Source organism: Hippoglossus hippoglossus, chromosome 22 (assembly GCF_009819705.1).
Source record: "Hippoglossus hippoglossus isolate fHipHip1 chromosome 22, fHipHip1.pri, whole genome shotgun sequence".
Taxonomy (NCBI): domain Eukaryota; kingdom Metazoa; phylum Chordata; class Actinopteri; order Pleuronectiformes; family Pleuronectidae; genus Hippoglossus; species Hippoglossus hippoglossus.
Window position 1 is genome coordinate 680,410 of NC_047172.1, and position 71,366 is coordinate 751,775.

Here is a 71,366-nt window from a genome sequence, read left to right on the forward strand (position 1 = left end):
GGAAGCGCTGTTTCACTTTCTGCTCGACTGAAACTGTGCTTTTGAACTTGATATTATATCTGATGAGTTGTTAGAAAACAATGAGAGGTCGCTGATGTCAGCGGCGCTTCAACGGCCCGTGGGGTCATTTCCTCTCAATCATTTCCCTTTTTTCTTTGTTTACGTTGCAGGTGCACGCTTACATCATCAGCTACCTGAAGAAGGAGATGCCATCTCTGTTTGGACGAGAGAAGAAGAAGGAGGAGTTGATCATGAGGCTGCCGGAGATCTACACCATCCTGCAGAGGGAGCATCACATCAGCCCCGGAGACTTCCCCAACGTCACCAAGATGCAGGTACGAAGAAACACGCAGTCACGTAAAGTGACGTCAGAGCCGCACGACACCGTGAGACTTGTGATTTATATGTTTATTACAAACTTCTCATTGAATAAAGGCCTGAGCTGAGATTTTAAATCAACACTTCAACTTCTTTACCTGAAAGCAGCAGCTGGATGAGAGTGAGTCTGATGTTTAGTGTGAACATCAGAAAGTTTCCTCCTTCTCTCCCTGAACGTCTGTTCTCTGTGACTCTGCTGAGTGGGTTCCATCTCCTGTGAGAAGAACTGACTGAGAGTCAGCTTCAACTGTCACAACCAGCTCCAGGTGAAGAGTGAAGCTGAACTGAGATCAGTTCAAAAGACTCAGAAGTTATTAAAAACCAGAGTTTATCTCCAACATTCAGCAGGAAACTTTGAAACATGAAGAATTCTGAACAGAGTTTGGTGGATTTGTTACAGCTGCAGCTCTTCAGGGTCAGGAAGCAGAGGATCATGGGTAATATCCAGAGGGACGACGCAGTCAGAGTCAACACATTGTTAAACTTAGTTTTTTCTACACATAAAAACCACTTCATCACCATGTGTGGCTGCAGGAGGAGCTTAAGATGCTTCATCTTGTAGAGATTACATCACGTGTGTCATCGTGTAACAGTCTGAGAACGACCTGTGACCCCGAGACGACGGGATCCAGATGTTTACTGGTGTCAGACAGATGTTTGAAGGCAGCAGGGACAGAGTGACCCAACACAAAAACACACAGTTTGCAGCTGGTGTCTCAGGCCTGTGTGTGTGTGTGTGTGTGTGTGTGTGTGTGTGTGTGTGTGTGTGTGTGTGTGTGTGTGTGTGTGTGTGTGTGTGTGTGTGTGTGTGTGTGTGTGTGTGTGTGTGTGTGTGTGTGTGTGTGTGTGTCATTCCCTAGCATTAATTGTATTTACTCACTTTTTGGCGAGAGAGGATGTGCTTGTCGACTCCCTGGTGAGATGTGTACAGACACACACACACACACACACACACACTGCGTCCACCTGCAGCTGTCAGAGGTCAGACAGAACTGCAGGGACATTTGAAAACGATTTGTTTTCTTCTTCTTTGCTATGAATTCTCTTTCTATGGTTCGATTATTTTTCTTAATATAGACGATTATTTAATTCCACAAAGTCTTTTTCCTAGACTCCGGAGTTGTGTGGTGGGTGGAGCCTCAGATTCACAGTCGACCGGGAACTTCAGGCTTTGACAAAAAAAAGTTGAATTTAATTGTGACCTTACGTTTTGTGTGTCTGTCGCCCCCTGCAGGACATGCTGCAGCACTACGACTTCAGCAAGTTCCCATCCATGAAGATAAAGCTGATCGAGTCGGTGGACAAGATGTTGGCCTCAAAAATCGCTGGTTTGATGACGATGATCCGAGAGGAGGAGTCCAAGGCGCCGCCGACCTTGGTGTCAGGCGGCGCCTTCGACGGCTCTCAGGAAGGACCCTTCGGCCGAGGCTACGGCGAGGGCATCAGCGCCGGGGCCGACACGGAGGACTGGATCGTGAGCCGCGACAAACACCGCTACGACGAGATCTTCTACACGCTGATGCCTGTCAACGGCAAGATCACCGGCGTCAACGCCAAGAAGGAGATGATGAACTCGCGGCTGCCGAACACCGTCCTCGGGAAGATCTGGAAGCTGGCCGACTGCGACCACGACGGGATGCTGGACGACGAGGAGTTCGCCCTCGCCCAGCACCTCATCAAGATCAAACTGGAGGGTTACGAGCTGCCCTCCGATCTGCCCGACCACCTGATGCCCCCGTCCCACCGCAAAGACCCCACCGCAGACGCCCTGTACAACCACACCGAGGACTAGAGCGCCAACAGGGCGGCGAGCGAGCCCCGGAGAGACTGACTGACAGGAAGTCCACCTGTAAAACAACACCGCAGGTCAACTGCTGCTGGTGGGGTCAGACTGAGGGGGAACCAATCAGCAGCCTGACGGCTACAGAGCGTCAACGGTCAAAGTTCAGGTGTTTTATAATGAGGAGCTCGACGCTAAGATGATCTCATCAGTTATGAGTCCAAATAACCTGCTTTTATTTTGGTAAGAGTTTATATGTCAATTATTTTAAAGCAACAAACAACACTTTTATTGTGAAAGAGAACAGTGTATCGTGATATTTCCTGCTTCATATTCTCACATCTGGGTGATTAATATCAGGCTACAGCCACACGACTATGTAAGTTGCATCAAATCTGCTACAGATATGTATCCACACAACTCTATGGCGTTATATGAATTGATAATAATTCTGTGCTTTTATTCTGAAGGCCAAATCCATTTTCCAAATGCCTAACTTTAGAGTTTCCTGTAAACTGGGGAACGCGATTATTCTTTTTCTCCACCTTGTGACGCCGATCGTCCAGAAGAGGATTAGGGCCACGTGAGAAATGCAGATTCTGAAAATAGGCTGAGTTAGATGTTTGATTTCACGCGGCACTAATCCTCCTCTGTAGATCAAGACGAACGTTAAAGGAGCAGCGATGATCAGTCGGACCCGTCCACAGCATCGAGGGAAACGTCCTCCTGAGCTGAAGGTCAAACATCTGCAGCCGAAGCTGCTTTTTCACTGTTGACCAAGATTTATTGTTTTCATATCGTCCAGAGTCTCATGTCGGCTTCACCGGGTCACGGCTGCAGATATTTGAATTATCGAGCTCATGTAGGAATCCTGGTTAATTCTCTAAAGTAAAGAGTCACATCCACATAAACAGAGGTTTAGAGACTGAGATGAAAATATCACCTCATAAAAAGTTGGATTTTTCTTTGGGTTGTCGAGGACGTGAGGATTATTTTCAGATGTAGTTATTTGATTATAGAATGAGTCAGACTCAGGTCACGAGGTCACGAGGTCGCGAGGTCGCGTCTCCTGCAGCTAATCTCAACCCCCTGAGTCGTCTTTACGTTCGTTGTAAATCCGACTGACCTTGTGTTTTGCAGCAGGAAGCCGTTAGTTAGCGCCTCCTCCTCGTGACGATGGAGTTCAGATGCAGTTCCAGTCCAGGACGCTGGGTCCAGGGTATTCTCAGAGGTCAAAGGTCACAGTCCGTCCTGTTTTAACAGCACAGCGACCGCTGCAGCTCGTCGTTAACTCGTCCCTCGGGGACGGATGGCGTCCTGAAACGTGTCCGCTCGCTTCTGTTTCCTCGTATTGTAAACATCAGCAGAGACGAGCAGAGCGGTGACCTCTGACCTCTGCTGACTGCACACCTTCCTCTCCGTAGAATCCTCTGCTGCCTTCGTGTCTTATTTCCAACTCTGGAAATTCTAACGTCGACTGGGGAGGAAACTTTTTCCACTTCCTGTCACAAAATGACTAAAAGGAGTTGATGCTGCAGTAAATCTGATTATATGAAAGTGTGTGAATGTGCCTTTAACTGCAGCAGCGAGGTTCGACCAATGAAAACATCTGATTCTCATTCAGAACCTTCGAAAACAAAACATCAAAACAGGACGACTCAGGTTCAACCATGTGACCTGTGACGTCAGAGACACGTGATCGCAGCGTTTTCCACACTAACACTAAAAGTACAAGTTTATTGTTGTCATGACAACAGCACGTTTGAATGTGTTCAGTGATGAATCCTTTCATCTGTGTGTCAAACACCAGACGTCTTCATAATGAGAAACCTTCATATTCGAATGACTCTAATATCTCAAACTAAAGTTCTACTCAGGAAGGTTTCAGGATTTTTATTTTCTCATCCAGTTATTCTGAGAGTTTCTCTCATTATTGTTTTAGAAATGTTCGCACATTTTTGAAAGTTTCTATGTTTTGATAAAGTTTTTTATTATTTTTAGGAATTTTCATAAATTGTTGACATGATTTTGACGTCAGGATATTTTATTGGTGGAATGTTTTCCTTGACGTTAAAATGCCTGTAAACTCCTCACTAGTATAAAACGGTGTCACACCCCTGGACGGAGCTGGAAATGTGTACATTCATATATAAAGTATAAAAACACTGTACATGAACTACTGTAAATATGCTGATGTTGATCCACAAGGCGTCAGCGGCTGCGCTCGGGGCCGTCCAGTGAGGAGACGGCTGCTCGTCACGTCTCTAACTGAGGATGAGCAGCTTCTTGTTTCCTGTCATCTCATCCTGTCCCCACATCTCGGATTTGAACTCTGTGGATATCGTCACCTAATCGATGACCAAAGTTTGTCTCAAGAATCCACCTGAGATTTCAAAGCTACATTTGCACACGTCCCCAGCAGTGCCTGCTCATCTCAATGATTCAGAAAGAGCGCCCCCTTGTTTCTGCTCGAGACAAAGCCTTTAATATCTGTCAGCTCCGAGTGTTTCAGAGCTTTAATGTTTCCGGTCTCGGCCTTTCAGAACCTTCTGTTCCTATGACAGGACGTGTTCGTCCTCGAGGGTCCAACAGTTGCTCGGTGCCTTTAAAACACAGAGAAGCTCGAGGTCTACGTTCATTTCCCCACAGAGCAGCTGTCTCTGAGGATTTCTTGGTTTTAGTTTTGATCAAACTCATATTCATGTGAAGGTGAAAGGTTTTATTTTTGTGATTTTAAACTATTTTGTATTCTTGCTGTTTGGATGTTACTCTGTTGTGATGATGTAGCTCATCCTGTCAGCAGAGCTGGAGACTAATAAAGTTTATTCAACACGTGCACTCGTGGAGCTGAAGTTTGTTTCACGTTTTTACTTTTTGCAAAAAGGAAAATAATAAACAAAAATAATGAATGATTCAGATTTTATAATAGTTTATAGGACGTAACACGGTCAAAAATATGTGGACACCTGACGTGTGACCGGCTGGTGCTGATGAGGTTTCATCTGAGTCCGTGCACGAGGACAAACACACAACAGCTTCAGATGCATCAACCAGAGGAACCAACACTGTTGTTGTTTAAACTGTTTCACTACACTGTAAAACATCACACCCTCATTAAAACTGTTTTCATACATGAACTGAACCACAGACATGTTCCTCACATGTTCCTCACATGTTCCTCACATGTTCCCAGTGAGCGAGTGGACGTGTTGATGAGGTTTCTAACACGTGACGGACGTGAAACTGGAAGAACACAAACATCTCAGGATGAAGAAGAGGAGCCGTACACGTAGAAGACGAAGACGTCCACTTGGAAACATGAGGAGGTTCCAGATCTTCTGGTGATGAGGGCCGACGCCGGTGTGGATGAGCTGTAAACAACAACACTGATCTTTCCACAGCAGAGTTTATACGTCATGTCCGGCCTCCTGCTGCTCTACAGGCTCCGCCCCTGCTGCTCTACAGGCTCCGCCTCCTGCTGCTCTACAGGCTCCGCCCCTGCTGCTCTACAGGCTCCGCCCCTGCTGCTCTACAGGCTCCGCCCCTCGCCTGGATGTTCCCACATGTTCCTGTTTGAACGAGTCGGACCCGACAACCTGCTGCTGCTGCTTCACAAACACTAACTACACAACATGTCCAGAAACAACCTGCTGCTGCTGCTTCACAAACACCAACTACACAACATGTCCAGAAACAACCTGCTGCTGCTTCACAAACACCAACTACACAACATGTCCAGAAACAACCTGCTGCTGCTGCTTCACAAACACCAACTACACAACATGTCCAGAAACAACCTGCTGCTGCTGCTTCACAAACACTAACTACACAACATGTCCAGAAACAACCTGCTGCTGCTGCTTCACAGACACCAACTACACAACATGTCCAGAAACAACCTGCTGCTGCTGCTTCACAGACACCAACTACACAACATGTCCAGAAACAACCTGCTGCTGCTGCTTCACAGACACCAACTACACAACATGTCCAGAAACAACCTGCTGCTGCTGCTTCACAAACACCAACTACACAACATGTCCAGAAACAACCTGCTGCTGCTGCCTCACAAACACCAACTACACAACATGTCCAGAAACAACCTGCTGCTGCTTCACAGACACTAACTACACAACATGTCCAGAAACAACCTGCTGCTGCTGCTTCACAAACACCAACTACACAACATGTCCAGAAACAACCTGCTGCTGCTTCACAAACACCAACTACACAACATGTCCAGAAACAACCTGCTGCTGCTGCTTCACAAACACCAACTACACAACATGTCCAGAAACAACCTGCTGCTGCTGCTTCACAAACACCAACTACACAACATGTCCAGAAACAACCTGCTGCTGCTGCTTCACAAACACCAACTACACAACATGTCCAGAAACAACCTGCTGCTGCTTCACAGACACCAACTACACAACATGTTCAGAAACAACCTGCTGCTGCTTCACAAACACCAACTACACAACATGTCCAGAAACAACCTGCTGCTGCTTCACAGACACCAACTACACAACATGTTCAGAAACAACCTGCTGCTGCTGCTTCACAAACACCAACTACACAACATGTCCAGAAACAACCTGCTGCTGCTGCTTCACAAACACCAACTACACAACATGTCCAGAAACAACCTGCTGCTGCTGCTTCACAAACACCAACTACACAACATGTCCAGAAACAACCTGCTGCTGCTTCACAAACACCAACTACACAACATGTCCAGAAACAACCTGCTGCTGCTGCTTCACAGACACCAACTACACAACATGTCCAGAAACAACCTGCTGCTGCTGCTTCACAAACACCAACTACACAACATGTCCAGAAACAACCTGCTGCTGCTGCTTCACAAACACCAACTACACAACATGTCCAGAAACAACCTGCTGCTGCTGCTTCACAGACACCAACTACACAACATGTTCAGAAACAACCTGCTGCTGCTGCTTCACAAACACCAACTACACAACATGTTCAGAAACAACCTGCTGCTGCTTCACAAACACCAACTACACAACATGTCCAGAAACAACCTGCTGCTGCTGCTTCACAAACACCAACTACACAACATGTCCAGAAACAACCTGCTGCTGCTTCACAGACACCAACTACACAACATGTCCAGAAACAACCTGCTGCTGCTTCACAAACACCAACTACACAACATGTCCAGAAACAACCTGCTGCTGCTTCACAAACACCAACTACACAACATGTCCAGAAACAACCTGCTGCTGCTGCTCCACAAACACCAACTACACAACATGTCCAGAAACAACCTGCTGCTGCTGCTTCACAGACACCAACTACACAACATGTCCAGAAACAACCTGCTGCTGCTGCTTCACAAACACCAACTACACAACATGTCCAGAAACAACCTGCTGCTGCTGCTTCACAGACACCAACTACACAACATGTCCAGAAACAACCTGCTGCTGCTTCACAAACACCAACTACACAACATGTCCAGAAACAACCTGCTGCTGCTGCTTCACAGACACCAACTACACAACATGTCCAGAAACAACCTGCTGCTGCTGCTTCACAAACACCAACTACACAACATGTCCAGAAACAACCTGCTGCTGCTGCTTCACAAACACCAACTACACAACATGTCCAGAAACAACCTGCTGCTGCTGCTTCACAGACACCAACTACACAACATGTCCAGAAACAACCTGCTGCTGCTTCACAAACACCAACTACACAACATGTCCAGAAACAACCTGCTGCTGCTGCTTCACAGACACCAACTACACAACATGTCCAGAAACAACCTGCTGCTGCTGCTTCACAGACACCAACTACACAACATGTCCAGAAACAACCTGCTGCTGCTGCTTCACAGACACCAACTACACAACATGTCCAGACTCTATTACAGAGGTTCAGCTACATGTGAAGTTTTCACTAATTTCAAATTAATTTAATCTTGGGGTTCAATAGTTTAATCCACATTGTTCAATGAGTTCGGTTCATTGCACTTGAATAGATTCCTCCTCAGTGTTTAACATCATGAGTCACTTTCTGTAACAGGTTGTTTACTGAGACAAATCGTGAAGCTGCTTCACTTTTAAACCGTTAGAGCTTTAATTTGTTTCTTTAAAGTTTAGGCACAGATTCACTCTTCATGCAAACTGGTTTCAACTGGTTCACACATGGATCTTAAAGTGAATCTCGATTGATTTAATGAGCCGTTCATCCCTTTACCCTGACTGGGGTGTGTGTGTGTGTGTGTGTGTGTGTGTGTGTGTGTGTGTGTGTGTGTGTGTTCTTACACACATCCTCACAAGCATGAGTGTGAACTTTGACCCCTGCAGGTTTCTGCTGCTGTCAGGTAAGTGAACCTGCTCATGCTGTAAATCCAATGTTCAAAGTTCACACACACAACGCTACATGTGACGTGTGGGGTTAGGGTTAAACCTAACATCAGACTCTAACATCAGACTCTAACATCAGACTCTAACTTCAGACTCTAACTTCAGACTCTAACATCAGACTCTTTCTTCAGTCGGATCAGAGAGAGAATAATATTTCTTCCAACACGTCTTTGGAGGTCCCACTTTGGAAATTTTAGAGCTGAAAAAGACAAAAGAGAAGGTACTGTGAGAAAACGTGTGTGTGTGTGTGTGTTCATTGATTCCACCTTCTTCTTCTTCTTCTTCTTCTTCTTCTTCTTCTTCTTCTTCTTCTTCTTCTTCTTCTTCTTCAGAACTTGGTCAGACCGTCGTTAGGATGTATTATCTGTGGTGTCTTAGTCCTGTGTGATTGTGCATATTGTTTACATAATGTATGCAAATGAAGGTACTGACAGGAGTTTCACTGCATTACATGTATCTGAGTAGTTTTAGTTACAAATTACAATGTTTAAAGTGTGTAACAAAAACAAGAGAATTAGATTTTAACAGCTGGTGTCATGTTCATTTATCTGGAGGCTGTGATTGTTAGTTTTGGGGTTTAAATTCGACAACTCATAAATGAATTTGCTCATTCTTGCTTTTGTCTGAAAATTCTTCTTGTTTCATTGTGAAAAATCTAAATTGAACTTTTTCTAATTCCCCAAAAAGCTACCACAAAATTGAAAATGTCTCTTTTGTGCATCAGGACATGAAACATGTGTCCAACAGGTCAAACGTGTGTGTTTTTATTCCACACATCAACGGACCTGAAGCCATCGATCAGTGTTGATCAGGTCATTGTTTCTGTCGAGGAGACACACATAGAGCCAGCTGGGATCACGTGGGCCGTCTGTCCTTTGTGGCCGTCGTGTGTTTGTCTGCAGAATGAAGCAGGTTCTGTCTCTTGAATCCTGTTGGAGTGTCCTCTCTGTTTGCAGGATGGAGGGCGAGGAGGACGGGGCGGGGCGGGTCCGGGAGCTGCAGGAGCAGAGGATGTCGGTCCAGAAGAAAACCTTCACCAAGTGGATGAACAGCGTTTTCTCTAAGAACGGGGTGAGACAGGAAACGTCTGGGAACTGATCCTTTTGTTTCCAGAGCTGTAGAAGAAGAATGTCCCAGTCTTTACAACTCATTATCCATTTAGCTGCAGATTATTTATACTATATTGATATTTTTACATAGATATAATAAGCTATCTATCTATCCATCTATGGATGGATGATGGATGGATGATGGATGATGGATGATGGATGGATGAGGGCTCTGTGTGGCTCAGCTCTGTCCCTCAGGGTTGGACAGTCTGTCCAGTTCAGTCTCATTGTTACTGGGACTGTGACTCAGCTCTGCTCGGTTTCCTGCTTCAGCTGCAGCAGCTCACGAGACAAACTTTACACCAAACACTGAAACTCTACTGAAGCATAATCTTTAAGTTAATTATAAACCTTTATTATTTACATGCAGGAGTTTAACTGGTGCTGACGGGTTTTTATTGGTACTTTTACTGAAGGCTCAGAATGTGAGTTGTTGTGTCTCCAGCTCTGACTCATGTCCTGAGGCTCAGTCTGAACAGACTCCACTCGGTCCTTGTAGCTCCAGCACGATTGCATGTGTTGTTATTGTCTGATAACTGGATGCCAGCTGTTGGCTGAACACTGAGGCCGGCTGCTGATCCTCATTCCCAGAATTCCTCAGGGTTCCTGCAGGAGGGCAGAGTGAAGAATGCAGATGTTGTGTTCTCATGCAGCTGAGGACCCAGAGCTGATCTGAGCCCAGGGGCCTCGTGGAACACTGAGATCACAGGATGTTCATGATGAGGAGTTCAACACACACCAACACACACCAACACACACACAACACACACCAACACACACAAACATTATTCAGACTAAATTTGACTGTTTTCAGACACAAAACAATAAATGTGTAACTCTAAAGCTTCCTAATTCCTAATAAAATCGAATTCTGTATAAACAGCAGCCTGACGTGTGTCCACAGGAGGAGCCGGTTGTTATAAATCAGTTATTACAATTAGGATAAATCAGTCGGACTTTAAATAGAATGTTCTTTTTTACATAATACTAATAAAAATACTTTCATAAGTTGTTTATATTGATTTTAATAATGCACCAATTAACGAGTTAAGGTGTTTAAATAAATAGTGTGTAAATTATTAAACCACTGAAAGGAAACTGAATGATCATTATTTAATTAAACTAAATTATTATTATTATAAAACAATCTGACGCTTCCACTATCACCTGCGACATGTTTTCTACATAATCTATATAAACTAACCCAAACGTTTGTTTGGATGAGAAACTTTGTTAAATCAAAAAGTTTCACAAATGTGAGCGAACAACTTTAGCTTCACTACCTGAGTGAGTGTTAGCTCAGTGTGTGTTAGCTCAGTGAGTGTTAGCTTAGCGTGTGTTAGCTCAGTGTGTGTTAGCTTAGTGTGTGTTAGCTTGTGGTTTGTTAGCTTAGTGAGTGTTAGCTCAGTGTGTGTTAGCTCAGTGAGTGTTAGCTTAGCGTGTGTTAGCTCAGTGTGTGTTAGCTCAGTGTGTGTTAGCTTAGCGTGTGTTAGCTCAGTGTGTGTTAGCTCAGTGTGTGTTAGCTTAGTGAGTGTTAGCTTCTTGTTTGTTATCTTAGCGTGTGTTAGCTTGTGGTTTGTTAGCTTAGTTAGTGTTAGCTTAGCGTGTGTTAGCTTGTTGTTTGTTAGCTCAGTGTTTGTTAGCTTATGTTAACCTGGCTTCAGTTTTAATTCGTTAGATTTTTAAGTTGAACAGATTGTGTTTACACAAACAGCATCTTGTAAACAACAACAACTCTGTTCAGGTCAGAGAACATGAGACACATGAGAACTGAAGCATTTCAATCATTTGTGAAATGATTAAAATGTAAAAGTGCCAAAAAGACTTTCAGATGACTTCATACGGTTTGTGAGGACACTGACAGATTCAGAAAGTTAGTGAATGATAAACTACATGTTTAAAGTGAGGTCAGGAGGGTTTACAGCTTCTATTTACTTTTATGAGTATGATCCTAAAACATAATATCATTTTAATGACCACATGTGACAGTTCACTTAACAGACGTCCATAACAATTCAAACTGGAATCATCAAATGAAGGACGGTCAGTTCCAACGTTCAGCCATCTGTAGGTTTTCATTTTCACACTAATGAAACTGCAACCAGAGAATAGGTTATTTTTGATGTTGTGTAATCCAGAAGAAAAATCTGCAGACTAATCAAGTACAAGGGGAAGAAACAGAAACAGAAACAGTCCGACATCAAGCCTGATGGAGGAGCTTTGGATTCAGGACTCTTGAGTTAGAAACTGGATTCAGGAGGACTTTGTGCTGATGGAAGTGTGAGTGTTAGAGACGTCAGACGTTTGTTCTGAGGTGGTTTGATTAATAACCTGTAAATTCCTCTGGAACAAACACTTCACAGTCTAAGTTAGGAGCGTCCACATTAAGATGCTGGGAGGACGGGGCCCCTGACCTGGAGATAAGCAGGATGTCCTGAGCCCGACTGGACGGAGACGTGATGTAACACACTTCAGGGGGAAGCTGCACCCAACACTCGCATGTTGTTAAAATGAAAGTTAACCTTTTGGCTCCGAACCTCCTGCCTGTCACACAACTGTACACGTGCTGAATCACACATTAGAGAACGTGATGCTTCTATCGATCAGTTCTATTAATATCAGATCCGTTACTCAGGTAGAAGCACCAGGACATTAATGCAGTAGCTCCTGTATTTAACTTCTTTGTGCTTGATCTGCTGTGAATCTTTAAAACAGATGTTATATGTGTGCGTTGATGTGTCGATCTCTACTTTGTGAACCAAACATTTATCTTCATAGATGTACGGCTCAATACTATATTTATTATAATACATCGCCATGCTGTTTGTTTTCGTGCATATTCATTGGACCATAACTACCGGACAGAGAAGTCATAACCTGTCCTGACCTCCTGCAGGAGCGCGTGGAGCTGACGGACGTCTACACGGAGCTGAAGGCCGGCGTCGCTCTGATCCGACTGCTGGAGCTGATCTCCAGAGAGACGCTGCCTGCGCCCAGCCGACGCAGCCTGAGGGTCCACTGCCTGGAGAACAACGGCATCGCCATCAACTTCCTCAAGACCAAGGTAACTGACCGTGGAGTCAGGGCAACTGACCGGTCCGTGGAGTCAGAGTAACTGACCCGTCCGTGGAGTCAGGGTAACTGACCTGTCCGTGAAATCAGGGTAACTGACCTGTACATGAAATCAGGGCAACTGACCGGTCCGTGGAATCAGGGTAACTGACCCGTCCGTGGAGTCAGGGTAACTGACCGTGGAGTCAGGGCAACTGACCGGTCCGTGGAGTCAGGGTAACTGACCTGTACATGAAATCAGGGCAACTGACCGGTCCGTGGAATCAGGGTAACTGACCCGTCCGTGGAGTCAGGGTAACTGACCGTGGAGTCAGGGCAACTGACCGGTCCGTGGAGTCAGGGTAACTGACCGGTCCGTGGAATCAGGGTAACTGACCCGTCCGTGGAGTCAGGGTAACTGACCGTGGAATCAGGGTAACTGACCCGTCCGTGGAGTCAGGGTAACTGACCGGTCCGTGGAATCAGGGTAACTGACCGGTCCGTGGAGTCAGGGTAACTGACCCGTCCGTGGAGTCAGGGTAACTGACCGGTCCGTGGAGTCAGGGTAACTGACCGGTCCGTGGAGTCAGGGTAACTGACCCGTCCATGAAATCAGGGTAACTGACCTGTACATGAAATCAGAGTAACTGACCTGTACATGAAATCAGGGTAACAGACCTGTCCATGAAATCAGGGTAACTGACCTGTACATGAAATCAGAGTAACTGACCTGTACATGAAATCAGAGTAACTGACCTGTACATGAAATCAGGGTAACTGACCTGTACATGAAATCAGAGTAACTGACCTGTACATGAAATCAGAGTAACTGACCCGTCCATGAAATCAGGGTAACAGACCTGTCCATGAAATCAGGGTAACTGACCCGTCCATGAAATCAGGGTAACTGACCCGTCCATGAAATCAATGTGTGTCTGCTCCAATCCTGAAACAGCAGTAGTTTTGCAGTGGCATGGGAACCTGTCCTCTGTTTCTACTTCTTCTTCATTTCCCTCTACTATCACTATCACTAAACGATTTCCTCTGTCAGATTCGGGTGGATCTGATTGGTCCAGAGAATGTGGTGGACGGGGACCGGACGCTGATCCTGGGTCTGCTGTGGATCATCATCCTCAGGTTCCAGATCGGACCCATTAACCTGGACGAGGTAGAGTCTTCGTTTTATTCCACAACTTGAACAAATTGAAACCTGTAACTTAACAGCGTCTCCTCCTTCCTTCCTCTCCTCTCTCCTTTGTTTCATGGCCTCTCCTCTCCTCTTTCTGTCTCATCTCGTTTTCTGTTCTCCACCTCCACCCGTCCTCTCTCCCTCTTCTGAATCTCTGTTTCCATCCTCTCTCTTCCTTCTTCTCTGTTTCCATCCTCTCTCTCCCTTCTTCTCTGTTTCCATCCTCTCTTCCTTCTTCTCTGTTTCCATCCTCTCTCTTCCTTCTTCTCTGTTTCCATCCTCTCTCTTCCTTCTTCTCTGTTTCCATCCTCTCTCTCCCTTCTTCTCTGTTTCCATCCTCTCTTCCTTCTTCTCTGTTTCCATCCTCTCTCTCCCTTCTTCTCTGTTTCCATCCTCTCTTCCTTCTTCTCTGTTTCCATCCTCTCTCCCTCTTCTGAATCTCTGTTTCCATCCTCTCTCTTCCTAACCTCTTTTCCCTCTTATTCTTTTTCTCCCTTGTGTCTTCTCATTTGATCTTTTCTGTACATTTCCTTTTCTTACGTCCTTGCCTCCTTTCCTTCTTTCTTTCTCCTTTGTCTTCTTCTCTCCCCCCCCCCCCCCCCAGGCGGGCGGCGGCAGTGTCGCTCACCGCTCGGCGAAGGAGGCTCTGCTGATCTGGTGCCAGAGGAAAACTTCGGGCTACGGTGGAGTCAACGTGCAGGACTTCTCGTCCAGCTGGAGGGACGGACTGGCCTTCAACGCCCTCATCCATGCCCACCGGTAAAACCCACGTGCACACACACACACACACACACACACACACACACACACACACACACACACACACACACACACACACACACACTCACACTCTTCCCCCCCAATCTCTCTCTTTCCTCGCCCCAGGCCGGACCTTTTCGACTATCACCGTCTCCATGGCGACGACCCCTGCCCTAACCTGGAGCACGCCTTCTCTCTGGCGGAGCGGGAGTTTGGGATCATGCAGCTGCTGGAGGTGGAGGACATGGTGGTCCCTCATCCTGACGAGAAGTCCATCATGACCTACGTGTCCCTGTACTACCACTACTTCTCCAAGATGAAGCAGGGACAGACCATCCAGAAGAGACTTGCGAAGGTCTGAAGCAACACCACATGGGGGCGCCACTGATCCACTATCCTATCACACATTATGACCTAAGACCAATATTTTGATTAAGTTGATGTATTGATCTTATCATGAATAAGACAGTATTTCGGTTATGGTGTTACATGAGTTTCTGATAGAATATTCTGCTCATATTTTACACTTCAGGTCACGTGTGGTCCTGTAGTGGAAACTCAGGACTTTATAATGTGATTAAAACATGTCAACATAATCAGACTCAAATCAGAATACTCCACATTCTGAGAATGACCTTATTCAGGATAAGATCATCAGAACATGCTGTTTACATGATAATGTCTTATCCAGACTATTGTCTTAATCGGGTTAATAATAATAATTTAATATTGCTGTCCATGTAAAGTTAGTCAGATATTTTCTGCTGTGGGAACTCAGTCATATCTTAAAGATGCTCAATGGTTTTCTATAAATTCATTATTGTCTTTGTACAAACCTTGGACTGCTCTGCCCTCTGCAGGCTGCTATTGGTACTGTAGCAGCAGTCTGGGTTGAAATCTCCTCCACAGACAGTTTCTCCTCTAGAATAAGTGAAGATGAGTCTCCTCTCTGACCATTGGCTGGTTTGTAGCATCATGGCGTTCTCTAATCCATCAGATACCACTGCCGGCCTATCAGGCGGCGGGGATTACAGTCAGATAAGAATCAGGACTCGTGGGAGCTCAGCCTCGAGCTGCAGAGCTGCAGAGCTACAGAGCTGCAGAGCTGCAGAGCTGCAGCACACAGAACTCACACTACAACATCACGCTGGGTGAATGTAGTTAATAACAGAATCCAGAGAGGAAATAGCTGCTGTGCAAAGTTGTATATTCATGTGAGAGCAGGAGATGCTGAGGACAATCAGGAGGAACTAGAAAGACACCAGTAATACAAATGTCAATAATGAAGAGAATATATTTACATTACACAAGATATGTAGCTCACGTTTCTTACAGCAGAGTCTTATTTAAATTGATGATAGTTTAGTAATATTCAGGTGAGGTGACAGTGCAGCCTTGACCTCTCTATCCTGTGAGGTCAGGGGGCGGAGCTGCAGACACTAAGCTAATCAGATCACACACACTCGCACTGAGACGCAGCAGAAACAGAGACCCGGGCAGAGGAGAAGAGACGGGTCGGGTCTGGACTGTGGAAGTCCGAGCTCGGAGTCGGGTTCAGCTCCTGTTGCCCCTGACAACACGAGGAAACAGACCAACCTTAGATTGATCTCTGGATTCAGAGGCCACTTGGTTTCTATTTGTTTGTCTCTGTGGGTTTGGTCAGCGAGCAGTTTGTCTTTTCATAGGGTTAGGTGTGGAGCAGGTTTCTGATCGTACTGAGGTATTTCAATCATATTTACATTTGGAGCTTCCAGTTTTATAATCAGAGGTTTTCAGCTGTCGTGGAACTGGACTGTTCAAAGTGTCTTTCTATCTGAGCAGCATGGTGCTGGTTCACTAATGCTCTGTTGTGTGTTTGAGTCTCAATATGCTCATATTTTATATAACTTGAACCATGAGGGAGGACTTCTGTCCACGTGGCCTCACCGCTCGTAGTTTGGTGAATTATAAGCTCTGCTGCATTAAAAGCACGTTTGATAGTAGATGTACCTGCACAGGAAATGTAGATTGAGATTTTAATGTTTTTAAAAAGTTGAGGGTAGTTTACTTCTCTCTCTGACCTCCTAATGTTCAGCTGTGATGGTTGGAATATTTGCTGTTGATGTTTATGTACCAGGTATTCCGAGGTCCAGTGATTTACCTGGTGTCACGTAATGATGGTTTATATCGATAGATGCAGTTTGCACCAGGTGTCTGCTGAAACCCCCAACATGGAAAGGACAGGAAATGGCCTGTGGGGTCTTTCCCAGTACATCAGGTGGTTTTCAGCCATGGTGTAGGAATGTTTGTGGGTTTTAATAAAGTAATTCAGGCTCAAACTGGAGACATCAGGTGATCCAGGTGCAGTCTACACATCTGGAAGGGTCTTTAGCATCTGGACTGAAGCAGGACATGTGTGCAGGAACATTCCAGATGAGCTAGAGGTTCTAAGAGCTTTAATTGGAGGGAGCAGGTGTAGCAGGTGTGTTTTAGGGGCAGGCTATACTCTGCACAGGTATGTGGCAGAGTGATGATTCACAGTGAGGTTGTACCGAGAGCTGTGTCCATGTCCACCTGGGTCACGTGTTTGTGACACCGAGTGCAGCAGGAGCCGAACAGTGTCGAGGTAACATGTCAGTGGGAGGAAGTCTCAGTGGTCAGTGGGTGAAGAGGGAGTACAGGAGGGAGTCATCCACCCGATCCCACCACAAGGTTTGTTCTGCGTCTCTTCAGCATCATGTCCCGTTGCTCTGTTTCAGTTTCAATACAGGAACCACGGAGTCCAGAGAAAAACACTAAACACATAGAAGGGCATTTGGAGAGTGCATCACTACTCTGCTTCTGAATGTCTCTGGATATATTCTTCTCATAAAACCGTTGGTACATGATACAGCGACATGTTGGTAGTTATGAAGCTTCTCAGCTGTTTGTTATGGTTCCGTGAATGAATAGTCATGAAATTCAGATCATTATCCAGATCTGCACCACAGATCTTTCATCAACATGTGAAATCATTATTTCCAGAGAAATTCAGATTCATGTTGAAATAACCCTAACCCTAACCCTAACCCAACACTGTGTAATCCTTTTAACAAATACAACAAAGGTCTGATGACAAAACACTGCTCAGAAAACTTATGTTTTATCCACAAGACTCAGATTTTGTACTTTTGCTCTGTTTTATTTGTATTAATCAGTTTACAGAGAGATGCCTTCAACATGTATGAAACCCAACAGGGACAAGGTTTGTTGGGTGAGAGGAGGAATCGGACATCGCAGGTTGGTGGGCTGACTTGGCCCAAATCTTAACATGTCGCACAACGCTCACAGGGAATCACACCGAGAACCATGGCAGCGTTAGGTTCTTTGTGTTCAGAGGTGCATCAGGTCCGTTTTGAAGAACAACTCTGACGACTTGCTCCTATGTGTCTGCTCAGATTGTCGGGATGTTGACGGAGCTGGATGACATGAAGGTGCGGTACGAGAGAATGGTCTCACATCTGCTGCACTGGATCAAAACCAAGGTAACAGAACCAGCACCAGTGGAAGGAAGTGCAGCCGCTGTGTGGATGAACTCATGGTTTCTTGTCTAACCGCAGGTGGTTCAGCTGAATGACAGACGATTCCCAAACTCTCTGAAGGAGATGCAGGCGCTGGTGGCGGCTTTCAAGACCTACAGGACAGTGGAGAAACCTCCTAAGTACCAGGTGAGACTCCATCATGTTCCCGTTCTCTCAGGGAAAAACTAACTAAATATGCTTTTCTCTGGTCATTGTCATGTGAGTCTTGACTTATTGGTGCTTCTGGATGTGTCCTTGTCTCTGAAGGAACGTGGGGCAATGGAGGCTCATCTCTTCAGTCTGAAGACGCAGCTGGCCGCCAACAACCAGCGGTCCTATAATCCTCCAGAGGGTAAACCAGTTACTGTCTGAGCGGCGTATCTGTTGTTAGCCACAGCAGTGTCTGTAAATAAAGATGGTGGCTGGCTGCAGTACAGGTCATTAACCTTCCTCCTCCATGTTAGCAGATGGGACATGGACCAAACTCAACAATCTAAGCACTTGTTAAATAAATGTTTGTCCAAGAGGGTTTCTGGTTATTCAGGTTGTTCTCATCACACTGAGTGTTCATGTTTCTGAGAAGTTTGGTCATAATTAGTTATTAGTCTGAGATTTGTCCTTTCAAAATAACACATTTTCTTACTTAACATTGTGTTTCTGTGTGTGTAGGTAAAACACTGCGTGACATAGAGAAGAGTTGGGTTTTGTTGGAGAGAGCTGAACACGAGCGAGAAGGTGCCCTGCAGGGGGCGCTGCTCCGTCTGGAGAACCTGGAGCAGCTCGCCCAGAAGTTTGGGAGGAAGGTAGATGCTACTAAAAGAAAAGATCGAATACAATGCACATTGATCCTTTCAGAGGCAAATTGTAATGTTTGTCGTGGCAGATAAGATAGTGGGATCGACAATTTAAAAAATGCTGATGATGAATTCCAGAATTCAGTCAGTGCTGTGTTTGTATTGGTCCTCAGGCTGCTCTGAGAGAGGGGTACCTGGAGGACACGGTGCGGCTCATCCGGAGGCAGGACGTCCGAGCTCTTTCCACCCTGGAGGAGGTGCAGGCAGCCGGCCGGCGTCTGGAGGCCCTCGCCACAGACGCTCTGGCCAGAGAGCCACGCTTCACCGCCCTGAGAGACATGGCCAAGACCATTGAGAGAGGAAACTACCACAGCAAGGAGCAGATCATCAGGCGGTGAGTCACCTGTGTCCTCCATCAGGTGCAGGGTTGACTGAGGACCTGAAGGTTCACTGGGGTGAGACTGGTGCCAGGTATCAGGAGTATGTGAGGATGAGGAGCTGGTTTAAGTGAAAGATGAGTGAGAACTGCAGAAAGAGAAATAAAATCAGGTGTCATCACTTGAACTCAAAGATTAGCTGATCAGAGTTCAGTGGTGAAAGTAAAGTCAGTATACAGGTGATATTCAGAACTTGGAAACCAGTAAATGTTGATTCATTGTAGATGATCTGACTTGAAACAGTGAAAGGTTGGAGGTTCAGGATAAGAGAAGAACAATGGTCCTAAGTGCTGCTGATACAGTCCTGTGTTGGTCTGCTGGTCTGTCAAACTGGTCGTTACCATATGTATATATCCTGTGCTCCTAAGGGAGGAGAGCATTCGTAACCGGTGGAAGGAGCTGTTGCAGCAGCTGCAGGAGCACAGGGGGCTTCTGGGTAATGTAGTTGAAACCCTCAGCTGCCTCCGAGACATCGAACTTGTCTCCCAGGAGTTGAAAGAACTCCAGGTGAATATGCTTTGGTTTTTAAGACTGCAGCTGGAATTTCAAATGTGTGTTGCTCCTTTGTACGATCTGTAAGTAATAAAAACACATGTTACAGCACAGGATCAGTATTTAGTTTCCTCTTCTTGCTCATCAGTCCCAGGCCAGTTCCTCTGACCTGGGGAAGCAGCTGACGGAGGTGGAGTCTCTCCTCCAGAAGCAGGATCTCCTAGAAGCTCAGATCTCGGCTCAGGGTGAAACCATCGCCGCCATCAGCAGCACAGCTCTGGTACAGTCCTGATGGTCTCACACCTGCTGCTGCAGCTGGAGGAAGAGGTGGACGAGCTCACCTCTCTCTCTCTCTTTCAGGGGAAAGTGAGCGACGGTCAGCAGATTCACAGCAGAGTGAGAGCTCTCGACACTCAGTACAAGTCTCTGGTGTCGCTCAGCAGCAACAGGTATTCTTCACTTTCACTTTTTATGAAAAGCTTATTCAGGAAGAACGTAGCTCCTGTGTGGAACCACCTACTTGTCTCCTCAGGAGGAAACAGCTGGAGGCTCAGTTGAGGTTGTTTGAGTTCTTCCATGACTGCGAGGAGCTGGAGGCGTGGCTGTGGGAGCGCTGGTTGAGACTTCAGACGGCCGGACTGGGACGAGACCTCAGCCACATCCAGCTGGCTCAACACAATCACAAGGTGAGACGCACAACTTCACATGATTCTCTGTGCCTTGTTTTAAATATTTAACATTTCCTCAAGAGAAAATGAGCAAAGCCTCAGAAAGTAATTTCAGATAAGTTATTCCTTCTTGGTATAAATGACTGATTAGTGGGAATAACCTATTTAAAATGGGAACCTCTGGTCAGTTCAACACATTTTATTATATTGTCTCAGGTGCTGGAGGCGGAGATCCAGGCCCAGGAGTCTCTGTACCAGGGAGTTCTGGGTCGAGGTCAGGACCAGCTGTCCAAGCAGAACCGGGTCAACCAGCGAGCCGTCCAGAAGTGGACCAGGACTCTGAAGAGGCAGTGGAGCCACCTGACCGACGAGGTGACGGGACGCCGCAACAGGCTGCAGGCTGCCGCTTCCATCAAACAGGTGAACCAGGTGTACGCTTTGTAACAGGTGAAAGAAGAGCAACAGAAAGAAGACTAACTCTATACTCAACTAACATAACATCATAATAATAGTTATAATAATAATAGTTTGCACAAAACCTTCCTAGTGTCAAGTCCCTAAAGCTTGGTTAGGTTGATTGGGACTTATCTCAGACCTCTGTAGTTTGACAGATTAACAAACGTTTCTTCTGCTCAGTACTTTGCAGATGTGGAAGAGGCCAACTCGTGGTTGGGAGACAGGAAACCGCTGCTGACCAGCGAAGACCGAGGGAAGGATGAGTCGAGCACGGCGGCGCTGCTACAGCGCCACCTGCGCCTGGAGAAGGAGATGGTGGCCTACGCCTCCGAGATGAAGAGGCTGTCAGAGCAGGCGAAGAGCGCTGCGCAGCTAACAGCTCTGACTGTGAGTGAAGGCTCAAATCATGAAGTCCATGATCCTACGTGTGGCTCTATACATCTGAGAGTATCAACAGTTTACACACAGACTGGTTTGGTTTTTAAATGTAATGAAAATCTTAAGTTCAGCCTCTTAGTTTGCTGACATGTAGAAGTGTGTGTGTGTGTGTGTGGGGGGGGGGGGGTTCAGTCAGACTGGATTCCACTTCTTTACAGTTCAGCTCACTCACCTTCAGATGACCTGAGTCGGACTCCCTGTAACACGTTTAAATACATTCATGGACAATAAAACGTTCACAGCAGAAATGAAGCAGAGAGAAAATCTGTCCAACCCAAAAGTCAGAGACGCCAGATGATGCAAAATGCAAAATGTCAGAGGAAATGATTCAGTTGCTTCAAACACCCGACAGGAGAGAGTCTGTGAAGAGACTAGATCAAGGTGTGTGTTTCCTGTGTTACTGTATTTCACGTTTCACCTCGACACCCTGTGCTCACACTCTGTGTAGGCGGAGCCTCAGCAGAGGAAAATGATGGAATACAGTGATTCATCTGAAGAGGAGGAGGAGCCAGGAACCGCCGCTTCATCACCAAGCCTGAAGGGAGGGAGGAGCCACCCCCTGCAGAGTGAGGAGAGCAAGGCCAAGGTCCGCTTCAGATACAGCAGAGGTACAGCAGAGCCATTCAATATTAATACTCTGATGATTTGATCTGGACAGGACACGTCTGTTATTACTGTTCCAAGGTGTGTGGGACCATGTGATCCACACTGGAGGTGTCTCTGTCCACATTGTCCTCGGACTCCACTGGTCAGAGACTCATTCAACATTTCAAGTAGAGCAGGATCTGACCTGTTGGAGAATCTTGTCTGTCACATATATTACCGGACGGTTGTCTTCCATCCAGGCCAGTTTCCATGGGATCGTAATGAGACTGTAATCGTTGTGAGCATTGAGCCGGATGGAGACAGAGTTCTTGCCAGAGACGGCAGAGGAAACCAGCAGCTCATCCCCAGAACCTACCTCAGCCTGCTGTCAGCCACAGTAGGATCAGATCAATCATCTAATCACTGCACTAACAACTATTAGTAATACATCTAATTATCACTCACTGTGAATTACATGCAGTGAAATAATAAACTGCACAAGTCCTTTATAAAGCCACAGAGAAATTACTACCAACCAAAATATTGTATATTTCCATTTTGATCATTAACAACATCCTCCTGTTCAGGCTCCTCCACCCCCCACGCCCGTCAGCACCAATGGCGTCCCAGTGAGCCCGGGCAGGAAGACGAGTCGCCCCAGGCGAAGCCGCTCCATGCGTCGCAGCACGACAGAGATCCAGACATCATGGCTTCCAGACCCACAGTACCAGAGAGACACTGTGGACAGCACACAGACTCAACTGGACGAGGACTACATGTCCCTACACAACCTGCTGAAGGTGAGAGAGGGACATCAGGGACATGGAGGCCGATAATAAGGAAGTACTCTGCTGCTCGCTGCCACGACCCTTAACCACTTGGACTGAGTCCAACAGGTTCCAATGCATCAGCGTCCTGTAATTACCTCTTTGGCAGCAATATTTAACAAACAAAGACTATGATGTCTTGCGTTTCAGTCGAAGACAAGAAGTCTGGAGGAGACGCTGCGTCTGCATCGATTCTACAACAGCTGCCAGGAGTTTGAGTCGTGGATGGAGGATAAGGAGAACATCCTGAACACTTTCAGCACCGACTCTGACAACCTGGAAGTCGTTCAGGCCAAATACGAGGTTTCCAGCACGATGCATGAACAAAATGACCATTAGTTTATTTACTTGGCTCCAAACAGACATTTTGCTAATATTGACGTTGACTTCCGGTTTTAGAACTTCCTGACTGAGTTGATGAGTGGGCGTGGCCAGTTGGATGACATAATCCAAATGGCGGAGGAGCTGGTGAAGAGTCGACACAGTAAACAGAGAGAGATCCAGGCCAGGCAGAGGAAAGTTTCCAACAGGTACGAAACAGTGGAAAACCAGCTACGTCAGTCATCGCAGAGAGTAGATGACCTGATTCTGTTGTTGCCCTCAGGTGGGATCGGATCCAACAGCTGAAGGATGAGAAGGGACACGAGCTGCTGAGTACGGCAGATGTCCAGTCCTTTCTGCAGAGCTGCGATGAGGCCAAAGCTCTGCTGCAGGATCAGCTGACCCGGCTCGACGTCGTGGACGTGGGCTGCAGCTCCTTCACGCTGTCGGCCGAGGAGAAGAACCAGGCTCAGGCGCTCAGAGACATCCAGACCCTGGAGGGCAAGATCTCCTACCTGAAGAGCGTTGCAAAGATGTACGTGTCTGACAACACTGGAGGACCTTTCCTGAAAAACAAGAAGAAGAATGTGTTATGTTGTAAAGAATTAAAAATCAACTCTGTAAACATTTGATGTAGTAGAAAGATTAGAAACAAGACTTTTTCTATGTGGAACCTTTGCAGTTCTAGACTTGTTAGTTTAAGAGATTATCCAGTTTAATAATCCCTACATTCTAGATTTCTGTTTGTTGGGTCCGTGATAGTGACGAACTCTGTAAATTCGACAACAACTTTTGTTGTCTTTTCGACTTTTATGGTGATTTTCATGATCCCAGCGAGGGGAGCAGTGAACGGTGTCTCAGTGTTTATTTCCTGTGACACAGGAAGCAGGACTGCAGTCCAGCGGAGAGTGCAGCCATCATGGAGGAGGTTCGGCGTCTGGAGTCTCTGCTCAAACAGGTTTGAGATCAAATCATCATCACAAACTGAGTAATTGTGTAGCAGTGACGCATCTCATGATGTGGATGAAGGGAAATACAAGTTGCAAAGTGTGTAACTCTGTGGAAGGAAGTGAAAAACCCACGTGTCAACCGTCCAGTCATCATCAGCTCTGTTGTTTCTCAGGTGAAGCATCAGGCTGCAGATAGACAGCGCCTCCTGGAGGAGGCCCGCAGGCTGCAGGGCTTCCAGCAGCAGGCCAAAGAGCTGCAGCACTGGGCTGGCTCCGTGCAGGAGCGCCTCCTGCAGGAGGAGACGGCTGCTGACGTGGCCTCGGCCGTTGCTCTGCTGGAACACAATCGGGAGCTGTGGCTGGAGATGGAGGATCAGAGGAGCAGGTAAAGAGGAGCAGTCAGGAGGCCCCGCCAAAATAAAACACAGCACAGGTCATTACTGCCTGAATGGATTTCTGTATTTCAGTCTCTATTCCTCGTCTGCATCTAAAAACTCTCATGAATCAGTTTTTTGTCTAAGTCTGTAGATGCCAATATTAAATGGAAAGTTCAAACGTAATCTTTCAGAAATAAAATAAAATTTCCTCTGACAAATATTGTTCTGTGTATCATAAGGGAAATAATGTGAAATTTACTTTTTCACATCAGTTAATTTTCTTTTGTTTGAAATACCAGGACACAAATTAAAATTTACTTTCAAAATTCCTGTTTGTGATTTCATGTTGATTGTTCGTGCTCTGAACACCGACGACCTTTTTCCATTTAGGGAAACAGGAGCACTGCAACCTTTTCATTCTGTGTGCACAAATAGAAATAGTTTTTATTTTATTTAATTTCATTATTGGCATCCAAAGACCTCCATAAGATGAAGCTGACCAGTCTGAGTCCATTATTATATCAAATTATATAAGTTAACATAAAGTCATTAAACAGTTTGAATTGTTACTGTGTCAATGAGCTGCTGGATATTCTCCTGTTTGTCTCAGGCTGATGGACGTGGAGAAGCTGGGGAACTCTCTTCATCAGAGCTCTTCACTGAGGAAGATGAGTAGTGTTGACATCCAGCAAACCCTGGACAATCTCACTGCTGATTGGTCCAAACTGGATAGGTTGTGGACCAGTAGGAATGAGCGCTTGAAGCAGGGGGTGGAGTTCCAGAGGCTGAACCAGGAGGGGGACCGGATTGAGGCGGCGTTGTCCGGACATGAAGCCCGGCTCAGGGTCAAAGACGTCGGGGTGAGGATGCTTCACTTTGATCTGTTCCATGGTCCATCCACCCTGAAGGTGTAACGTCCTAAGTATCTCTGTGGTCATTGATGCAGGACTCGGTGGACAGTGTCCACAGTCTGCTGGGCCGGCAGGAGGAGATGGAAGGTCTCCTGAAGGCTTTGGACCAACGGATTGATCATTTCAGTGAGCGCAGCCTGGAGCTCATCAACCGACCGCACTATGCTGCTGAACAGTAAGAGACAGGGAGGTCAACATCCAGACATGTGGACGTTTGACCCTTTGTTCAGTAGGAGCACTAAATAATAACACTATTCTCAAGGTCCAGACCAAACTCTTTACAATATTACTTCCCCACTTTACACCCAATGTTCCCCCATATGCAATCAGCACGTTTACCTTCCTTCAGTGCAACACAGAGTATCTGAAGAACTCTTCATCTCACGTCTTTCGACAGAAACATGGATTTCTAGTCAAGTGTTCAACAAACAAATGTAACTAACTGATGAAGTGTGTCATGTAATTCTGTTTTAAAAAGACTGAGTTGACGTTGCAGCATCAAGGAGAGGAGCAGGAGCATCCAAAGGGCCAAGAGGAGGCTGAAGGACGGCAGCAGGCAGAGGAGGAGTCTGCTGCTGGCCTCGAAGAAGTACCAGGTATTATTAAATCAGTATTCAGTATTCAGAAAGTCATTCGTAACGATCATGCTGTCGTTTCCTCATCACCCCCATTATCTAAAACGTGTATTATAGGTCACATACTTTCCAACAGATTTCCTGCAAACATTTATCATAATAACCTTAAAGATTTGCTGCAAATTATAAATAATAATTCATTAAATTAATACAAATTGAATAAAGTTCATCTCTTGTATCTCGCAGTGAAATAAAAACGGCTGCCTGTTAAGTTTCCCGGTTTCTAGCTTCTCTTTTGTGTTGCAGGAGTTTCAGAGGGATGCCGACGAGCTGCTGCTGTGGATGGAAGAGAAGTTTAAGGTGGCTGAGGACGAGTCCTACCGCGACCCCACCAACGTCCTCCGGAAGCTGAAGAGACACGAGGCAGCTGAGAAGGAGATGCAAGCGAATCAGGTCTGGCTGGACAAACTGGTTCAGGTGTGTAAACGGTGATTCTCCAGGAAAACCACATGTTAATAGTTTATCTAATTTCCCGTGGGAACAGCTAGATCGTGAATGTGAACAGCAAGAAGACATTAACTTTGTTCTGTGTTCAGCTGGGAGAGGAGATGCTTGCTGAAGAGCACTACAACAGTCAGAGCATCAGCAGAAAGACGACTCAGCTTAGCAGCCGGTGGAGGAGACTACAGGACAAGATGGAGGACAGAGGAGACAAACTGAGACAGGCAGGACAGCAGGAGCAGCTGATGGAGCTGCTTCAGGTAAACAACTGACTCACACACAATCTAAAAATCAGACCAGTTAGTGCACTGAGTGAACTCTTGACAGTGAACACATCAGTTAATAGATTAGTTAACTGGTTACCACTTGTCAGAATTATTCTATAGACAACTAAAGAAACTGCTTGTGAAAATAAGTCTGTGTTGGTTAAGAACTTTGTTTCCCTATTGTCAAACCAGTCGTGCATTGAGAGATGTGTGATTCTCGAGTTAATGTTGACGGCTCTGTGTTCGTCCTCCTCAGGACGCCAAACTGAAGACAGAAGCCATCCAGTGGATGCTGAACAACGCTGCCACAGGTCACGACCTGCGCTCCAGTCGACAGCTGCTAAAGGTGAGGACACTAGTATAACACCTGTCCCTTCCTTTTAACATTAAATTATTTAAATATTTCCCTATTTGTGTCGTGACAAGTGTTTTCCACAAACCACGAAAGGTGTGCAACAAGTCAAGTTAGTCCCTGCTGTGTTGTGTGTGAAGGAGCATCAGCAGCTGGAGCAGGAGGCCAAGGAGCTGGCAGACAAGATCAACTCCATCGTCAGTAGAGCCAAACATCTCGCCACCAAACACTTTGACTCTCACAGGATCCTCCAGGAGACCGACACTTACCTCACTCTGTAAGTTCTGCAGGGCTCCATAGAAAACCTGATGCCCCTCGTGATGCTACAGCCCCACACGGCTCAGATAATCAGCTCCACCTGCTTTCTCCTGTGTTTACCAAGCCAAGTGTGATGTGGTCGTCAGGACCAAGGTTCATCTAACGTTAGCATTACATTATTAGCTTTACAAGCTAAGGTAGCTCAGTCAGTAATAAAGTTAGGATTCATGTAGAATCAGACACTAAACAGTGGTTAGAGAGAAATGTTAAACAAAAAAACATGACAACATTAAGTTGAACCAGGAACACAACTGACTGTAAACGTAGGAACCTGAAGGAGACGATGTTGATTTAACGAGCTCGTTGCTGCAGATTCAAATCTCTCCAGAAGCCTCTGGCCCGGCGCCGGGCTCAGCTGGAGGCCTCGGTGCTGCTGTTTGGCTTCTATCACGATGTGGCCCTGGAGCTCAGCTGGACCTCGGAACATCTCCCTGCCTCCGGGTCCACAGGATACGACAAGTCCCTGGCTGGAGCCGTCAGCCTCATGCAGAAACACAAGGTACCAAACTTCTTTATTTAGACGATGATTGAACTGACGGCTGGTTTGTGACTAACTTCTACGTGTCACATTTATTAACAGATACAAACCTGCTGTTGTTCATACCAAGCCTGTGTGTGTTTATCCAGGAGCTACAGGCTGAAGTGACCGCTCATCAAAAGCACCTGAACCAGGTCCTGGAGAAAGGGCGGAGTCTGGCCAAAAGCAGCCAATCAGACGGAGAGGAAGTGCTCCAGAGGTGCTCGTCTTTGGTCCTATAAACGTCCCCCTGAAAGGAACAATGAGAGCTCCAGTTTGAATCCTGTGACGCAGCAGTGAGGACGTTGTCTTTAGATTCGTCTCATCTGTTTTTGCAGGTGCTGCCACCTGAGTGCTGAGTGGGAGGAGTTAGAGGAGGCCTGCAGCAGACGAGCTGCCCACCTGAGCAAGGCTGTCGCCAGAGAACAGGTGAGAGAGTCCAGACACCTTCGGACATAAGCTCTGGAGAATGCCTGGACAACTGGGTCTGGACATTTTCTGGATTTTTCCTTTCACATGTGAAGAATGCATCTGGAGATTCTCCGTGTCAGACGTGCTCCCAACAACAGGAGCGTCTCCGGAGCGTCAGGTGTGGGTGGAGTCTGGGTAGAGCAGCAGGACGCAGGATATGACTTGTTAATGTTTTCAGCACATCAACACCACAGCTCCAGCTCCTCTGTCCAAGTGGATGTGTTCAGCATCCTCTTCCTGTATGGCTCCTCTTCGGAGATCTAGATTATTCTTTTTGTGTCTTTTCTGTTTTGTGTCTGTCGTGTGATTTGAAAATCATCTACATGCAGATTCGCTTGCTGCGACGATATCGGACAATATCCTCGTGTATTCTCACGCTGGCGTTCTCTGAACTTTCAATCATATCATATTCATGAATGAAACTGACTGACTCTGTCTGAATATTGTCTGAATATGAATATGATCTGTCTCAGCTGCTGTTTGACTGCTCCGAGCTGGAGTCCAGACTCACTGAGACAATCAACCTGGTGAACACCGATGACTACGGCAAAGACCAACTGGCCACACGGAGCCTCCTCACCAAACACCAGGTACCAACCTTAAGAGGTCTGATCTCAACAGAACACCAGATCTCAGCTGGTTCCCTGTGGAACTCCCATCACTGTGAATATCAGGCCTACTGTGCTCATTGTATTCTCAGGTAGAGAACTTGTTCTGCAGAACATCCTCCTTAACAGAACTGAAGAAAACAATTTTTTCACACAAAGAAACAGTGTTTTTTTGTTTCTTTGTGTGTCAGAAGGATTACACACAAATCATAAACAGATTTCCAGTGAACTCGGTGTGGATCTGGATCTGGATCTGAGGCAGATCCAGGAATTGAATCTGTATTTCACTGATTTATCAGAGAATAATTAATGGATCTTGATGTGATGATTAAAACCAGGAGTACTTATAAGACTGAGTGTGTGTGTCTCTGTTCAGCCTGTGTCCTCTACTGACAGCTTTCTTTGTTTTTCCAGTTGAAGACATCTGTGATCAATGTTTTCTGACATGCACATACGTGTGCTGACCCAAGCATTCGATCCCCTGTGGTCATTTTGAGATCATCATTCTGTATATACATTATATATGATGTGGTGATTGTGCATAGCACTAACAGAGTGTGACGTATGAATCTTTGAACGTAGCCTGGTCCCTCTGCAGGTGTTGGAGGGCCAGCTGGAGGTGCTGGAGGTGGAGGTGGAGGAGCTGGGGGACCAGGTGGAGCAGGCAGTTCAGAGCTGGAGTCTGGAGGAGCTCAGCAGACCCTACAGCCACCTGAACAGCCTGAACCAGCAGCTGCAGCACCAGGCTGCTCTCAGGTAAAGCAGGATCGTAGGTTTCACTTCTTTAGATGCAGCTGATCCCAGAGCTGCCACAATAATAATCACAGATTTGTATTTCTGACTCTTGACTTCAAAGCATTTACAATGTGTAACAATGCTCCACAGTTCCACACTCAGTTCTCTGAATTACATTTTTGACCTTTGTCCAGTTCTGATGATTTTATTCCTTTTATAATATTTGTTGACATCTGAATGACTGGAGGTTGTTCTTCAAGGATCTGTCCCTGCACCTTAGGTCTTACTGTCCTTGTGTCTCCTGTCAGGGGTCAGAGGTTAAAGGAAGTCCTCCATCTCCATGAGTTCAGACAAGAATCTTCAGATCTGGACGAATGGATGAACCAGCAGAGACAGACGGCTGAGTCTCAGGACCTGGGCAAAGACTATCAACATGTTCAGGTTCCGTCTCTTTAACAGTTTTAAAGTTTCTTATGTCCCAAAATCCTTTACACAGTAATGTCATTGGAATGTGTTACATCCCGATCATGATAGAAACCAGTTTTTCTCAAGAAAAAGTTCTGATTGGTCCCAATGATGATGCGTTTTCGAGAGCGTCTGTGTTGCTGTGTGTGTTTCAGTTGCTCCGTGGGAAGTTTGAAGGCTTCCTGAAGCAGCTGGAGGTCGGAGAGGAGCGACTGCAGAGCTGCAACGACGCAGCCGCTCGGCTCATCCGCAGCAAACATCCACAGAGCGCTGACGTCAGAGGAGCACTGCAGCAGCTCGGGTACAGTTGTTACTGTCATCACACTCTAATGCAGAAAGCTGAAAGTCCACGTAAACAAACAAGTCTGCAAAGGATGATGTTCAACAAAAATAAGAATGACAACGACACTTACATCATCCAAATTCATTCTTTATGTAATGTTCATTCTGACATCGTTTGCAGTGCATGCTGGGAGGATCTGAAGGCTGTGGCCAGAGGGCGTCAGGATCAGCTGCAGAGAGCTGAGGGATGTCACCGCTTTTACCAGGACCTGAGTGACGCACTAATGCTCATCCAGGTATCTGAGCGCGTCAGAAGGCTTCAGAGTCTCCGTCTGTCTGATATTCAGTTTGTTGTTTGAAAGAACGTCTGTCTGCTTCCTCTGTTTCCCTCTGAAGGAACGACAGAAGAGCATCCCTGACGATGTGGCAAAGGATTTCCAAGGAGTGATGTCACAGCTGAGGAAGCACGAGGCTCTGCTCCACGAGTTGGCCGCCACAGAGCAGCAGGTAGGAACACAGGCTGACGGGCCACGGTTCACCCGTCTGCTATCAGCCAACCGCTGACTTTATTACAACAAAACTTTATTTAACTTTGTTCTGGCAGAATTTATGTTTGGTTTTATTTTAACTTGCTTTTGCAATAGTCATTTTAAATACTACAAAACTTTAACTTTACATTATTACATCATATCTATAAATTCGACACAAACATTGCAACAATCCTAATTACAAATCGAATCAGACAAACCTCAAAGTTTGTGTCTAAGTGATTCACAGAGGAGTTTGGACAAAATAAAAGAAACACCTGATCAAATAATGAGGTCAGGTTTACAGTTGCAGGAGCAGCTGGATGCTGTGGACACCATCCTGGACCTGTGCACGCCTCACTTGAAGCTCCGCCTACAGAATGTGCAGCAGGAAGTGGTTGAGCGGTGGGAGGAGTTAAGACTTAACACCGAGCAGAGGGAGGAGGAACTAAAAGTAGCGTGTCAGCGATACCTGTTCCTTAACACGGTGAGGACAGACTCAATGAAAGAGGGACGAACGGCCGTCTGCTGATAGGTCAGGTGTCACATTTGCTTCTTTGTGACCTTCAGGCGCAGGACTACCTCCTGTGGTGCAGCCAGCTGATTGGTGCGATGGCCGCCGAGGAGAGCATCAGCGATGTGGCCACTGCCGACCTCCAGCTCGCCCAGCACCAGCAGCTGTGGGCCGAGAGGGAGGCCAGACAGGAGACCTACCAGCAGACCCTGGACATGGGAGAAGAGCTGCAGACACAGGGCCGCAGCAACAGGAAGGAGGTATGGACGACTGCTTTCAGGTGAACACTGAGGTTATGGATCTGTTGTCAGAGGGGTTTGTTTTTCCTCAGGTGTTGGAGAAGCTTGACGCCGTGCAGGCAGAGCGAGATAAACTGGAGGATCAGTGGAACAAGAAAAAGATCTGGTTAGAAAGTGTCTACCTGGAGCAGGTCTTCTACAGAGACCTCGACAGCATGGACAAGACGTCCAGCTCTCAGGAGGTGCGTTCATTCTTTGTTAGTTCTGCAGTAGAAAACTGTGGGAGGTGATAGTATCTTGTTTCTGGTTACTCCTCTGTTGTCTCTGTGCAGATCCTGTTGCAGAACAGCACCCTGGGAAACACGGTGGATGAGACGGAGGGTTTGATGAAACGTCATGAAGCTTTTGAGAAGCTGCTGGGGTCTCAGGAGGACAAGGTCCGCCCTGCTTCTGTGTGTTACCTCAGTTTGCTGTTGTTGATGCTGCTTGGTGGAGATCTAGACTTTAATCTGGTTTCATCATCATCTGGTTGCTCCAGGGACACAATGGGCAGCTATATTTAGGCTAATGTACTATCCCTTTACCCTGAGTGAAATATGTTGTTAGCTCGTTGAAATCCTCCTTCCCTCTGTTGCTCCAGCTGTTCTCGCTGAAGGAGCTGGCTGAGCAGCTGAAGAAGCAGCTGAGCAGAGAGAAGAGTGGACGGGTCCAAACCAAACTCAGAGCCCTCCTCCAGAGACGGGATAGGATCAAGGAGCTGTCCATCAAACGCAGGGAGGAGCTAGAGCTTTCCAGGATGCTGTGTATCTACAGCCGAGATGTTGCAGAGGTACTTTAGGACAAACGTCTGTCCAGCTGTGTCTCTATTGTATAGATGTACAACGTGTTTCTGTCCATCTGCCAGGCCGAGGAGTGGGTGTCTGAGCGGATGCAGAAGATGGCGGAGGACGGTAAAGCCGACCTGACCAATCTGCAGACCAAGATGAAGCTCCTCCAGAAGCATCAGGTGTTTGAGGCTGAGATCCTGGCGCACAGCGAGATCATCAGCTCCGTGCTGCTGGTAGGATTCATGAGATGATGAGAACCGATGAGATTCAACCTAATAGAAACGAGGAAGTTAGGTAGGGGCTCATTTTAGCTTGATACGGAAACAGATGGAGGCCTCTGTCCATACTGTGCTGGCCTCTCGTGGATGTATTGGTAATAATACATCCATTATGTCCTTTACATAATGGATGTATTGGTAATAATACATCCATTATGTCCTTTACATAATGCCAATGTAAGGACACATGGGAGTTTGCAGCATAAATAAGCCTTGAGATGTGATGTTAACCTTATGAGATTAAATGCAGCTCAGTGGATTGAAATGAAGAACGGGAAACATTTAGAGGAAACAACTATGATTGGGCAATAAGTTTGAACCTAAATTACACTTTTAGCCCAAAGTGATCCAGCCAGTATTAGATCTTCTTCTTTGTTTGGTTAATGGCGAGAGGTAACCAACGTCTCGGTGCATTACCACCACAGAATAGACCTTTATTCACCTGACATGTGCAGAAGACTGTCTTGTTCTGTGCCACCAGGCCGGGGAGGAGCTGGTCTCCCTTCATCGCCCAAGGGCCAAGGAGGTGAAGAGGAGTGCAGCCGCCCTGCAGCTCCACTGGGAGGACCTGAAGAAGGCCATGGCCAACAGAGGGAAAGCTCTGGAAGATAAGAGAGACTTCCTCGAGTTCCTGCAGAAGGTCGAAGAGGTGGAGGCCTGGATCAGACAGAAGGTAGAAGGGGGTAAAGGTGGTGGAGGAGTGGGAATCTGTAGGTTTCCTGTGTGTGACGTGTGGTCTCTGACTTCAGGAGGTGATGGTTAATGTTGGAGATGTTGGAAAGGATTACGAACACGGGGTTCAACTGCTGAAGAGACTCGGCGAGTTCAGAGGAGGCAGAGACGGGGTGAGTAACTAATACTGACAGTGAGTAACTAATACTGACAGTGAGTAACTAATACTGACAGTGAGTAACTGATACTGACAGTGAGTAACTAATACTGACAGTGAGTAACTGATACTGACAGTGAGTAACTAATACTGACAGTGATTAACTAATACTGACAGTGATTAACTAATACTGACAGTGAGTAACTGATACTGACAGTGAGTAACTGATACTGACAGTGAGTAACTTATACTGACAGTGAGTAACTGATACTGACAGTGAGTAACTAATACTGACAGTGAGTAACTGATACTGACAGTGAGTAACTTATGCTGACAGTGAGTATTTTCCATCTGGGAGCAGGAGTGTAACTATACTAATTATTGTTAGTATAAAGTATAACAATAGATCATCTGTATAACATTTCTCAGGTGAATGGAAGCACTGTCCTTCATTTGTTCACTGTCAGGTTAGGTGGAGAGATGTTCCTCAGTGGTGATGTGTTGTTGTAACTGTGGAGATGTCGGTGTTTGCATTTCCACCTGTAATTTAAAATCTGTAGGAAGCAACGGTGGACGACGCTCACATCACAGCCATCGACCGACTGGCGGCCAGACTGGAGAAGAGACAGAGCGCCGACGAACTGGTGACCGTCAGACAGCGGAGACAGCAACTCAACGACAGGTAACGCTCACATTCACTCACACATCTGTGGCTTTTCTTCTGAGCTTTGCACTAAATGTCTTGTCTTAATGAGGTGGAGCAAGTTTCACGGAGATCTCAGCACTTACAAGCGGAAGCTGGAGGGGGCGCTGGTGATCCACGCCCTCATCAGAGAACTGGAGGAGGTCAGGGACCGAGCCAATGAGAAGGTCGGTCATCTGTCCAACTACACCTCAGATTACACACTGAGACGTTCTGTGTGTGTGTTAACTTGATTTGTTCTGTGTAGATGCTGCTGCTGCAGGGTCAGGACTGTGGTTTGGATGTGGAGAGCGTAGAGAACCGGATCAAACGTCATGAGGAAACCGAGAGAGAGGCAGGGGTCATCTGGGAGAGGTCAAAGGTGAGATGAGACCATTCAGGGAGCCTGAGAGGTTTCTGTCACGCTAAACTGTCCAGAGATAAAGCTAAATATCTCTGATATGAACCCTGAGATCTGCACCGACGCTGCTATGTGTCACGAGTCAGTCTCAGCTGTCAATCACGTCAATGACTGTCACTTTGTTTTATATCATCAAATAACAAATTAAAAACCAAATAAACAGAAACATGAACAGTTGAACCAACAACAGTGTGATGAGAACGACCTGAAATGACTGGTTAGGTGTGTTTCCATGGAGGAGGTGGGGTTTATGACCAGCCACTGGGGGGGGGGGGGTAAAGGGGCTTCACAGTGACTTTCCTCTCTCTAAACTCAACAGGCTCTGGAGAAGGAGACGTCACATCACCTGAAGGCTCCGTCAGCGATGAGCGACAATCTGAGGAACAAACAGAAGGAGGTGCAGAAGGCTCTGAAGACTCTGGAGAAAGAAGTCAAACACTGGTGAGGAGGACAGATTTGTATTATGGGCAGGAGAAATGGTTTACTTAAGATAATATTTCAGATATTAACACGCTGTAATAAAGGAGTGAGGAGCTTCTAACACGCAACACAAACATGAAGAAACTAAAACAAACCTCTGGTGAAGAAGTGCTGACACACACGATGAAGACACAGACGAAGATGTGAAGAGAGTTTGTGGTGATCAGAGCTGAAGGTGTCAGGTGATGTAAACATGATCACGTGACCTCTGCAGCAGAGGTAACGTGTCACTTCCTGTCTCTGTCTGCTGCACCCGGCTGCCCCCCCTCTCACCTGAACCATGAGGAGGATCTGATGCTGTGAACGAGTCTGGAAACAGAAAACCTGCTGCTGAGTTGTTCACGGGTAAAAGGAGAAATGCAGCTAAAGCTCTGACACAATTCTTCGGACTTTATCCGCCGGTCATGTCTGGAAACGGCTCATCACCGGTGTGATGGTGTATTTGTTATCGCCCGCCCCTGAACTGATAACTGATCATCTACAGTCGGTCAGGATTGACTCCAGAACCCGGCAACGCACATGTAAATGTTTCAGTGGCAAAACATTCGCTTCCTGTGGCAAAGCAAATCGCATCGTGGCTTTGTGTGATGATCAACTTTGCTAAACGTTGGATGTGTGACAGACTGATGGGAAAGGATGTTTGTTTAGGAAGGACAAGCTGCAGGAAGCTCACCAGCTGCAGCTGTTCAAAGCCAACCAGCGCCTCCTGCTGGAGTGGAGCATCAAGCAGAGCAAGGAGATGGCAGAGAAAGGTCTCCCCAAGACCAGAGCCGAGGCCGATCGGCTCATCGTGGAGCACCGAGACTGGAAGGTGAGCCCCCCCCCCACAATGTAATCAGACTTTACAGGATTATTACAGTTGATCAGATTCAACAATAAACCCTGTCTATGTATTTCCAGACAGAGATCAACGCCCGTGCCGACCGCATCGCCTCTGTACGGGACTTCGGTCTGGGTCTGATCCGGTCTGGCCACGGATCACAAGCTGAGCTCCAGAAGGCTCTGAACCAGCTGGAGGAAGCCAAAGCTGGACTGGACGCAGCCTGGCTGAAGCGTAGCACGACGCTGGAGCAGGCTCGAACCCTGAAGGTGATTTCTGGGGATCTTTATGGACTTTTACTCAAAGTGCTCGTAGACTGTGGGTGTGGAAAGTGGACGACTCCACTGGTTGTTTCTTTAGAACTCAAAACCATTTTCCTTTATGGTTTCAAGTCTTCTTCAATACAACATGATATTCATTTAGTAAATGATGGTCCATTTGGGGCGTGGACAGCACAGTGTGATTGACAGATAATCAAATGTATTTACAACAGTAATAATTGATTGTTGACCACCGTGGTGTCCGTCCTGCAGGTCTTCCTGTCCTCTGTGGAACAGTGTGAGAGTTGGCTCAGCAATAAGGAAACCTTCTTGTCCAATCAGAACCTCGGGGTAAAGATTATTTTATTTTTTAAAACCTGTCCAGTTTGGGGAAAGTCACCTGGTCGCCACCGTGTTCACCTTCTCTGCGTGTCCAGGGCTTGGTGACAGAGGTGGAGACTCTGCAGAGGAACCAGACTCAGTTTGAGGAGGCTCTGGAGGCTCAGGTGGACCAGTTGGACCAGGTGGAGAAACTGGCCCAGAACATGATCCAAGAGCAGCACTACGACTCCGACAACATCAGAGCCAAGAGCAAAGCACTTGTTGTCAGGTGAGATCTACGGAGAGCGAGGCTTTGTGCCGACAGGTTGGTTTTAGAACCACAGATTCTTCCACCTGCTGCTGAAATGAATTCGATTCAAGGAAAGTTTGACTGTTCCAAGAAGTTTCAAGATGTTTCCCACAATCTGTCTGTCTGTCTGCTCACCTGTCTGTCTGTCTGTCTGTCTGTCTGCTCACCTGTCTGTCTGTCTGATCACCTGTCTGTCTGTCTGTCTGCTCACCTGTCTGTCTGTCTGTCTGTCTGTCTGTCTGTCTGTCTGTCTGTCTGTCTGCTCACCTGTCTGTCTGTCTGATCACCTGTCTGTCTGTCTGTCTGATCACCTGTCTGTCTGTCTGTCTGCTCACCTGTCTGTCTGTCTGTCTGCTCACCTGTCTGTCTGTCTGTCTGTCTGTCTGTCTGTCTGCTCACCTGTCTGTCTGATCACCTGTCTGTCTGTCTGTCTGCTCACCTGTCTGTCTGTCTGTCTGCTCACCTGTCTGTCTGTCTGTCTGTCTGTCTGTCTGATCACCTGTCTGTCTGTCTGTCTGCTCACCTGTCTGTCTGTCTGCTCACCTGTCTGTCTGATCACCTGTCTGTCTGTCTGTAGGCGGAGTCAGTTGCAGCAGCAGAGCAGATCTCGTAACAAAGCTCTGGATCGATCACTGCAGCTGCAGCTGTTTTTATCCAGCAGCTACCAGGTAACTGTAGTCTACTGTAATGTTATATACTATAATAAACTCTACTGTGATCTACTGTAATGTTATATACTATAATAAACTCTACTGTGATCTACTGTAATTATATACTGGAATGTACTTTACTGAAATCTACTGTATTATACTCTAATCTACTGTGATCTACTGTAGTCGACTGGACTTGGCGGTGCCCAGTTGTTGTCATGCTCTACGAGTCTCTTGTACTTCAGTCGTCTCTCTTGAACTTTACTACAACTACTACTACTCTATTCTGTATGCGCTGTGTGTGTGTGTGTGTGTGTGTGTTTAGACATGTGTATTAAATAAGTGTATATGTGTGTTTTCCAGGTGTGTGTGTGGCTGAACGAGCGTAACGCCGTGGCATCAGATGAGAGCTGGAGGGAACCAACCAACCTTCAGGCCAAACTGCTGAAACATCAGAGCTTCGAGGCTGAGGTCCTCGGGAACCGCTACAGAGTGGAAACACTCAGCAAGGTGTGTGTGTGTGTGTGTGTGTGTGTGTGTGTGTGTGTGTGTGTCGTCGGCGCAATACTGATCAAGAACTGGAGTCGTGGTATTGAGGCCCCTCCCATACATGTGCTTGACCAATCACATTTGATTTTTAGTTTTGTTCGGTCTATGTCCCGTCTGCCAACATGGAGGAGGAGGGATGAATGATCAATAATCTTTGGGCTTCACTTTAAGCAGCTGTCATGTCGTCCATGTTTCTGTAGAGTTTGTGGTTTTGTTCCTGCAGGAAGGAGAGAAGCTGCTGTCAGAGTCCAGCTCAGCTGAAGGGAAGGTGGGGCCTCGACTCAGAGAGCTGACGGACAGCTGGGACGCCCTGGTCCACAGCTGCAAGGAGAAGAAGACCAGACTGCAGGAGGCCTACCAGGTACACACACAGACAGACAGACAGACACACAGACAGACAGACAGACTGACGACATCAGGATACAGTTTCTACTGGAGTGAAACAAGTGTGGAATGCCGTGTGTTTCCAGGCACTGCAGTTCCAGCGCTCACTGGACGACGTGGAGCAGTGCGTGGCCTCGGTGGAGCGGGAGCTGGCCAATGAGGACTGTGGGAGCGACCTGCCGTCGGTCAGCCGGCTGCTGAAGGCCCTGCAGGGGCTGGAGGAGGAGGTGGACGGACTCAGAGACAGAATCCAGGTCCTTAACCTCCTGATTTATAAACTCTCAGAGATCGACTGTCAGATACTCAGTTTACTATCGTACAAGTCAAACCAGCTAATAGAATCATGACTGAGCAGATTTTTGGTAATTTAGTTGAAAACATTTTATATTTATCAGGGCCTGGTGGAGACGGCGAAGACCTTCTACTCTCAGGGAAACTTCCTGGCGGAGGAGATCCAGAGCAGAGTGACTCACACCATCAACAGGTCAAACAGCAGTAAATGCTCTGAGTGATGAACTCTGGGAAATGTGGCCTGGTTGTGTTTGTAATGTAAAAAAAACAAGAGCCAAGCAAATGGAAAAGAAAAGGGTTCGAATCTCCAGGTTAAGGCCCCGCCCCAAACGCACTGCAACACCGAGACATGGAGACTCCAGCTGAGACGGATGAGGAACAACAGCACCAGCAACGACAGAGCTCTGTTCTAATCTTATACACGAGTCTTTCACCTCCTTTCATGTATCATTGTCTGAATTGTAAGTGCACATGTTAGGGTTAGTGCTCAGAGATCAGTCCGGAGACTCAGTAACAGAAGAGTGTGGAATGAATCAAAGGCTAATTGTGTCATGATGATGAATACATCGTTGGATAAAGGCCAGTGATGATGACTTAAATTAAATGTATGAGGAAAATAACTGTATTGTGTGTGTGTGTATGTGTATATATTATATTTAACAGCTCTGGTTTTAAAAACAGGTGTGTGTCCGTGTCGTCTGTTAGGTACAATGGTCTGTCGGAGCCCCTGCAGCGGCGCAGGGAAACCCTGGAGGCCTGGCAGGTTCTGTTCCAGTTCTACAGAGACCAGGAGGAGGAGGTGGCCTGGCTGAGCATCAAACTGCCCTCCGTCACCACCAGAGAGTGGGGGGGCTCCCCGAGCAGCACCCAGCAGCTGCTCCACAAGCACCAGGTGACCTCCGCCGCTGCCCCCTGGTGTACAGCAGGCCACACATACATGGATAACTTCACTTTTCCGTTCTCTGTTTATTATACAACCATTAATACAAAATGTCATCTAAGGAAATATTAAAAAAACATTTCAGGCTGTGATGCAGGAAATCTCAAGCCGCGCCCCATTGGTCAAGGCAGTTCAGGAGGCGGGACATAGTTTGGTGAGGAATCAATCACACTTACCTGAACTCCTTCCAACGTATTGGAAAGTGTGTTCACCTTCATACTGAAAACGATTAAACACGAGGTGGAGAAGACATTTGTAGTGTTTTTATGACTTCGCAGGTCAGAGGTCGTCACTTTGCGTCTCACGATATTCGGGAGCGACTGGACGAGCTGAGGAGTCTCCACGAGGAGCTGATGATGGAGCTGGAGAAAAAGGAGAAACTCCTGCAGGAGGCGCTCAGCATCCACAACTTCCTCTGCGAGGTAACAGTCATATCCTGTCTATAATACTGTACTAGAGCTGCTGCACCTCCAGATTAAAGATGGAGACTGAAGTATTGATTGATATTGATGTTTGTCACAGTGACATTGAAACAGATTGTCTTTTACACCTGAAACTACTTGATTGAGATCCTGATCTCCTTATTATAAATATTATTAATATAATCATTTACGTGTCTGTTGAGGTGTCGGAGCTGGAGCTGTGGTTGGAGGAGCAGTGGGTGGGTTTGGAGTCAGGGGAGTGTGGGAGGAGCAAGGAGGCGACTGAGGCTCTGCTGAGGAGGCTGGACTCTGTGGACGTGGAGCTGGAGAACCAGAGGAGGACGGTGGAGAAGCTGCAGGAGAGTGGAGCGTCCCTGCAGCACCTCGGACATCCCAACAGGTAAACGAACACACAGGCGTTACTATGGCTCACTCGTTTTCATTCTTGTGTCCTGAATAAAGAATGGTCTCTCTCTGTCAGCCAACTGGTCGCTGACGCCCTCCCTGTGGTTCTCGAGCGCTTCGAAACTATCCTCAGACTTTCCGCCTCTCGCCGTGTCGCTCTGGAGGATCAGCTCCGTCTCTACGTGTTCGAGCGGGAGGCCAAAGAACTAGAAACATGGCTGACCTCCAAGAAGAATGGTGCCGAGTCTGAGGACTGCGGACAAGATCTGGAAGACGTAGAGGTGAGTCTGAGAAGAACAAGCTGAACTTTGTGCAGGTTTAAAATCAAAGTGTGGAGACTTTACCTTTATCCTGTGATTCATTGAGTCTAAGAAGAGTTTAGACATTCGAAGCTGGTGTTTGTGTCGGTTCAGATTGAGGATCTGGTTCGAGATCCTCCATCTGTTCTGATTTGCTCTCTCACATCAGGTCCTGTTTGGACTGATGTGTCCTCATCTCTTATTTAACCAGAGACAAAGTGACTGTTAACAAGTTTAGTCTTTAATTTCTCGTCCGTCGCTCTCATGTCTTAGAAACAATGTCTTAGAAATGCTTTGAGTTTAGTTGGGCTGGAAGATGAAGTGATTCTCCCTCGTCATTCTCCTCTTACTCCTCACTCCCATCCTCCCTCTGCAGGTTCTTCAGAAGAAGCTGGAGGTCCTGGTCTCCGAGGTGTCTGGTCTGGGTCGGAGCAGGCTGACCTCGGTGCAGCAGCTTGGCCGGGGGCTGCCCCAGGACGGGCAGGCCCGCAAGAGCGACGACGCTCTCAGCGAACTTTGGGATGCCCTCAGCAGCAGCATCAGGACCAGAGAGCAGGTGCAGCACTGTTTCTGGGGCATCACTCCGGTTTGGATGTGACAGGATGGAGGTGGTGATGGTTTTGTTCTGCCCCGTGTCGTAGAGCCTGCAGTCAGCGAGGGAGGTCCATCAGTTTAATCACGATGTGGACGAGCTGAAGGGCTGGATGGCTGAAAAGGAGCTGGTGCTGGACACAGAGGACCAGGACCAGGACCTGCAGTCCATCCAGACTCTGCTCCGACAGCACGAGGCTCTGGAGGTAGGAAGCAACAGCAGGACACACGGGCAGGAAGGTGTTGGTGTGATAACAATAGCAAGTGTAAAAGTGAAGACTCGGGACATTCTATCAAAAGAAAACACTTAAACATGATGAATAGTCATAATTCGACTTATTACCGAGAACCTGAGATCAGCTGCCTTGTTGTGGATGTCTCCTTCAGAGAGACCTGGAGCTGATCTCAGAGGAGCTGAGCAGGAGCAGAGAGGAGGGCCGAGCTCTGAGCAGACGACAGCCTCGGTCCAAACACCGAGTCGCTCAGAGACTGCAGGAGCTGGAAGTCTGCTGGACCCGCATCCAGGACAAGGCCTCCCAACGCAGCGCCAGACTGGGCCAGGCTGAAGACGTGCACAAGTACTTCTCTCACTGGACTGAACTCATGTAGGTTTTCTTCACATCTCACTTGCATGAAATAAAGTTATCTACCAGCTGCTAGGCACCCTGCAGGCCTGCTGGTGCAAGTACAGTCTGACGTCTGTGATGTGTCCCAGGGCGTGGCTGAGGGAGATGCTGTCTCTGGTCAGAGGGGGGGTGCAGGGCGGCGACTTGGAGCAGCTCCTTAAAAAGCACAACGAGTACCGCGTCCAGATCGACCGGCAGCTCAGCAGATCCCAGGCTGTGAAGGACGAAGGGAGGAGACTGATAGAGGAAGGAAGCTTCATGTCCCAACAGGTAACAGAGCCATAAATAGACAACTCTGATTAAAGAAGGTCTATCGCTCTCAATAACTTGTAACTGTCGTCCCTCCCCCCCGCCCAGGTGGAGGAACGTGTCTGCGAGCTGGAGGAGCTGGAGGCGCAGGTGCAGCAGGTGTGGGAGGAAACTAAGCTGCTGTACGAGGAGGAGCTGGAGATCTCGCTCCTGCAGAAGGAGCTGGAGCAGGCAGATCGCTGGCTGAGCTCCTATGAAGACACTCTGATGGCCGACGACTACGGGGTAGGTCCAGACCATAATGAGCCGGGCTCAGAGACTGGGAACCAAAGTAACCAAGTACATAGAAACAAGTACTGTACTTAGGTACAATTTGAAGTACTTTTACTTTATTTGAGTATTTCCTCTTTCCCCTTCTTTACACTTGTGCTCCACCTATATTCAGATTGTACTTTTTGCTGCTCTATGTATTGATTTGTCATTTTTGAGATGAATGTTTTCCATCCACACTCGTTACCTCTTGTATGAAATGAGTGTCGCTGTCATGTCTCGAGCTTCTTCGGTCGTCTCCTGTGACTCGTGTGTTGTCCTCTCAGATGTATTCAGTGATCCTCTGGTGGGACTTAACCATCAAAGTGGATATAAAGTAGTTAAAGCATCGGAGACTCAGGATTAAGGGATGTGTTTGATTTGTGATGCGGCCCCTCCAGGACTCAGTGTCGGATGTCATGGAGCTCCTGAAGAGGCAGGAGGACCTGGAGGCCATGATCCTGGCCCAGAGCGACCGCTTCCTCGCACTGCAGAAGAAGAAAACACAGGTAACGTTACTAAATACTAAACTGTATTTATATAGCCCACTTTAAAACACAGTAGGTGAAGAATCGAAGACAAACAATAGGAACATGAGGAGAAAAATAAAGAAGAGACTCCGTTCTCCCTGATATGTTTGTGCACCTTTAAAACTGTTATTACTCTTAAGCTGTAAGAGAGATTCAATGGAGGAACAGGAGCTGGGAGGTTGTTTTCAACATTTGGGGCTTTAACCGTAAAAGTCAACAATAAAATGCACAAAAGAAAAGACTTACTGTCATGTTTTCTTTTTTTATTCCAGCGGGAGAAGAGACTGGGTCTTCATGGAAAGGAGGACAAGGACCTTCAGGACAGGAGACCTCCTGCCAGAGTCTCATCACTGAGGAGGAAGCCATCAGATCCAAAGACCCCGCTGGTCTTATCCTCCAGAGATATCATTCACAGAGTCAGCAGCAGTAGACGGACAGACAGAAGACTCACACCTTCCACCCTGGACAAGAAAACAGATAGTCCCCCCCCGAGCCCGTCTCTGCACCCTGAACCAGATGGTAGGAGACGAATCATCACCGACAGGAAGGTTCAAGAGGAGTCCACCGACGGTCCTCCTGCTAGTCCGAGCTCCAGCCCGACTGTAAAGACCTGGAGACGTCGAGCCAGAGACTCAAACCCAGACACCCCCTCCTCTCCAACACGTCCTCCATCACCTCCAACCACCTCCCCCAAACCTCCCATACCCCCTCAAACCTCCATCTCCTCCTCATCTAGAAGAACTCTGGAGGAAGATCACCGTTACACATCCAAACCTCCTCTGGCTCCAAAGCCTAGAATCACCTCCACCGAGCGGAGGCTTGGACGTAGCTCTGAGCCCCTCAGCCAATGGGAGAAGCCCACTACACCACCTGACTCACCTCTACTAATCAGAGCGCAGGTTGTTCCCACTGAACCGTCGCCTCAAACTGACGCAGAAAGACAAACTCCTCCTGAAACGCCGACGCCTTCGCCGAGAAAACGACTCGCCCACCTGGAATCAGCAATAAGCCAACAGCCCGAACCGCCGGTTTCCCCCGACTCTCTAGCTCCACCTACTGACAAACTGATGACACTACCTGCAACTACGACTGCTGAACCAATCACAGAGGAGCTCACTCCTCCAACAAGGGAGCTACCTCCGTCTCCTCCACAGCATCAGAATCAGTTTGAAGGTTTACCAGAGGCCCATCCCACCGCTGAGGTAACGACTGTCAATCAACCAGCGACTGTCAATCAACCAGCGACTTTAGAATCAACGTTAGCTACGTACACGGAAACGGACGAAGACGTCTGTTCGTTTCATCGTCTCTATTCACTTTTGTTCTTCTTTCTACTTCCTCCTCCTTTCAAGTCTTTCTACTTCCTCCTCCTCCTCATCGTCCTTCTTTCTCCTTCTTTCTCCTTCTTTCTCCTCCCTCCCCCTCTTTTCTTCCTTCTCCTCCTTCTCCTTTCTACTTGTCTCTGTTCCTCCTACTTCTTTCTTCTTCCCTTCTTTCTACATCTTTCTTCTTCCTCTTTTCTTCGTCGTTTCTTCTTCCTCCTCCCCATCTCTTCCTTCTTCCTCCCCTCATCATCCTCCTTCTACTTCTTTCCACTTCCTCCTTCTCCTTTTCCCTTCCTTTCTTTTCCTTCCTCCTACTTCTTTCAGCCTTCTTTCTTCTCTCCTCTCCCTCCTCCCTCTCCCTACTTCTTTCCTCCTCCTCCTCCTCCTCCTTCCACGATGGAAACACGGCTTCTGTATGTTGTTGTTGTCTTTGAACGACTTGATGAAATGATGAAGGATAACCAGTCTCCCACCTGTTGTATTGTCAGGTGACTGCGGAGCAGCCAATCAGAATGGAGGGGCTGCTGGAGATCAAGCTGAAACAAGCAGGAAACAAGGTGAGAAACTTCGGACGTGTCTTTTGTCTCATCAGACAGGAAATAGAATTGTCTTAGTGAGACTGTACGAACTTAGCTGCTATTCAAGAGGTTGGTAGTTCAACCCTTGAACTCCACAGGTTAAAGTTTCCTTGGAAAACTGAAATTATTACTGAAGATTATTCACATAAAATGAATGAATGACGTTAAAACCACAAACTGTTTAGGCTGCTTCCAGTTTTAACACATTTTAGCAGCTTGTACGTTAAAGTCTCTTAATCACACATTTACAGCTAATTATAAAAAGGTATCTATATGTGACACGTTTGAATCCAGATGAATAATGTGTGTGCTGCAGGGTGTGGAGCACTGGGAGGAGGTGTTGGCTGCTCTGGAGGGAGAGACTCTCGCTCTGTTTAAAGATCGAGCAGCTGCTGCACAGGTACAACTTCAAAACGACTCCCGTCAGAACTAATGCTGGAAAACATCACAAACACAATTCAGTGAAGTTTGAATTCAGAAACAAACACTCGGCAGAGACGACTCACTTTAATATTCCGTGATGTTGTGTTACCCCAGAGGACCTCTAGGTGGCCTCCTATCAACATGGCTGGAGCAGTTTGCAAGGAGAACCCCTTCTACCGGAGGAAGGAGAACACGTTCAAAGTGATGTAAGTGAGCGGCTCACACACATCAGACTCAAACCTTCATGTTTCATATGTGGTCCTGTGGGTCGACTGTGTTGTGTCTATTTGTTCTGAACTGGATGAAGACAAAGTCCAGAATAGAAACGTCAGAAGTCGCAGACTGAGTCTTGGTCTGAATCTTCTTCGTTGGTATTTTAATCATTGTTTTCATCAATGAAACTTTGTCTTTCCAGCGAATCACGATGTGTTTTATCACGTGTCTTGATGCCGCACACGTCTCACCAGTCGTAAAGGTTTATACACAGACGTGTTCCAGGGGAGTCTGATGGACACTCAGGAAAATGAGAGATGTTTACATTCACACATTTAAACAATCCACTGTGTGTTAACCTCAGATAAAAGGTTATGTGAAAAAAAGACATAATAAAGGATAAAAGTACTGAACTGTTATAAATTTAAAAAACTAAAATCAGGCATGTTTCTTTATCAAAAATGTGAATATCTCCTTACACGTAACACACAAATAGTTAGATCCTCGTACATCCTCCTGAACCACTGCACTTTACTCAAGTACATTTCCCTACAAATGATATTTGTCTGTGATGAAAGCTTTATATTATATTTTCTCTTGCCTATTTGATCCCAGTGTTCTACTCTCACGTGTTCTCTTGTCGACCTCATTCCGACTAGCTGCTGCTGTAACAGGAGTTCTGTGGCCTCGCTGTTATCAACCAGCTTCTCAGTCGGCCTCGACTTTCTGCTGCACAACAGAGTGAAGTTTTTATTTCAGATTGATTTGAACAGGATCGTGCAAACTTCAATCTCGAGTTGGGGGGCTGCCCACGGGACGTTCATTTTAATTACATAAATCATATCGTGAGCAAGTTTGTGTCATAAGCTGCTGGGAAGTGCTGCACAAGTCATGTAATTATCATCCCTCTGGATTTCCATCACACCTTCAGTCTCTGGTGGGAATGACTGTGAAGCTGTGATGTTAGAAAAACTCTCACCTGATCGGCTCTTCACTCATTGGATTTCTTTGGAAACTTTGAGTCTGAAGAACGCGTCACAACGTGCACTGGACTGTGTGTTAAAGAGTGTTGTGTGTGTTTGTGTGTTTGTGTGTCAGACTGGACGATGGCACTCAGTACCTGTTTGCAGCGTCCAGCCGAGAGCTTCAGCTGCTCTGGGTGACGAAGCTCCAAAACCGTCCTGAATGTGCCAACAGCGACTCCGACGACTCAGGGTGAACACACACACACACACACACACACACACACACACACACACACACACACACACACACACACACACACACACACACACACACACACACACACACACACACACACACACACACACACACATGCGTGATTTAATACGAGTTGCATATTACTACAGTAAACTGTGAGTTACTGGATCTGATGTTTCTTTTCATTCTGAACCAGAGAATTTACCTTGTACAGGAACTTGAATGATACACGTGTTTTTAAATAATTTTTCAGAATAGTCTATTTTGAAATGTGTGTGTGTGTGTGTGTGTGTGTGTGTGTGTGTGTGTGTGTGTGTGTGTGTGTGTGTGTGTGTGTGTGTGTGTGTGTGTGTGTACTCGTGTCAAGCACTGAGTGAAGAAGCAAACTTTGAATCTGCGTGATCTGTGTGATTGTAAAAGCAGTGTTCTGTTCTCCCTGCTGAACGTCTGTTTGTCTGAGTCGCTCACATCGGATTCGTATCTGTTCATCTTCGTCATCTTCGTCGTGTGTGTTGTTCGGGGTCCAGTGAGGTCCACTGTTGAATTTAGTTCAGTGTGAATAAGCTTTTAATAAAAAGACAACAGCCTCTGTAGCAGCGGCGGCTGGGACTCATTAATAAATAGAAATAGTGAGGTTGAGTTTCACTAAACTCGAGGTGAACATCTCTTTGAGCAGCAGCTGCTCTTTGTTTGCTGTGACTCACTTTTACAGTTTCACAAAGAGAAGCTGAGACCAGCGTCACCACAGGACCAGAAACCAGCTCATGAGAAACACCACTTCAGAACAGGCACTTCACTAGTTTCCTAAACATCACTCAGAAGAGTAAACCTGCGGCAACAGTCTCCTTATGAAACCACTTTTAAATCCAACACTTAAATCTGGATTTTTATTTAAACGCATCAGCCCCCATAATTATTTCAATTATTTTCAATTATCCACATCAGAATGTGAGTTCCTCTCTGACCTACACTACGTCCTTCCCACAGGTTCCTGTGTGAACCTGATAACAACCAACCGAACACAGACAAAAACAAACTCTGTTGGCAGAGTCCATAAAAACAGAATAAAACCAATGAAGTGATTCTTTAGGGCAGTTGATCCGTTCGGGGTCAAGCAGGACGTCAGTCAGAAGTGTTGGATGGAGTTTGAGGCTGGTTTCCTTCAAGCAGCGTCGGGTAATGTGACTTTCACATCTCTTTATTCCCACTGTGCGCTGTGGGAACACCGGCTCCTCTCAGGTGGGCGACAAGCAGAAAGACATGAAACTCCGCCCAGCGGGGGGGTTCTGTAATGAGAAACTGTGACGAGGTGAATTACATTCAGCCGGCGCACGGGGATGGAAATGATGGTGGAGCTGGGTCCACTCAGCTGTCACACCTCACGTTCGGAGCACGGAGGGGAAATCTGCTTCACCGCAGGGTGAAATGATGAAATGATTTCTGCAGCTGATATGTTTATTCAACAGGTGTAGAAATAGAAATGGAGACTTGGCTTCAGCAGCCGTTAGCGTCGGATGGGAAACTGTTAGAAACTGAATTTATTTGTCTGTGTACTACGTCCTGGTCCCGTCTATGTCCTGGACACGTGTAAATAAAACTGAATACAAGTCAAACACAATACCAACACAACTGATGTTGGCACAACCCACAGTTCAAGCATCGTTTCATCAGACTCTGCTCAGACAGTTTGGGCTTTTTAGAGGTCGATAAGATCAGAGGTCAAAGACACGTGACCTCTGATAACTCGTTAGCTCACGTTAGTTGTTTAGCTGATGAACTTTAGCTTCTTAGCAGCTGAAGTGCTCAGGTTGGATTTTACAGAATCACATCAAATAACAAATCTCCCCCAGTTGCTTTAGCAGTAACCAGCCACCACTGCTGCTCATTTAACTGCTGTAAGTTGCAGGTTTTTGTAATAATTGTTGCTCAAATTTACTCTAATTACACAAGATGATTTTCACATTTTATAACATTTCACAAGCTGGAAAATTAGACTTTTCTGTTTGCAGTGTTTGTAACTTTATGTAATTAGAATCAGTAGATTTTAAAGTTTTTAACTCTAATCTGTCACTTGTGTTTCACTAAATATTTACACTTGTCCGACACTGATTTAGAGACAATAGGTATATGATACCATATATTGTACTGTACATATTATACTAGATAAAGTATGTTGGATATATTTTACCATATAGTAGATATATTATAGTTTATGTAGTAGATGTATTATAGTTCATGTAGTAGATGTATTATAGTTTATGTAGTAGATGTATTATAGTTTATGTAGTAGATGTATTATAGTTTATGTAGTAGATGTATTGTCCTAGACACTAGAGATAGGATAGTCGATACGATGTCGGTAGAAAACCACAGATGTTAGTTTCCTGCGCCTGGTGATCGTTGATTCGTTTAGAGCTGAAGCTGAACGATCTTAGAGATGCATCAGAGGAGTTTCCTGTGAAGGAAACTTTAATATCACGTGAGAATCAGACCTTCTGTCTTTATTGTTCAGGAGAGCGTCGTCCGTCAACCTGAGTCTGGAGAAGTTGACCGAGACTCCGGACGATTCGGCCTCATCAGGACCAGTGGACAGGAGCGGTGGGAGCCTGGAGAGACAGTCATCCACAGAGGGCCCCGCTCCTCCCAAACCCCCCCACACCTACTACGACAAACACCGCTACCCCAAGGGGGGGGAGGTCAGCGCCACAGGTGAGAAAACAGCCGGTTCCTGCGTCTTCAGTTGTTCTCTGTGGCAGTTTGCACTGATTACTTGTTTCTCTGTAGGTTTACAGAGTCGTCCTAACCAGCCTCCTTCAGCACCTCCTTCAGCACCTCCTCCTGCACCTCCTCCTGCTCCCCCTGACCACCAGGACCCCTCCACTTTGTCCCCCCAGGCAACGGAGGACAACTTGAACAAAGACAAGTCGAGGAGGAGCGTCTTCAGGAAGCTTTTCACTAAGAAATAGTTTGATTTACTGTCGCCAAGTGCTTTTATTCAACATTCTCACAAAGTGCTTTCACAAAACACTGAAGAGTGATAATGAAACCAATATGTGAATATTAATAGACACTATAATAATATGAATATATTAATTAATATAAAATTTATATAAAAACAAGTCTAATTTTAACTGTAGCACAGAAAACTCTTCTAGATGTTTCACCAAAATCAAATCTCAACGTCTCAAACATCTCGTAAAGGACCCGAGTTAAGAATTTGTTCTTGGTTTAAGCACAAATGTGTTTTTTTAAAACAACTCTCAGAAGATCGGAGGCTTAAGACCCGACTCCGTTCAAAGAGTTTCCATCGCTGCAGAGAAATCAGACAGAATCATGAGCAACTTCAGGAGCAGCGTTTCCTGTTTTAATCTCATCCTGTTATGCACTGGCGACACCCAGTGGCCGGAGGCATTATGGTTTTGGGTCTAGTGACCGGTTGTTGGGAACCGTTGAAGGAATTTCCTCCGATTTTGTTTCAGTTGGACTCAAAGATGATTAGATTTCAGAGGTCAAAGGTCATGGTGACCTCAGGAGTCTGGAATAAAAATACATGGAGACTGATACTGCACTGGTGGGGGGGGGGAAAGGGCATTAATTCTAGTTTAATCCTAAATAATTATTTTGAGGGGAGAAACGACGCAGACGTTAATAAACCAGTCGAATGTTGTTTCCTCTGCTCGTGTCTGATCTAGAAAAGTCTGAAGTGACTTCGCCTGAAGAGATTTCGCTTCGTGATCGTGACCTTTTGAAACGTGACACTTGCTCGTAGATTAAATCATTGACAGAAAACCAAACTAATTTTCAACATGTCGGAGCAGAAAAGGTTTTTTAAGACTTGATGCTTCATGTGATTTTTAAAAGATGAACTTTGATGATTCAGTGTTTTTTTTTTAATGAATTCCATTTACTTATTAATGAGCAATAAATCCAAACATCTTCAGACTCATCCTCTCTCCATTCAATCCATCAATAAGTGAATCATTAAAATAATGAGTCAGATTAAGACTTTGACAGAAATCAAGAGTTCATACACTTATTCAGTTTGAGAAATTAAAGTCAATTGAAGTGTTTGAGAGTCATTCAGACAAACTGGCTCCACTTTCTGATTCATAAACATCTTAAATATCTAACTTCATTTGTCTGTTTCTACAGCTCAGCTCAGGACAAAGTTATTTATATTTGCATTTACTTCGTTGATTACTGTGAGAATTCTTTTTACACTCGATCAGATGTGGTAAATATTGTTGAATAAATGAACTAAAGGTTGAAATGAACTTGTTCCTCTTCGTCAGTTTGTTTCTTTCACTGCACGAGAAGTGAAAACGTACAAACGCTGGAATGTTTGAATTATTGATTCAGAGTTTCTATTTTCTTTTAGTGATACTGAGGTCAGAGGTTATAGAAACCACTTCAGGCTTCACGGCAAAAAATCATGAATATATACACTCACATATACAGTATATGGTCTTTATATACAGTCACTGATCATCTTTATATACAGTCACTGATCCTCTTTATATACAGTCACTGATGGTCTTTATATACAGTCACTGATCATCTTTATATACAGTCACTGATGGTCTTTATATACAGTCACTGATCATCTTTATATACAGTCACTGATCCTCTTTATATACAGTCACTGATGGTCTTTATATAAAGTCACTGATCATCTTTATATACAGTCACTGATCATCTTTATATACAGTCACTGATGGTCTTTATATAAAGTCACTGATCATCTTTATATACAGTCACTGATCATCTTTATATACAGTCACTGATCATCTTTATATACAGTCACTGATCCTCTTTATATAAAGTCACTGATCATCTTTATATACAGTCACTGATCGTCTTTATATACAGTCACTGATGGTCTTTATATAAAGTCACTGATCATCTTTATATAAAGTCACTGATGGTCTTTATATAAAGTCACTGATCATCTTTATATACAGTCACTGATCATCTTTATATACAGTCACTGATCATCTTTATATACAGTCACTGATCATCTTTATATACAGTCACTGATGGTCTTTATATACAGTCACTGATCATCTTTATATACAGTCACTGATTGTCTTTATATACAGTCACTGATCCTCTTTATATACAGTCACTGATGGTCTTTATATAAAGTCACTGATCCTCTTTATATACAGTCACTGTTTGTCTTTATATACAGTCACTGATCCTCTTTATATACAGTCACTGATGGTCTTTATATACAGTCACTGATCATCTTTATATACAGTCACTGATCATCTTTATATACAGTCACTGATGGTCTTTATATACAGTCACTGATCATCTTTATATACAGTCACTGATCCTCTTTATATAAAGTCACTGATCATCTTTATATACAGTCACTGATGGTCTTTATATACAGTCACTGATGGTCTTTATATAAAGTCACTGATCATCTTTATATACAGTCACTGATCATCTTTATATACAGTCACTGATCCTCTTTATATAAAGTCACTGATCATCTTTATATACAGTCACTGATGGTCTTTATATACAGTCACTGATGGTCTTTATATACAGTCACTGATGGTCTTTATATACAGTCACTGATCATCTTTATATACAGTCACTGATCATCTTTATATACAGTCACTGATCGTCTTTATATAAAGTCACTGATGGTCTTTATATACAGTCACTGATGGTCTTTATATACAGTCACTGATGGTCTTTATATAAAGTCACTGATCATCTTTATATACAGTCACTGATCATCTTTATATAAAGTCACTGATCATCTTTATATACAGTCACTGATCATCTTTATATACAGTCACTGTTTGTCTTTATATACAGTCACTGATCCTCTTTATATACAGTCACTGATGGTCTTTATATACAGTCACTGATCATCTTTATATACAGTCACTGATCATCTTTATATACAGTCACTGATGGTCTTTATATACAGTCACTGATGGTCTTTATATACAGTCACTGATCCTCTTTATATACAGTCACTGATGGTCTTTATATACAGTCACTGATGGTCTTTATATACAGTCACTGATCATCTTTATATACAGTCACTGATCATCTTTATATACAGTCACTGATGGTCTTTATATACAGTCACTGATCCTCTTTATATACAGTCACTGATGGTCTTTATATACAGTCACTGATCATCTTTATATACAGTCACTGATCATCTTTATATACAGTCACTGATCATCTTTATATACAGTCACTGATCGTCTTTATATACAGTCACTGATCCTCTTTATATACAGTCACTGATCATCTTTATATACAGTCACTGATCATCTTTATATACAGTCACTGATCGTCTTTATATACAGTCACTGATGGTCTTTATATACAGTCACTGATCCTCTTTATATACAGTCACTGATCATCTTTATATACAGTCACTGATCATCTTTATATACAGTCACTGATCATCTTTATATACAGTCACTGATGGTCTTTATATACAGTCACTGATCCTCTTTATATACAGTCACTGATGGTCTTTATATACAGTCACTGATCATCTTTATATACAGTCACTGATGGTCTTTATATACAGTCACTGATGGTCTTTATATACAGTCACTGATGGTCTTTATATACAGTCACTGATCATCTTTATATACAGTCACTGATCCTCTTTATATACAGTCACTGATCGTCTTTATATACAGTCACTGATCATCTTTATATACAGTCACTGATCCTCTTTATATACAGTCACTGATCGTCTTTATATACAGTCACTGATGGTCTTTATATACAGTCACTGATCATCTTTATATACAGTCACTGATCATCTTTATATACAGTCACTGATCATCTTTATATACAGTCACTGATGGTCTTTATATACAGTCACTGATGGTCTTTATATACAGTCACTGATCATCTTTATATACAGTCACTGATCGTCTTTATATACAGTCACTGATCGTCTTTATATACAGTCACTGATCGTCTTTATATACAGTCACTGATCATCTTTATATACAGTCACTGATCATCTTTATATACAGTCACTGATCCTCTTTATATACAGTCACTGATCATCTTTATATACAGTCACTGATCCTCTTTATATACAGTCACTGATCATCTTTATATACAGTCACTGATGGTCTTTATATACAGTCACTGATGGTCTTTATATACAGTCACTGATCCTCTTTATATACAGTCACTGATCATCTTTATATACAGTCACTGATCATCTTTATATACAGTCACTGATGGTCTTTATATACAGTCACTGATCGTCTTTATATACAGTCACTGATCGTCTTTATATACAGTCACTGATCGTCTTTATATACAGTCACTGATCATCTTTATATACAGTCACTGATCATCTTTATATACAGTCACTGATCGTCTTTATATACAGTCACTGATCATCTTTATATACAGTCACTGATCATCTTTATATACAGTCACTGATCCTCTTTATATACAGTCACTGATCATCTTTATATACAGTCACTGATCCTCTTTATATACAGTCACTGATGGTCTTTATATACAGTCACTGATGGTCTTTATATACAGTCACTGATCATCTTTATATACAGTCACTGATGGTCTTTATATACAGTCACTGATGGTCTTTATATACAGTCACTGATCGTCTTTATATACAGTCACTGATCCTCTTTATATACAGTCACTGATCATCTTTATATACAGTCACTGATCATCTTTATATACAGTCACTGATGGTCTTTATATACAGTCACTGATCGTCTTTATATACAGTCACTGATCGTCTTTATATACAGTCACTGATCATCTTTATATACAGTCACTGATCATCTTTATATACAGTCACTGATCATCTTTATATAAAGTCACTGATCATCTTTATATACAGTCACTGATGGTCTTTATATACAGTCACTGATGGTCTTTATATAAAGTCACTGATCATCTTTATATACAGTCACTGATCATCTTTATATACAGTCACTGATCCTCTTTATATAAAGTCACTGATCATCTTTATATACAGTCACTGATGGTCTTTATATACAGTCACTGATGGTCTTTATATACAGTCACTGATGGTCTTTATATACAGTCACTGATCATCTTTATATACAGTCACTGATCATCTTTATATACAGTCACTGATCGTCTTTATATAAAGTCACTGATGGTCTTTATATACAGTCACTGATGGTCTTTATATACAGTCACTGATGGTCTTTATATAAAGTCACTGATCATCTTTATATACAGTCACTGATCATCTTTATATACAGTCACTGATCATCTTTATATAAAGTCACTGATCATCTTTATATACAGTCACTGATCATCTTTATATACAGTCACTGTTTGTCTTTATATACAGTCACTGATCCTCTTTATATACAGTCACTGATGGTCTTTATATACAGTCACTGATCATCTTTATATACAGTCACTGATCATCTTTATATACAGTCACTGATGGTCTTTATATACAGTCACTGATGGTCTTTATATACAGTCACTGATCCTCTTTATATACAGTCACTGATGGTCTTTATATACAGTCACTGATCATCTTTATATACAGTCACTGATCATCTTTATATACAGTCACTGATGGTCTTTATATACAGTCACTGATGGTCTTTATATACAGTCACTGATCATCTTTATATACAGTCACTGATCATCTTTATATACAGTCACTGATGGTCTTTATATACAGTCACTGATCCTCTTTATATACAGTCACTGATCATCTTTATATACAGTCACTGATGGTCTTTATATACAGTCACTGATCCTCTTTATATACAGTCACTGATGGTCTTTATATACAGTCACTGATCATCTTTATATACAGTCACTGATCATCTTTATATACAGTCACTGATCATCTTTATATACAGTCACTGATCGTCTTTATATACAGTCACTGATCCTCTTTATATACAGTCACTGATCATCTTTATATACAGTCACTGATCATCTTTATATACAGTCACTGATCGTCTTTATATACAGTCACTGATGGTCTTTATATACAGTCACTGATCCTCTTTATATACAGTCACTGATCATCTTTATATACAGTCACTGATCATCTTTATATACAGTCACTGATCATCTTTATATACAGTCACTGATCGTCTTTATATACAGTCACTGATGGTCTTTATATACAGTCACTGATCCTCTTTATATACAGTCACTGATGGTCTTTATATACAGTCACTGATCATCTTTATATACAGTCACTGATGGTCTTTATATACAGTCACTGATGGTCTTTATATACAGTCACTGATGGTCTTTATATACAGTCACTGATCATCTTTATATACAGTCACTGATCCTCTTTATATACAGTCACTGATCGTCTTTATATACAGTCACTGATCATCTTTATATACAGTCACTGATCATCTTTATATACAGTCACTGATCCTCTTTATATACAGTCACTGATCGTCTTTATATACAGTCACTGATGGTCTTTATATACAGTCACTGATCATCTTTATATACAGTCACTGATCATCTTTATATACAGTCACTGATCATCTTTATATACAGTCACTGATGGTCTTTATATACAGTCACTGATCATCTTTATATACAGTCACTGATCATCTTTATATACAGTCACTGATCGTCTTTATATACAGTCACTGATCGTCTTTATATACAGTCACTGATCGTCTTTATATACAGTCACTGATCATCTTTATATACAGTCACTGATCATCTTTATATACAGTCACTGATCCTCTTTATATACAGTCACTGATCATCTTTATATACAGTCACTGATCCTCTTTATATACAGTCACTGATCATCTTTATATACAGTCACTGATGGTCTTTATATACAGTCACTGATGGTCTTTATATACAGTCACTGATCCTCTTTATATACAGTCACTGATCATCTTTATATACAGTCACTGATCATCTTTATATACAGTCACTGATCGTCTTTATATACAGTCACTGATGGTCTTTATATACAGTCACTGATGGTCTTTATATACAGTCACTGATCGTCTTTATATACAGTCACTGATCATCTTTATATACAGTCACTGATCATCTTTATATACAGTCACTGATCGTCTTTATATACAGTCACTGATCATCTTTATATACAGTCACTGATCATCTTTATATACAGTCACTGATCCTCTTTATATACAGTCACTGATCATCTTTATATACAGTCACTGATCCTCTTTATATACAGTCACTGATGGTCTTTATATACAGTCACTGATGGTCTTTATATACAGTCACTGATCATCTTTATATACAGTCACTGATGGTCTTTATATACAGTCACTGATGGTCTTTATATACAGTCACTGATCGTCTTTATATACAGTCACTGATCCTCTTTATATACAGTCACTGATCATCTTTATATACAGTCACTGATCATCTTTATATACAGTCACTGATGGTCTTTATATACAGTCACTGATCGTCTTTATATACAGTCACTGATCGTCTTTATATACAGTCACTGATCGTCTTTATATACAGTCACTGATCATCTTTATATACAGTCACTGATCATCTTTATATACAGTCACTGATCATCTTTATATACAGTCACTGATCATCTTTATATACAGTCACTGATGGTCTTTATATACAGTCACTGATGGTCTTTATATGTATATATATATATATATATGCAGGTTTTAAAGAGATTTGTGTTGAAGATGTGTTTCCTCTTCATCAGTGAACCTCAGACCTGTGAGAACTGGAGACAGGATGTAGTTCCTCCTCTGGGCCTCATGGTGTCGCTGCTGCTGCAGTAATCTGGTTCAACAGTTGATTTCCAGCGCTTGACTTTGATTGAACCATTAACCTGCGGCTGCAGGATCAAAGGATTATTCCTTCATCCATCACTTCATGTTCTCACAGCAGATTAACAAGTTTAAACAAGTTTAAAGCTTCACACTCAACTCAAACCTTCAACTAACCAGGAATTCACTTTAAACTCCACCAGCTAAATTAATATAATGAATTTAAAGATCCATCAAAAATTCTATTGAAATCTCAAACATATTAAAAGGTGGTTGGTGGTTGACTCTAAATACGACATTAAATCCAATAAATGAAGAAAACAAATCTTAATTAAATATTAAAAACATAATTCCTTTATTTTAAACTCTTAAAGATTTGATACCAATAATAAAAATGTGAAAAATATTTAAATCTAATTTAAAACAGAGTGTAAATATTACATATCCTCTGATCAAATTAATACATAAACATTTATATGTTCAGATTTCTGCTTTGATCTGATTTTTATATTATTTACACTGAAAAATGAAATGTAACCAAAGTAAAATGACAAAATAAATAATAAACTTTATTTATAAATCACTTTCCTCAACAATGTTACAAACTGCTTTACGAGGCAGAAATAAAACGATGAACCACGAGAAGAGGAAATAAAATAAATGATTCAACCCAAATAAACAGCATCAGTCAGTGTATGTGTTGTTATTATTTGTCTTGTTTAATCAATGTCTGTAATTAGAATAAACAGCTGAATTATTGATCACTAAAAGTTAGAAAACCACACGTTTAAATAAATCTGAATAAATAATGATTTCATTCTAAATTATATTATATACAGTAATTCTCATTTGAACAGACTGTGTCCTGATACTTTCAGTTTGTTCTCAAACACAGAGGCAGGTTCAACAGAAATACTATTATCATCTTTATTATTATTATATCATTATTATGATTAATAATGATAATAGTAATGATATGCGCCATGAGAGTAAAACACTGAAGTGAGTTTCGATAACAACTAAAAACAATGATAATTCAATTTTATTGTGTTATTTTATTTTAACACAAGACAAAAAATACTTTCTGTTGTTTATTTGACTCTGTGATGTTTTACTTTTTACAAACATGATGAACATGTCACAAATTCGTATGTCTCAAAAGTCCAACATGTGAAATGACGTCATGTTTCAGTTTAAAGTGACGTCATCGCCACGTTTAATAACAACGTGATTTAACGAATCTTGAACGTATACATAAATAATCTTAATCAGATTAAGACCAGAAGATCATGTTGATCAAAGATGAAATAGATCCTCCTGCAGTGAGGCTAGTTTGTGTGTTGGTGCAGGTCCAGCTCCTGCCACTAGGAGGCGCCCTCTGTCCTCCTCCTCTGCTGCTGATCCCTCTGAGCCTTAAAGCCCATAATAATCCCAACAACAGTGAGAATCCACCCAGCGACCGTGTGTTCAAACATTCAGGATTAACACCCTCCTCACATCCAGGGGACGGTTCCTCCTCACCGAGCCGGGGTCACAGGTCACGGGTTCTGTTCGGAGAACCACCTTCAGGTTTGGTTCCATATGAAATGATTTATGATGGTGTTGAACCGCAGAGTTCCACAGGAACCTTGACCTCGACACAACAAGTATCTTAAGAGCTGCGTTAAGAATCAGTAAAACCCTTAAAGACCCCTTAATAACAACCACTAAATGTTCTGAAGAACTTAGAAGAACCAACATGAAGACCCTGTAAAGTCATGTGGAACAAAGTGACCCAAAGAACCCTGGGAACTGTTCTCCTAGAACCAGTGAATACCCCTTTAATTCTCCTTAAACCCCTTTAAGAACGAGTTAGAAACCTCATGTAAAACTGGTGGATCCTCATTAAGAACCAGTAGAACCCATTAAGGACCAGTGGAACCTCATGACTCCCAGATAAAAACCCTTCACCCCTTAAGAACCTTTTCATGAACCTAAACGACCTCCACAGGAACCCTTAGATCCCGACGAGAACCCTGACACTAAAGAACCTCAATAAGAACCAGTGGAACCTCCTGAAAAGGTCAATGACGAATGTAAGAGCAGCCAATGAGTTAGTATTGAATCCCCTCTTCTTCCTCCCTCCTCCTCTTCTTCCTCCCTCCTCCTCTTCCTCCCTCCTCCTCTTCCTCCCCCCTCTTCTTCCTCCCTCCTCCTCCTCCCTCCTCCTCCTCTTCCTCCCTCCTCCTCTTCCTCCCTCCTCCTCTTCCTCCGTGTTTGGATGTGACACTGATCGTCACCAGGAGCCAAACAACAATCAGCCTCAGGTTAAAACATCAAAATAAAAGCACGAGGAAACAAACATCAACCTAATAATAATGATCGTTGTCTGTAGTAAATATACATATATAAATATATATATATATAATATTAAATCATAATAACTGAGTCTCAGTTATTTCTCAGAAATTATTTCCATCTAAACTTTTCACAACTAAATTCAGACTAAAGCTTCAGACACGAGACTCCTCCAGAATAATAATTTAAAATATTCACATTAAATCATGATAATAAATATGAATGAAACATTTAAATCGTGTGTTAATAAACATTTAATAAATGTATACAAATTAAAAACAGAAACATTCTCTTTTCCACAGCTGCTGCATAAACTGAGGATGACGTCAAACAGCTAAAGATAAATCTAAGATGAACAAAAAGTTATTTATTAAAACTGTTGATAATGAAGAATTAAAGCTTCACATCTGCAAAAAATAATAAACATTTCAACCGTTTTTCTTTTGAGGCATTAAATTAACGCACACAGACACACAGAGACACACACACAGAGACACACAGACACACACAGAGACACACAGAGACACACAGAGACACACAGACACACACAGAAACACACAGACACACACAGAGACACACAGAGACACACAGAGACACACAGACACACACAGAGACACACAGAGACACACAGAGACACACAGAGACACACACACACAGACACACAGACACACACTATTTTTAGACTCAGTTGAGCCTCTAACAAACATCTGATTGATTTTCTATTTTAATGTTTTGTTGTTTATTATTTTCTGCAGCATCACGTGACAAACACTTAATACCAGTGTGTGTGTGTGTGTGTGTGTGTGTGTGTGTGTGTGTGTGTGTGTGTGTGTGTGTGTGTGTGTGTGTGTGTGTGTGTACACAGTGGTAGTACTAGTACTGCAGTAGTAGCTGTTCTCTAATGGCAGCAGCACAGACAGTGATTCGTCTCAGGGCCGTAACCAGGACTTCAGGGTGTCGAAATGCAACTCACCTCACAACTCAATTATTATTATTATTATTATTATTATTATTATTATTATTATTATTATTATTATTATTATTATTATTATTATTATTATTATTGTGGATTATAGTTATATATATATAATATCAGACTTTAAGATGTGAGGCTCTGAAGTCAAATAGAAAATGTTGGAGTCGTTCTTCAAATTCTCTAAACAACATGTGATGTTATATTAATTTAAACTCATGATATTTATGTATAATAAAATCCTCGTGCGGCCTCCACGTGTCCGCGCCGCCCTCTTGTTGTCTCCACACGCACTGTGTGTGTGTTTGTGTGTGTGTGTGTGTGTGTTTGTGTTGCTGCTCCACTTTGTTCTGTTCATGTTCGATTCTCCTCCGACAACAGACCTCATGCGCGCGGCCCACGGACACGACGCCTCCCGAGCCTCGGCCGTGGAGCCGTGGAGCTCGTGGCCTCTCCGCGCGCCGTCACCTCCGCGCGTCCTGACCGGGTCCGCGCGCCCCCGGATCCGCGCTCCTGTTTATTTCCGCGTGTGAACGATGTAAACAACCTGAGACACGAAAAAACATCCGAGTAAATATGATGAGCGGCGGGATGTGCGTGTCCACGTGCACGGTGTTACCAGTGTTTGACTTTAGGTGGGAGAGAGAGTGTGTGTGTGTGTGTGTGTGTGTGTGTGTGTGTGTGTGTTTGTTTTCCACGCTGCAAAAAGTGTCCTTCACGCAGAGACTCTGAAAATCAGATTTTCTTTTTACAACGTGTCAGAAAATAAAAAATATAAAAATAAAAATTCAAAAGTAGAAAAGAAAAAACGGTTAATTTCCTTCTTCAGGTCCGTTTCTTCTCAGTCAGTTTTTCTTTACGTCCAGAGAACTTAAATATAAACGAGCTTGTTTTTAATGTAAATGGATTTTTTAAATTCCTAAAACAAAAGATCGAGTTCACAAACGGAAGAAGTCAAATAAGTCAAATCCACGTTGTGAGATTTTCACGCTCGTTTTAGAGAAATACAGATTTTTATTATAATCCCGTGAAGCTGAGAACGAACTCGTGCGCGTGGGCACTTTTTGCAGCGTGCGCGTTCATCGGTGGACGTGTGTGTTTCCCTGCGCCTCTTGATTGGCTGAGCGCGCAGAGGACGCGTTAATATTTAATCCTAATGTCCCCCTGGTTGGCTGAGGACGGGAAAGGTCCAACCAATGTTTGCGAGTCGCTTTAGTGGCTGCGGCTCCTAATTAATTGCAGCTATCTGTCTCCTATCGATGTGTGTGTACGTGTGTGTTGTGTGCGTGTGTTTCCTCTTTTCTCCCCAAAGCGAACATGAAATAGTTTGTTGGGCTTCACTTCCCTTCCTCCTCTCCGTCCCCCCTTCCTTCCTCCCCGTCCTGGTTCGCAGGCAGACGCAGGACAGATTGAACCCCAGCTGTGTGCGTCGCTTTCGGTCGTTGCCATTTTCCCCCCTCCGCTGCCCGGTGATGTTGGATATGGGAGAACGCAAAGAGGTGAAAATGATTCCGAAGTCATCGTTCAGTATAAACAGTTTGGTGCCCGAGGCCGTGCAGAGCGACAACCAGCAGCACCAGCACCAGAACCTGCACCAGAACCAGCACCACCTCCACCAGAACCACCTCCTCCACCGGCCCGGCGTTGCAGACGAGCCCGAGCAGAAAGCTCCTCTCCCGGCCGCGCCGCAGGAGCCGAAGACGGACCCTAAAAGTGACGCGTCGGGTCAGGACAGCTGCCCGGACGAGAAGGAGAAGCCGGAGGAGAAGAAGGAGGCGAAGGACGCGGACGGAGGCGCCGGAGCGAAGGACGGAGACAAGAAAAGCGGCAAGTACGAAAAACCTCCTTTCAGCTACAACGCGCTGATCATGATGGCCATCCGGCAGAGCCCCGAGAAGCGGCTCACGCTCAACGGCATCTACGAGTTCATCATGAAGAACTTCCCGTACTACCGGGAGAACAAGCAGGGCTGGCAGAACTCCATCCGCCACAACCTCAGCCTCAATAAGTGCTTCGTCAAGGTGCCCCGGCACTACGACGACCCGGGGAAGGGCAACTACTGGATGCTGGACCCCAGCAGCGACGACGTCTTCATCGGCGGAACCACCGGGAAGCTCCGGCGGAGGTCCACCACGTCCCGGGCCAAGCTGGCCTTCAAGCGGGGAGCGCGGCTGACCTCCGGGCTGACCTTCATGGACCGGGCCGGCTCCCTGTACTGGCCCATGTCCCCCTTCCTGTCCCTGCACCACCCGCGGGCCGGCGGCGCCCTGGGCTATAACGGGACCTCCTCGGGTTACCCGGCTCACCCCATGTCCTACAGCACCATGCTCACCCAGAACATGGGCAACAGCCACTCCTCGTTCCCGTCGTCCAACGGGCTCAGCATGGACCGGCTGGTCGGCGGGGATCTCCCCTACGCGACGCACCACCTGACGGCTGCGGCCCTGGCGGCCTCGGCGGTGCCCTGCGGCCTCTCCGTGCCTTGCTCCGGGGCCACTTACTCCCTGAACCCGTGCTCGGTCAACCTGCTGGCCGGGCAGACCAGTTACTTTTTCCCCCACGTCCCGCACCCTTCCATGACCACACAGACCGGCGGCTCCTTGCAGGCCGCCCGGGCTTCGGCCTCCAATTCCCCGCAGGCTCCGTCCTCCTCCTCGCTGCCCTGTGACTCTCTGAGGCCGGCCCTGTCCGGGTCTCTGCCGGCCTTCTCCTCGGGACTTTCCGGGAGTTTGTCTGATTATTTTTCGCATCAAAACCAGGGGTCGACCTCCAACCCGCTGATACACTAACACCCCCAAACCCTCACCCAGCCGCACCCCCCCACCTCACCTCCATCCACCCCCCCTTCATCCTCTCATTCCAGCCTGAAGGAGAGAACATGTGAACTTGACTGGAACTGTAAGTTGAACATTTTACACTGAACATTGACGTTGTAAGAATATCTCTGAGCTACCTGCTGTAGAAAAGAGCAGCAGAGGGAGAGAGAGAGAGAAAACAGCCCTGAAGCCTCCAGGTATTTTTTAATATTATTATCTTCTTCTCCTCTTCCTCCTCTTCCTCCTGCAGGTGTGTGTACATACATGTTCTCAGTGTCTGTACAGTTGTGTGTGATCTGACATGAACCCAGAGGAAGCTGGGAGCTGTAGGCTGATGATCTTCTCCTCTTCTTGTTGGAGGAATAACTTTTTCTAGAATGTGTATTTAAAATAGTTTTGTCTAATTTTGAGATTTAAAAAAAAAATACTACTACTATCTTGTAATGTCCGCTCGCATGTTCGCAGTATTATCAGGTCTCATGCGGCGGGGAATGATTTTATTTTACAACATTCAAACACTAATTCTTTGATTTTAGATTTTTATCGTCTTCACGGTGAAATGTGTTTTTAAAACAGGAAGTGAAGCGACTCCCGTTAATGTCCCGAGGCTGTTTCTCTCTTTCACAAGTGTCCATGTATTTGTTAGACCAAAGACTCGGTTCTTTTGAGCAGAAGTAGGATCAGTGTTGAGCTGCACAACGGGACAGAGGCCGGGGACAGAGGCCGGGGGACAGGGGCCGGGGACAGAGGCCTGGGGACAGAGGCCTGGGGACAGAGGCCTGGGGACAGGGGCCAGGGACAGAGGCCTGGGGCCAGGGGCCGGGGACAGAGGCCTGGGCACAGAGGCCGGGGACAGGGGCCGGGGGACAGGGGCCGGGGACAGATGCCTGGGGACAGAGGCCTGGGGACAGAGGCCTGGGGACAGAGGCCGGGGGACAGGGGCCGGGGACAGAGGCCTGGGGACAGAGGCCTGGGGACAGAGGCCTGGGCACAGAGGCCGGGGACAGGGGCCGGGGACAGGGGCCTGGGGCAGGACTGAACAGTGAGGGACACAGTGACTGGATGAACTTCGCCTCCGTCACTGCAGAACATGTCCATTTAAAGCAGATTTAATTTAAATTGTGCTGTTTGGTTAAATGCGCAGGAAAGTGCGCGTGGTTCGGTGCCCGGCTGCGTCTGTGGAGCTGCTTCAACCCGCCGGGTTCCTCTTATATCACATGTTTGAAACTGTTGTTAGAAAAAGACGTGAAACGGAATCATTTGATTTGAAAAGTCTGAAGTTTAAATGTCTGGTTCCAGCTGATGTGTTTTCTTTCTGTAAAGAAACACGCGCACGTTCACGCTTCTTCTTTCGTTGTATTTTTTGTATAATTACAGAGAGAACGTGTCTATTTGTCTGAATTTGGTTTCAACGTTTTTAAGAACAATGTAAAAACCCGTTTGTTTGACAGAAGAAAAAAAAGCCTCATTATCTGATATGATTGTCCTTTAATTGTCGTCTCTAAAAGAAATTTCATGGTTGTGATTCTATTGTGGTCTGATTCTTATTCACGTGTTTGTCGCTTATAAAAGTCAAAAAGAGAAAAAAATGTTTTAATCATAAAAAATACAAATAAAAGAATAGGTTACATTCATAACTACAGAAAATCCCTTTGTCTTCTTTACTCCTGACGTGCGTGTTCACTCATTCCACCAACAGGTAAAAGCTTCTTATTCTAAACCAGTGCAAACTTTATTTCTTTCAAACTTTCTGCACTTCAGAGTAAATGTGTGTTTTTTTACTGCGCAGGTGGATTTTTTATTATTTTCATTGAAGAGCAAACATCAGATAAATTTCAGCTCTGACGCGTCTGGAGACAAAAACAGAAACATGGAGCCTGAACTGCTCCTTGTCCTCTAGAACTGTGTGTCCTCCGTGTGTCCTCCGTGTGTCCTCCGTGTGTCCTCCGTGTGTCCTCCGTGTGTCCTCTTCTCTGTTTTTATTTATTTGGTTGTTTCTGTTTACGCGCACAAGGTGAAAAACGCGCCGCTGCCGTTCGTGCGTAAAGCTTTTACGCTTAAACATTTTTACGCACAGGCGTCTGGGTGGAAAACTGTGTGAAGTGATGCGAGCAGAGGTCGCGCTCAGGCTGCTCCAGTGAAATGTGACGCGCTGCGGCCTCCGCACGCACACACACACGCGCACACACGTTCCAACATTTTAACATTTAAACGTCCTGATTCCACTGATTTTTTTGAATGCATCAGCTGATTTGTTGGAGCTTCCTGGAGAAACGTCTGGTTCCATGTGAATCTGCAGCGTTTTGTTCAAACCTTGAATTAAAGCTGCAGATTTTTAAAGGAGCTTGAATCTGATGTTTTTATTCTGCGGGAGTTTGTGGTTTTCTGATGTTTTTTGTCTCTTTGTGCTTTGACTCGTTTATTTTTCTACTTCGAGCCTGAAACTGATGAATCTTAGTTTTTAAACATGAAGTTTTCAAACTGATGAAATTGATTCGGTGAGTCGATGAGACGTTAAAGCTTCTGCTGCACTTTAGTGAAGTTTCTCTGATTCGAGCAGTTGGGTCGGACAGGGTTTGTGTTGTTGTTGTGTGCGTGTGTCTCAGTGCGTGAGGTGTCGTGTGTTGTGTGTGACGCTGCTGCTGCTTCAGATGTTTTCGCTTCATCTCAGCTGGAAGTTTTTATTTTGTTCATTTCTGAGACTCAATTTGTTTCTGTTGTTTTGTTTCCTGCAGATTTAAAATTATCTAAATCAGTTTTCTCTTGATTTGTCTTCGTGTATTTTCAGTTTCTGTTGAAAATGAATTCAGACTGAATCTGTTTTCTCTGGAGCGGGTGTGTGTGTGTGTGTGTGTGTGTGTGTGTGTGTGTGTGTGCGTGTGTGCGTGTTTCTGAATTTATGTAAACCTTTATTCTGCAGGTTTTGTTTCTTCTTTTTGTTTAAATCAGACGATTTTTGTATTTGCTTGTTTCCGGTGTTTTGTCCAGTTTCCTCCTCGTGGTTACCGGATATAAATATTATATCAATATTATAGTAAAAAGTATTTTTACGCACCAAACGAACACACGCAGTTAAACGCGTTAAACAGCTCAGGTCGCTTCTCTGCTTTTTTCTGGATAATTTAATTTTCATTTTCACTAAAATTCACTGAATGTGTTCTTTGTGAAAATTAATTTATTTCATCTTTGTTTCAACTGAACATGTTTTTATTGAAACAATTTTAAAATCACCAGTGAGTGTTTTATTCACAGCTGGAGGTCAAAGGTCAAACCTTCTTCTTCTGGGTTTTCTAACCTGTGAAAAAAAATATTTTCTGACGCTTTGACTTTTTGTTGCATCGAAAAAAATTACTGATGAAACAATGTTTGAGTTGAGTTATTAATAATAATATTTTATTATTGTTATTATCAGTTTCTTGACGTAAATTCTGGTTTCACGTCTTTTATCATTTTGTTGAAACTGAATTAATTTTCACAGCAGCTGAAAACATCTTTCCCATGATGCTCTGAGCTTTTTGCGTCACAGGAAGTTGTTGCTAGTTGAAGAAAACGGAGACAAACTCATATTCAGTTTTTGTGTCTTGATATTTTAAATCATTTTATTTCTGTGTTCGAGGAGAATTTTGGTTTAAGATGATGGTTTAAATACAAATTCCGTCAAAGATTAATTTAATTTAGTCAAGACGCCAGAGTTTCATATAAAAATCCTGGAAATGTTTAAAGATTTAAAGTTTTCAGTTTGTTAGAGCTGCAGATCGTCAGTGTTTTCTTATTTAATCTCTGAATCCACGTTTACAGCTTCACCCTGAATATTTAAAATATTAAACATCAGAGGAAGAAACGTCTGAAAATTTAAAATAAGAAGAAATAATAATAATCAATAATCAATAAATATCTCAAGAAACGTCCAAATCAGAGTTCTATAGTTTCTTGATGCTGTAAAACTAGAAACTCTGGAAACTGGGAAAAATAAAAATAAAAATCTGCAAGTTAATGATTAATATTAATTCCACTGTAAAAAAACAAAAAAACAAAATAATATCAGAGTCTGAATCAAATACTACTGAAGTGTTTCCCCCATTTTAAGTCTGATTTACATTGACACAAAAAAGAAGGAAGGAGGTTTTTAAATAGAAATGAAGGACAGACAGAAGAAAGATTGGAAGGAGGGAAGACAGGAATACAGGAAGATAGAAAGAAAAGAAGGAAGAAAGGATATGTGGACTTCCTCCCCCTCCTCCCCCGTGTCCTTCTGTTGCTTCTTTTGTCTTTTGACTGGTCACCCCATTTAACATGGACAGATAACATCAGCCTGACGGAGATTGGGTTCCTCAGCAGCGCCATTGTTGGGGTGAGGTGGGGGGGTGAGGGTGAGGCGGGGTGAGCTTCTTGCGTTACAGTCGGACTCGTTTAACTCAGTTTTCTTTTAGGAAACGAACAAATTGCTGCTGAGTCGCTCTTTGTTGTGTTTGGTGCTGATCTCGGATCAGATGATCGAGCTGCTGCAGCTTCGCTCAACAAGCCAGAAACATTTTCTCTCCTTTAAAAGCTTAAAACTGGATTTAAGTTCAAAGAGAGCAGCTTGTCCACGGTGAAGAAGAGCCAGCGACCACGAGGGAGTGAGCTGAGTGGGATGGAAAGAACACCCAATTAATAGATGGCTCCAACTGGGGAACTGTCCAGGGGCCCGAGACGTCCAGGGGCCCCGAGACGTCCAGGGGCCCCGAGACGTCCAGGGGCCCCGAGACGTCCAGGGGCCCCGAGACGTCCAGGGGCCCCGAGACGTCCAGGGCCCCGAGACGTCCAGGGGCCCCGAGACGTCCAGGGCCCCGAGACGTCCAGGGGCCCCGAGACGTCCAGGGGCCCCGAGACGTCCAGGGGCCCGAGACGTCCAGGGGCCCCGAGACGTCCAGGGGCCCCGAGACGTCCAGGGGCCAAGAGAGCCCCGTGTTTACTCCATAATATCAAGGTTTCCATAGTGACCGGCTGTGACAGGAAGTTCTCCTGACAATTACATGTAGTCATGACGACTGTGTACTCAGCGATGATGTAGTCATGACGACTGTGTACTCAGTGATGATGTAGTTGTACTCAGTGATGATGTAGTCATGACGACTGTGTACTCAGCGATGATGTAGTCATGACGACTGTGTACTCAGCGATGATGTAGTTGTACTCAGTGATGATGTAGTCATGACGACTGTGTACTCAGCGATGATGTAGTCATGACGACTGTGTACTCAGTGATGATGTAGTTGTACTCAGTGATGATGTAGTCATGACGACTGTGTACTCAGCGATGATGTAGTCATGACGACTGTGTACTCAGCGATGATGTAGTTGTACTCAGTGATGATGTAGTCATGACGACTGTGTACTCAGCGATGATGTAGTCATGACGACTGTGTACTCAGTGATGATGTAGTTGTACTCAGTGATGATGTAGTCATAACGACTGTGTACTCAGCGATGATGTAGTCATGACGACTGTGTACTCAGCGATGATGTAGTCATGACGACTGTGTACTCAGCGATGATGTAGTTGTACTCAGTGATGATGTAGTTGTACTCAGTGATGATGTAGTCATAACGACTGTGTACTCAGCGATGATGTAGTCATGACGACTGTGTACTCAGCGATGATGTAGTCATGACGACAGCGTACTCAGCGATGATGTAGTCATGACGACAGCGTACTCAGCGATGAGAAGTTGAAGTTGTATTTTTTTGGTCACATTATGATTCTTTGTTGCCGGGTAGATTTCTGTCAGCTGATCGATTCAGCTACAGGCTGCAGAAATAATGAATCAGTGGGGGCCCAACATCAAATGTTTGCCCTGGGGCCTCCTGTAAGGTTAATCCGGCCCTGCTGCTGAGATCATCAGTGTGGACAAAGACAATAAATAATTCAAAGATTTCTCTGAATATATTTCATTAACCAGACAGTTAACAAGATAATAAACTAAATAAATAAAGATTCAAACAGTTTGTGTGTATGCAAATTAATCCAAACGGTTTATTTTCTGTCCACCAGGTGAAATATCACAAAAGACTGGGAACCACTCATATAATATAATATATTATAACATGATATAATGTAATAATATATAATATATTATGACATAATGTAACATAATTTAATATAATATAATATAACAATATATAATACAGATGTTGACAGTATGACCATCTGTATTTAATGTATTTAAAGGGTCAATGCTCATTATCTTCAGTCCAACATGTGGATGCAGCAGATTTATCCAAACAGACTCGTTTTCATCTGCAGATTAAAACAACATAATTAATAAATCAATAGCACGTAACAGGTCTGACATTTGTAAACACAAATACAAACAATTAGAGAAACAGACGCAGACGTATCAAGTACAATCACATGTACAATAAAAGAAAACACTGATAATTAATGAAATTATATAGAAAGCGACGACAATAATTAATAAAACAACAACATAGTCTGACAACTATAACTTTTCATTTATTTGCAAACACAGTAAATACAGAACTAAAGAATATTAGAGCTTCACTGAACAAAGGTTTAAAACACTTTTTATTTACGAGCATTAAACAATAAAAAGCAGTTAAACACTGATTCTCATGTAAAGTTTAAAAGTTGATGAACTTAATGAAGAGTTATGATGAAGATCAGCTTCTGTTTATTTCTCTAAATTACGGACTGCTCCTTTAACTGAAGTCTGTAACTTTGTGATTTGGCTTCATACAAATAAAGTTGAGCTAAATTAAGTTTTCAAAAAGATATTTGAACAAAATAAAATGACAGAATTTGTTTCAGAATTAAACTCAATAGTTTTTACAGTGAAGAATTAAATCGGACAAACTATGAGAGAAAATAATTAAAATTCATTAAAAACTGGATTTTTTTCCTGCAAACTCACGAAAGAGAATTTTCTTATTTGACTGTTTTATTGCTTTAATCTACGTTATTTCTTGTCTCGTGAAATCAGATCAAACGTGTTTCGTTCCGTTGATTTGTCTTTAAAAAGGAAAACACTGAACAGAAAGAGATTCAGACATTTTAACAATTTGAAATCTGAATCTGTTAAAAATCCACGTGTTTAAAACGGAATCGATAATTAACGAATAATAATAATTTATAAAATATTCAAAACAAAACAGTAAGAAATAAAAAATATTTAAGTGAGTGAAGCTGTAGTTTATGTATTTATTTATCGTGTGTGTGTACGTGCGTGTGCGCGCGTGTATTAACGTGAACACTTTCATGGTTTAACCTGTTAAGGCGTCGCGCGCGGCCTCTTCCCCGCGTGATTTCACCGCAATTACGGTTTTTTTATTATTATTTTTCACAGTGTGACGTGACTCAAACAACACGTGAGCGC

At 44.4% G+C, this 71,366-nt stretch overlaps 4 protein-coding genes across 4 annotated transcripts in view; 3 read left to right on the forward strand and 1 right to left on the reverse strand.

The window, feature by feature from the left end:
• The window catches only part of ehd4 (EH-domain containing 4), a 16,416-nt gene extending 14,194 nt beyond the window's left edge, over window positions 1-2,222 (forward strand). The window contains exons 7-8 of the mRNA XM_034576110.1: window positions 171-335; window positions 1,613-2,222. Coding sequence (XP_034432001.1) covers window positions 171-335; window positions 1,613-2,170 — 723 coding nt within the window. The 3' untranslated portion in view covers window positions 2,171-2,222. The remainder of the gene's footprint in view (window positions 1-170; window positions 336-1,612) is intronic.
• A 6,261-nt stretch (window positions 2,223-8,483) lies between these two features.
• On the forward strand, window positions 8,484-50,267 carry sptbn5 (spectrin, beta, non-erythrocytic 5). The gene is made up of 81 exons (XM_034576111.1): window positions 8,484-8,519; window positions 8,655-8,782; window positions 9,519-9,633; window positions 12,568-12,735; window positions 13,774-13,890; window positions 14,516-14,670; window positions 14,797-15,025; window positions 18,087-18,173; window positions 18,249-18,356; window positions 18,477-18,561; window positions 18,879-19,012; window positions 19,177-19,397; window positions 19,809-19,947; window positions 20,081-20,212; window positions 20,293-20,381; window positions 20,465-20,618; window positions 20,817-21,020; window positions 21,237-21,443; window positions 21,943-22,102; window positions 22,340-22,476; window positions 22,667-22,879; window positions 23,057-23,209; window positions 23,306-23,436; window positions 23,511-23,762; window positions 24,110-24,185; window positions 24,351-24,562; window positions 25,165-25,414; window positions 25,501-25,640; window positions 25,962-26,061; window positions 26,347-26,517; window positions 26,637-26,801; window positions 27,064-27,153; window positions 27,300-27,436; window positions 27,790-27,976; window positions 28,105-28,214; window positions 28,333-28,423; window positions 28,939-29,055; window positions 29,672-29,829; window positions 30,117-30,249; window positions 30,429-30,574; window positions 30,737-30,851; window positions 30,952-31,062; window positions 31,390-31,569; window positions 31,653-31,856; window positions 31,928-32,077; window positions 32,168-32,272; window positions 32,476-32,664; window positions 32,740-32,895; window positions 33,422-33,613; window positions 33,690-33,785; window positions 34,330-34,451; window positions 34,525-34,639; window positions 34,720-34,833; window positions 35,192-35,313; window positions 36,001-36,163; window positions 36,253-36,441; window positions 36,706-36,783; window positions 36,870-37,042; window positions 37,641-37,731; window positions 38,077-38,223; window positions 38,486-38,623; window positions 38,733-38,900; window positions 39,042-39,130; window positions 39,643-39,829; window positions 39,963-40,031; window positions 40,156-40,299; window positions 40,503-40,699; window positions 40,781-40,985; window positions 41,380-41,559; window positions 41,645-41,800; window positions 41,982-42,199; window positions 42,310-42,490; window positions 42,578-42,754; window positions 43,180-43,287; window positions 43,581-44,510; window positions 45,122-45,190; window positions 45,528-45,611; window positions 45,749-45,840; window positions 46,946-47,062; window positions 49,581-49,777; window positions 49,853-50,267. Exons 3-81 carry the CDS (start codon window positions 9,520-9,522, stop codon window positions 50,032-50,034), a joined length of 12,372 nt encoding a protein of 4,123 aa, XP_034432002.1. The 5' UTR covers window positions 8,484-8,519; window positions 8,655-8,782; window position 9,519; the 3' UTR covers window positions 50,035-50,267.
• A 12,099-nt stretch (window positions 50,268-62,366) lies between these two features.
• foxg1a (forkhead box G1a) lies at window positions 62,367-63,963 on the forward strand. The gene has a single exon (XM_034576999.1). It carries the CDS (start codon window positions 62,434-62,436, stop codon window positions 63,961-63,963), a length of 1,530 nt encoding a protein of 509 aa, XP_034432890.1. The 5' UTR covers window positions 62,367-62,433.
• A 669-nt stretch (window positions 63,964-64,632) lies between these two features.
• LOC117756487 (small proline-rich protein 2H-like) lies at window positions 64,633-65,082 on the reverse strand. Its single transcript, XM_034577034.1, has one exon. It carries the CDS (start codon window positions 65,080-65,082, stop codon window positions 64,633-64,635), a length of 450 nt encoding a protein of 149 aa, XP_034432925.1.
• Between the last annotated feature and the right edge of the window lie 6,284 nt (window positions 65,083-71,366).

What these genes read in the sequence shown, in the direction of transcription:
- sptbn5 (XM_034576111.1), top strand. Translation starts at nt 9,520, where the DNA reads ATGGAGGGCGAGGAGGACGGGGCGGGGCGGGTCCGGGAGCTGCAGGAG. An exon ending in GGGACCGAGCCAATGAGAAG is followed by an intron (nt 34,640 to 34,719) that starts GTCGGTCATCTG and finishes TGTTCTGTGTAG; the next exon opens with ATGCTGCTGCTGCAGGGTCA. An exon ending in AGCTGCTCCACAAGCACCAG is followed by an intron (nt 39,830 to 39,962) that starts GTGACCTCCGCC and finishes AAAACATTTCAG; the next exon opens with GCTGTGATGCAGGAAATCTC.
- LOC117756487 (XM_034577034.1), bottom strand. Translation starts at nt 65,082, where the DNA reads ATGTTCTGCAGTGACGGAGGCGAAGTTCATCCAGTCACTGTGTCCCTC.
- foxg1a (XM_034576999.1), top strand. Translation starts at nt 62,434, where the DNA reads ATGTGTGTGTACGTGTGTGTTGTGTGCGTGTGTTTCCTCTTTTCTCCC.